The sequence below is a fragment of the Thermobia domestica genome, chromosome 3 (genome assembly GCF_964235325.1).
Source record: "Thermobia domestica chromosome 3, izTheDome1.hap1.1, whole genome shotgun sequence".
Classification (NCBI taxonomy): Eukaryota; Metazoa; Arthropoda; class Insecta; order Zygentoma; family Lepismatidae; genus Thermobia; species Thermobia domestica.
The window spans coordinates 143,628,258-143,700,346 of NC_137456.1; the positions used below are offsets into that span (position 1 = coordinate 143,628,258).

A 72,089-nucleotide genomic window follows, 5' to 3' on the forward strand; every position below is an offset into this window, starting at 1 on the left:
CTAGGAGGAAAAACAGTGCAGCCACCACATCTAATATTGCAAACGTCGTAATGACGTTGCTCAGTAATTAGACATATTCCAATATAATCACATAGCTTAGAAAATAATAATATAAATTAGGAAATTTTAGCGATTCTAAAGGTTTTTTGTACCCAATGTACGGGAGAAGTTTTCGGGACACCGAGAATGGTAGTGAAAAAACGGAACAATCCCGTTTTTACGGGACGGTTGGTCACCCTACTCTAGTACCTTGAGTCGTAGTCTTACCCACTTATTCTTATTGCGCGAGAACACGGCGTCTCTGGGGGGGGGGGGTGACGAGGAGGATGCGTGCGCCCCACTATTTTGAAGTACAAAATATTCAATATTTTATTCTAATTTAATTTATTTACTAGCGACAGAATATCATGTAAATAATAATAATATCTATTTGGAATATATTCAGGCTGTGAAACGATTGTAATCGAAAAATGAAATGAAATGAAGTCTTTGAGTTTTACGTCCCACAGTTATGCCGGCTAGGCTAAAGGAGACGATGATGATGAGAGATGAATGAAATGGCGGAATGAAGAAAGTGGGAGGAAACGGGAGATCCCCGAGGAAAGCAACGCACATGGTGTTTGTCCACCACAAGGTTCACTTGGCGGGAGCAGGGTTCGAACCCGGGACACCATGCACCAGAAGTGAACGCTCTACCATTCAGCCACCGCGGCCCCATAGTGTATATTGGGTTGTGCTTTGTTAGGTTATGTTGGTTTTGGTAGTGTAGGTTAGTTTAGGAGGTTAGGTTAACGAAACAGAAATTTGTTTAAACGCTATATGAACTCTATTAATATCTATATTAATTATATATAGAACTCTATTAATTCCGTAATATTCTTGTGGCAGAAAAGCTTGCAATATTGCAATATGAATGCACTATTGCAACGGTACTTTCAATAGGCACTAATATTATCTGTTCTTTATTTTGCTTTTTACAATAGTAAAATACAACAATAACATACTTGAAATAAATATTGTAACATAGATACCTAAGGGGATACAAAATACCCCTGTGTAGTTTTAGCCACATACGTAAAAAGATCACCTTAGAACATAATTGTTAAGAGTTAAAAGATTTTACCCGTAAATTTTCCAAAACAAAGTGGCGCCTCATTCTTGTTCTGCACCTCTATCTAATTATATTATAAGGAGAGTATAAACTGCGAAGATCTGTTTTCAACGCAAGTGTTATATTGATAAGCTGCGAACTAACTATTTACCTATCTTTCTTTTCATCTTTTAAAAATTAATAAAATCACTTACTATGTTCTGCCTTGTCATTTATTTATAATAATTATTATTTCCCAATTGTACTGTGAATATTTAAAATATATATTTTAAACATTCTACACAGAAGAAATAGCTAATGGAAGATTTGATACGACGAGATTTAAATGGCTAAGTTTTATCCCGCGAGGTTTTGGCCAAGCTAGATTTCGTCCGGCAAGATTTCGGTTATGCGAGATTTTGGTCCGCGAGGTTTTCGCCAGGCGAGATTGTGGACCGCAAGAATTTGGTTGAGATGGTTCACCCGCAAATCATCAACAGATCAAGTATTAACTCTGTTGTGATGGATGGTCAACTACAAAATAGAAGAACACACAAATGTGGATATATGGATTAATATAGCTTTCTGTGCATATATTTTTATTGATTCCGTGCGATTTATTACTCCAATTTGCGACAAGTTCATGTATCGGCCAAATTTGATTGAGAATTTGATAAGATACCTCAGTCGAAAATAATAATTCCAGTTTGCGACCAACCGATAATTGGTTCTTTAAATAAATCAGAAGAATAGAAGTGATACACGTTGCCAGGTATTTTTCTCTAAAATTATGAAGTGTTATGAACTACGTAGGGGAAACAAGGATAAACGTCTCTTTGTTCAAAAGTGAAGTAATTGTAGATTCCTAAGATGTAACGTAACGTTGGTCAGGAAACTGACTCAAAATACTATACAATACACGCACACATATTACACAGACACACACCTACCTACCTACCTATCTATCTATCTATCTATCTATCTATCTATCTATCTATCTATATATATATATATATATATATATATATATATATATATATATATATATATATATACAGCGTGATTCAAAATGATGTGAACGATAAGGAAACGTTCTATAAGTGATAATACTCTATCAACAATGAAATCTCTATGGAAATACTTTCAATATTATCCTCAAGTTTTGTTTGGAACGAGCGTAGTAGTTTAAAATTTATCCGCTAGGTGGCAGAGTGATTAGCTCCAAGATGGCTGCCTGTGGTGCAGAGTGAGCATTTTGCGTTTTACAGTTCCACGTTTGTGTATCTGTTGTTAGTGTTCAACGCGAGTTCCGCACAAAATTTCATAAAGATCCATCATCAAAGAACTCCATACGTAAGTGGTATGACAAATTCAACAAAACGGGATGCATTTGTAAAGAAAAATCGTCCGGTAGGCCGTTACTTCTGAGGCAGATGTTGAAAGGGTTCGAACCAGTTTTCAACGCAGCCCACAAAAGTCAACAAGGAGAGTTAGCAAAGAGCTTCAAATGCCTCAAACAACTGTTTGGCGTGTAGTGCGTAAACATTCAAAGATGTATCTGTATCGAGTGCAGTTGTTACAACACTTAACACCTAATGATCACACGTGTCGCAAGACTTCTTGTGAGTCATTTCAAGAGTTGTGCAGTGTTGATGATTTTTTGGTCAAACTTTGTTTCAGTGATGAGGCTACGTTCCATATGACAGGAAGAGTGAACAAACAAAATGTTCGCATTTGGGGAACTGAGAAGCCTCATCAAATCTGTGAAATTGTGCGTAATTCACCGAACACGAATGTGTTTTGTGCAATTTCATCTTCAAAAGTTTATGGTCCGTACTTCTTTGACCAAGGAACTGTGACTGGACAAACGTTTCTACAAATGCTTACTACGTGACTTATGCCACAGCTGGAACATGACAGTGCAAACTTCATCTATCAATTGGATGGAGCTCCATGTCACTTTCATCACAATGTCAGAAATTTCCTCAACAACAGACTGCCACACCGCTGGATTGGGCGGTCAGGTAAAAATGATTACGAGGGTCACTACGATAGTTTTGAGATACGCATTGTTGTGGCACAGTATTTGAATTCCAACAATTGCGTTCGGTAGTGGTATCCAGAGCGAAGAAGCAGTTTTCTCCAATAATTATTCGTAAAGATTTTGGGGCAAATGAGTTGTATTTGTTACAAAATGCATAAACACCCACCCATTCACAAAGCTAGTAAAGGCGCCTTAAACATTATTTTGGGAAGGCCCCCCTTTCGGGGGGCAAGGGCGCCGATTTCTCTGTAACTTTGGGGAGCTCATTCATAAAAATATATTTATAACAATAAAAATATATATTCATAAAAATATATGGGCGCCTACACGAGTTTTGGGGGCCCCCTGGGACCCCCAGAATCGGCGCCCTTGGCAAGGAGTGTAAAAAGGTGGTGAGTGATGTGTTAGAAAAATCCCAAAATTTATTTTCGGAATGCCAGTAAGCGTCAGATTAATCACGAATGTCACAGAAGTAATGCTCCAATGCTCCTTACATGTAAGAGTGAATGATAATGGGGCTACAGCCCCGTTTCAAAAATAGAAAAAAAAATCACCATAAATATCCTTAGTAAGGACATACGAGAAGAAGGTATTTTTTGTTAATTTGTTGTGGTTCATTCCTTCCAGACTGTTTCGGCTCTCTAAGGGTATCCAATCACAATAAACTACAAACAAATTATTAAAATTACCATAAAATATTATGGGTTGTCTTATTCTCAAATGAAATTAGTCTTATCAGGGTAAATAAATATTTATTCAGGAAATAAATAAATTGAAGTGATTCGACGAAATTCCTTAAGGTAAAAATAAAAAAAAAATCCGGAACTCTTTCACTTCAGAGCCCTATTCCTTAAGTCAGATGATCATCACTCAGACCAACAGACTCCTAGAAATTTTCTTAGTCATACTCCACCGATCCGTCACTCCCTCACAGTTTTGTCTGATGCCTACCGCTATCAGGAAAGCCTGACTTCAACTTTCCGTCTATAAATGTAAGAGACCTTGTTGTCAATGGACGTCACTTAGTTCAAAGACTGATTCTCTTTCTCTAAAGAGAAGACCATCACTCAGGTTTCTCTGGCCTAGGAATAAAAAAGTATATAAGAAACCTTAAAGTGTTTTCTGCCTCTTGGGTTAAAAATGTTTATAACCTACTCCTAAGTAGAAGATAATGGGAATCACTTATTCCAATAAGCTATCATTCAAACTTATCACCTGGCTAGCTAAATGTTATCAGAACTTGGTCATCACTCAGACCGAAGGAAATCACTCATTCCTTGCTCTAGCCATCACTTAGGCCAGTCCCTACTTATTTCCTTATAAAATAAGAAATTCTAACGCCATCACTCAGGCTCCAGAGAAATCATTTATTCTCTGTCATCGGTCATCATTCAGATCGTTCCCTACAAGATAGGAAAGTTTTTGAAAAGGCGAGGCAGGACCTTCAACGTAGAACGGCTCTAACAACCATAGTCATCCAGCCCTCTATGCTCCGAGAGGCTACCTTTTATATGGTCGAAGACCCTTCTGTTTTTTAGTTTACTTAATTTTATTTTCGCTTAAAAATCCACAAAAACGTCTTTTGAATGCGAGCAAGCGTCACAAGCCTCCGAAAAATTCCATCGATCACTATAAGAAAAAACTATATAGAAAAAAACTTGAATGTTGAGTTCGTTAAATAAAGCTGAAAGAATTCCAAGTAAGAAATACACAGTTTAAACAGATATACAAATACAAATAAATAGGCAATAACCAAGATGAAATTATAAATATATAACACATAATACGTATATATGTAATTAAATATGTCTGGCCAGACTTACTTTTATCAGTAACAAAATTATATACACTTTTACACTAATCCTTTATTCAAAAAATAAAACACAGTAAGGGCGAACACTCGTCCTTACATATTAATGTGAAATTTGGCGTCATTGTAGCAAATGAGTATGCGTTTTTCAAATCTGGAATGTTATTTTGGTAACGCACCATTTTAGGGGGCACAGGGGACGAAGCATTAGATGATGGATCTTTATAAAAATTCAAAATTTTGTTCCGGAAGTGGTGAACGCTCTACCACTGAGCTGGCGCGTCCCCTTCTAATGGTAGCGTACCAAATTCTACTTAGTAGGTCAAGTACTTGACTTTATCATACGTTCTTTAAGTAACTACGGCTCAGGACGTATGGATGATGATGAGATGAATTGGTGGAATGAAAACAGTGGGAGGAAGCGGGATCACCCCGGAAACTCCCACGCACACGTAGTTTGTCCACCACAAAGCTCACATAGCACGAACAGGGATTGATCCGACGACCTCTAGCACCAGATGTGTGTTTTTCCTAATGAGCCGCCGTTGTCCCTCGTAGATCAAGCATCGGTTCACATTCTACGCAGACCGGCCATAATAACTAGCATTTCTCTTTTTTTCTGTACTTAGAAGGTAAATTCGGTACCACCAGACATGTCAACTCTGACGCGAAGTCGTAGCAGTTGTAGTAGTAGGCCTATTAGCAGTGGTCGTCGTAGTAGTAGATGTAGTAATGGTAGTAGTAGTAGTACAGTACTTTAGAGTCTTGAATAAATAAAGAGTTAGTTTCCTAAACACATAGACTGACAACATTACTTTCCGATCCATCCTTCACAGTTTCCGGACCGAGCTGGGACGGCCCGGATATACGTGTGTCCGACTCGGCCCTATAGCATTTGTGTCCGGCCCGGAATGTGCCTTGCCCAGTTCGGGCCCGGTCCAGTTTGATATTACTTGAAACGGGCAGTTCCGGGTCGGGTAATCCGCCGGGACAAACGGGCGCGCCCGGCCCGTGCGGGGCTCTGATGCCTATTATATGACTACGATTGGAGATCAGACGATTAGGCCCGATTTTGCTTCCATGAGGAGGGGGGCTTAAAGGTTAACCTGTTAGACCCACTACAAAATTATGAGTATTAGCCTACGTCACTACGCTTGGCGATCAAACAACGACCAAACGATCTGGTGCAATTCCGATTAATTTTTCTTTCATGGGGAGGCTAACAGGTTACCAGTTTCCGAATAATGTTGTTTTGTTGTTATGGTGAGGGCCCAAGGGAACAGTACGGAAATACATAGTTTCATTATCTAAAGAGGGAAGATTGGCTATTTTTATAATATTATAATTTCCGTTTCTTTGGATTCGCTATTTAAACTTTTCATTAGAAATAAGGGAAGAAGTGTTTCATTGTGCTTGGCAACTTCTCTTCTAAAGGGAAATTTCTCTAACATTCAAAATTCCGATTTGTATTCATTAAACTAGTGGTTTACCTAATTGCTACCACGATCTGCATTTTATCACATCCTCTTGCCTTATAGTTTCTGGTTTGTAATAAGCTTGTGTTGGATTTTTAATATATCTCTTGCGCAGATCTCACAATATCCATTTCTTTCTATAATAGTAGAATCCATTTCTTGTATATAGTAGACACAGTAACTACCCTAAAAGCGAATGGTTTAAAACTAAATTTTGTCAGTTCATTCATATTACAAATATCGAATCCGATCCGTCATACTGTTTGAAAATGGAGGCCGTTTGAAAATTTTAAACTTCATGACTCCCTTAATTTTGGATCGTATAATAAAAAATAAAATGATTTCTAATTTTGGTTCAAAAGACTTAAAATTGTTAAAAAAGTTATTGAGTATTTTAAATGACTTGATAATGTCTGTCACGAGAATTGAACCGGACATTGCCACACTAACGAAATGAAACCAGGCTCAGGTATCTCATTAGCTTCCAATTTTAATTGTATTTCAATATACAGGTTTTGTTGCATTTATATTTTTCTGGTATTTCAATGTGCAGTTCTCATTAGTTTCGTATCGTACTTCTTTCATTTAAACTGGTTTTTAAACACCTCAGCACTGTTGAAAATGTTTAGTAGAGCTATTTTTTGTTGTTCTTAACAGTTTGTGTAAACATAAAAATATACCTATTAGAACAAGATTCTGATTATATTTCTCTTCCGCTTATCTTCGCGACCTCCATTAAACCCTCTCGCGACCTTCTTAGGAGTGGCGACTCCCAGGTTGAGAAACCCTGCATTAAACTATTCTTCACGTGTGTAGGACGTACACTTGTGCTCGTAATAGTATAATGTACTGTGCACGATTGTGCAATTGTAATGTTTCGTATTAGCGTTTTGGTATTTGTTATTATGAGTGAAATGGATAACTTGAGTTTGTGTTTGAATGATGAACAGTTAATACAAAATAAGCTTGTTTATTTGAAGGAATAATACTCTAAGTGAAACAGAAGCAGTGTTTTATTTTTTCTTGCATTGTATAGTCAACTGTAAAATGATACCTATATTGTGTGAATAAACACTATCCGCAAAGTATTTCAGCCTACCCAATTCAAAACTTCACGTTACGCCGAAACGACTTGTGCAATTAGAAAAATTCCACCATTTTACATTGTAAACCATCTATTTCCAACAACTTTCCTTCCATTTTTTCCTATCTTTACTCATAAGGCAGTTGGTCAATGGCCTTGGACTTTTAATACACCCGGTACATGAATGTCCCTTTAATAAGATTTTTTACATATATGAATAGAAACTGTAATCATGCTCTTTCTACATAAGCAACCTCCAGCAAAAGAAATAAAGTCTTAATTTATATACTTTGCTAGTTTACAATTGGTTTTAACTCTTTTTATTTAAAAAAAATGCGCTTCATTGTTGTTCGATAGCTTTCGGTTATTATTCAAGAATGGACATATCGGATATCGTTTTTCTTTTATTTACAACACCATAGAAACCAACATTCGCGATTGCAAGACGGCGTGAAACTGGATGTGGAAGCGGAGGTACAAGACAGTGAGTGAAGTATATTATATATATATATATATTTTTAAGTGAATTTGACTTCAGATTAAGGTAAGAAAAAAGGTTTAGTTAATTGAAAAAAGTCACGTTAAGCTAGCTGAGTAGTAAAAAATGGTATAGATTATATGTATTGAACTTAGGCTTACATGGTAGTTTAGGCCTAATATATAGATGATGAACATCTTGTCCATTAGTGTAACATCTCAAGTCCGATTTTTCTGCTAGTAAAGCTTTATTTAATCAGCTAATAGTCGATTAAGTAGTTTTGTACATTAAAACTTAGCTGTAGGCTTACAACTATAACTCAGCAGAAAATCCATTGCGTATTTTCTTAGTGTTCTTTACATGTTAATTTGTAGATTTAGGCCTAATTTATGGTTTTTAGTGTGATGCGGTGGTTATTTCATTTTTCGTTTCGGTGGCAATTTACATCAAATAGGTGAAAACTTCATAGAATAGGTTAAATCAAGATTTCTTCAACGTTAGGATTGCAAAACACGCGTAGGAAAACAATATGGAAGGTAAAAAATAAAAATTAGGTTATTTTATAAAAAAATTAAGAATAAATTGAGAAAAGCAAGATAGTTACTTATGCAGTTAGGGACGCCGGCTACAAGACACAATAGAGGGTAATTAAAAAATGCTGACCATTGTAATTATAGCCATAACTGTTGAGATCTGAGATCTAAAGTTTTTGAGGTATAGAAAAGGCTGAATTGCTTAGTACTCTTGCATTCGTACAAAACAGTGAGCTCTCTCGTGGCGAAGCGGTTAGCATACACCAAGTTCGGTTAAAAGGGAATTATCGTGGCCTCGTATTTTTCAACATTTTTGGGTTTTATTTATTTAGAAAGCAACACAACAGGCTTAATGCCTAATTATAGTGTCGTATAATACATACATATACATATATACTTTTACCCGTACAATTAATCAATGCACTTCGAGTGTCAGGTACTCGGTAATAATCCTGTTTCTAAATACATATTCTGACATACTGAATATATCTAATACATCAGTTTAAAATGTAGATTTCGATTAGCTATGTCCAATGGCACCACTTTTGATTTCTAGAACCGACCGCTTCAAGGTCAAATTAGGGGTCAAAAATAAAAAGTGAGACCATTTAAGCAATGCGAACCAGTGACCGATTGGGACGAAATGGGTGTCATTCGATTAGTATTTACATGTACATGAATAACTGGTATTCCATTTTCCCGAAAATGTTATTTTGACCCCAAAAATTAACGAAAATCGGGACTTTTGGACCTTGGATTTTCGTTAATTTTCCGGATCAAAATTGAATTTTCCGAAAAATAGCATATCAATTATTCATATATGTGTAAATCGAATCAAGTGACACCCATTTCGTCCCAATCGATAACTGGTTCGCATTGCCCAAATGGTCCCACTTTTTATTTTTGACTCTTAGTTTGACGTTGAAGCGGTCGGTTTCAGAAATCAAAAGTGGTGCCAAAGGACACAACTTGATCTAAATCTACGTTTTAAACACAAAAATGTTGAAAAATACGGGGCCACGGTAACTTCCTTTTAACCGCGTTCGTTTTTTTTTTTTTTTTTTTTAATGAAGAAACTTACGATTTGTTAAATTGTAGATAGAATAGAAACGATCATGTTGAATTCCAAGAATTAAATATTTTAAATTGTTGATTATGTTAGAAGAATGCAAATATCCGATTTTTCTTTCGAAAAGTCCAGAACTAATGGTGATGCAGAAGAAGGCAATTGAGTCGGGCGCTTCCCTTGTGATTACATCCGCCCCGACTGCTCCCCGGATATGTTGTATTGTAATGTAGATTACGTAATATGAAACTACCCTTTTCGGTATACAAAAGAAATAGCTGCCCTCCAAAACTTTTCTCTGACCGCCGTTTGCCGCCCCAAGAAATTAAAACTGGCACCGTCATTGCCGGAAACCCAAACTCTTAACTCATAGGTGTATGTTACAAGCTTGAACTTATATATACATTAGGTGTATAAATTAGGATTATTGAAGTTGTAGATGTCTGTAGTTCCTTTGCTATTGGATAGACAACTGTTAAGTAGCCAGTATGTTTATAGTTCAATTAGTTTTATGTTTCTTTCCATAAAGTAATCCTGTAGATCAAATAAAATGTTAGTGATCTTAATGATTAGTTATAAAATTATTTTCTCTTGTTCATAATGTTAATTTTTTGTTCTCGGTGGACAAGGTGAAAACTGTCTCCGAAACACTGGGAAGTTTCCAGTGATTTCCAGACGGAAGGATCCTTGCAGAGAGAACGTAATGTTAAATTTGAGGAAAGGTTGCATAGTCGATGGTGTTAGTTTACTCTTCAATCGTTTTTCGCCTTTTTATAATTAGGCCAAATAAATCAATATTCATGCTTGATTTTCGTAAAAATACAAAAGCAGTGCTGACGGAAAATGTACGCCTCGCGATTTGTGAGTAATTAAGTGTGTGACGTGAAACAACATCACTACTATTTCTTCTTGCCCTCCTCAATGCAGATTTGAGAGCTTATTTCAAAAGCAAAGGGTATAATTTATTGCTTCCCCAACAAGTGAAAAATGAAAACGAAATCCGTAAGTTTTATGTCCCACAGGCTGAAGGAGACGGTGATGATGAGAAATGAATGAAATGCTGGTATGAAGAAAGTGAGAGGAAATGGGAGAACCCCGAGAAATCCCACGCACACGGTATTTGTCCACCACAAAACTCACTTGACGCGAGCTGGGATCGAACCAAGGACATGCACCAGAGGTGAACGCTCTACCATTGAGCCATCGCGGCCCCTTTCCGTGTAGTGTACATATATCAGTATTGTTGGTGTCACGTATTCCAGTTTTTATAAATGTAGGGTGATAGTAGAATTAGGTAACATCAGAAGTTGCGAGTGGCGTTTCTGTTAAATAGCGGATGAAGGATAATAATTTTAAAACTTCACCAAGAAAAGCCGGAACGATGTAGATTTTGTAATAGGTCCCAAGCGACGGCATTTGATTGTATAGCGACTATGCATTCCTGTACTTAATTGACTTTCTTGTGTGTTTCGTGCGTGGTGGACAGGGTGTACTTCTCCAATGAAATATTAAATGATTGATGTGCTACTAATGTACAACTTCGGTTTTACAATGATCCTAGGAGCGAGTAAAAGTGTTATATGTGTTTATTATGTATATTTATTCACATTATGTGCATACGTATCCGGTGGATAAGATGGACAGTAATACAATAGGTAATCTTAGCGTTATCCAATTCATTGTATAGGGCAGTGGTTCCCAATCGGTCTGTCGCGCAATCCCATTGCGTGTGTCATAAAGTTTTAGAATTTAATGAACCAATTAGAATCAATTTCGAGATAGACTGTAGCAGACAACGCCTCCGACGGACTTCATTTTCAATCCTATTAGTATTATTATACTTGCAAACGCTCGAAATAACGATTATTCACAAAGGTAGTAGCATAGATCATCCTTGGTTGTACTACTTGGAAACTACTGTCCTTTGAAATACGTTTGACGACGCTACCAACATTTAATCGCTGCTACATAAAACAAAATGTAATAGACTTTTCCCTTTATAACAAACAACGTGGGCACATACTGAACTTATGCATAAGTATATAGGTGTGTTTCGAATTTGCAACTACTTCTCAAGTCTGTTCATAGGAGTCAATTCTCAAAATATGTTTTCCACAGCCCTGTGATTCCGTAAGGGCTCTACTGCTTTAGTATCTGTACGTTAAATAATGGTAAATATCGCAATTTTTTTTTAAAAAAAATCCAGGAAACCGTACGCACATTCCTCTTCGTGATAGTATTAACTTTGTTCAGGGCGCAAACTTTCCGGTCCCCAGATCGCCATTGGCGACTAGGAATTTAGAGCTGGCGGTCAGCATTCAGTAGGAATGGTTTCTGTCTAAACTCGCAGGGCTGCACAGTTTCAGTGAAGCACGAAAATAATTGTGACTGAGTGAGAGTAAACAGGAAATATGAAGTGTTTACAATGGACATGCAAAGTGAAGTCTTCACAACGTTGTAGTTTGCCCCTCCTTTCCCATCCTCAATCAAAGGTTTGCCTCCTGGTACGTCAACGCGAGAGATAGTTTTCCCCACTGTTTGAATCTAGAACAGCTGCGGGGACAGCCCAGTGCCTAGAATACATCAACCAATCACGTCACGATGTCAGTGATAAATAAATAAATAAATAAATAGCAAAATAAATATATAAAATATTGTTAAAAAATAGATATTTGCGTGGGATACCATTATCACTGCAAGCGACAACTGGTACTTCAGTGCAGAGAGAGAGAGCGTTACACAAACGTGAAGTCTTAAGGTAAGATATTTTTTAACATGTATGTGAATTGCCCAGTTCAAAATTGATTATCCTGAATCTGAATGTCTGGTTTTGAAATTTTATGCCCTGATGTAATTTATTTATTTGTTAAACCAAAGGCCGTTGGGTGGGGGTGGAGGGGACTTCTCATAATGTGTATGTGAGAAATACTAGCGACCATCATTTTTGGTTTCTCGATGCATCTGATTTTGAAATTTTGCGTCCTGGTTTGTTCCTTTAAGTGTAAACACTAACCAACAGATTGGATGTGACTTGTAACTTAAAATTTTCGATTTCCAATTTATATAATTTATATAGATTGTTTTGATTTTATTTCCTCTAATAAGTTATTTATTTATTTATTTTTATTTTAGAGTATTTTATTCACAGGTTGATAATTACTGTTAGAATATGGCCTGTAATTTCATCTGTTTTTCTTTTTCATTCTTTTTCTTTTTTATATCTTAAATTTGATATTTTGTAATATATTTTTAGTTTAGTTTCAAATTTTTTATACTTGTTATTGTTTAATAAATTTTAATTCTCCAATATTGTGTAGTCTTAAATTGTCATCTCGTTTAATACATTCCATTTTATACAGTCCAGCCGTAGTATCTTGGTTGCTGAAAAAGGTAGAAATTTTACCTGAAATATCAACCAAATTAATAAGACAGTATCTAGGGATTATTATTTATTTTCGATCAAGCTGTGTTAGCTCATATGAAAATCTTATAAATTTCCTTGATTTTAGCATCTCAGAAATCAAGGCATAGTGTTCGATCTGTATTCACGTTTCTAAAGTTAGAAAATTGAAGAGAGAGATAAAAGTCATTTATTTGAACTATTTCAGAAACAATAAAGTTGGTTTAATAATTTTTTATCTATAGAAAAAGTACACACTTGTACTCATGAATGATAAAATTTTATAATTTAAAAACAAAAAAGTGAAATTTTCGTATTTTAGGTTTACTCCTGTTAATATTTTAGTAGGAATTATTTCGAGCATTAGTGTTGACTTTCATTACAAGAAAACTTTCGATTTTGTTTTCAAATATAAAAAATAAATAGCATACGCTTATAAGATTTCCCCGAGTAACATTTTTCGTATTAATCATTGATGAAATCCAGTTTAGAGTCCTAAAATTTTGAATCATTCAAGTTTATTGGAAGTTAGATGTCTCGTATATTGCATAACACACGTTGTGAACTATTTATATCTTTCAAGAATTCTTTGACGATAGACATTAAAATTTCCGATACCTTAACAAGCAAAATAGTCAAAATTAATTCTAAGAAACACAACGTGAACATTTCACTTTCTCGCATTATTGTATAATAATTGTTCTTCATTTCCTCAATATTCTTGTGAACTTAAGTAATGTAGGATTTTAAATGAGATTATATAGAGAATAGAACGGAATATGATAATGGTCTAAGCACATCCTAACCTATTTTCTTGTATTCCAATGTTCTAGCAACTTTGGTTTGTTTCTGATGCTAAAATGTTAATCTGAAGGATCGTAGGGGCCCTCGATACAGACAATGATTCGATTGATTTATGTTTACGAGAGATCTCCAATATTTGTGCCTTATGCTGCGCTGACAATTCTTTCGGGACCCACCTTGCACACGCTTTCCGAAACTTTAGCCTATCGATTCATCGCCAGTCGTTGACGTCGATGGCCTGCTTGATCTTTCTTCGTCACATAAAGAAGTTCTTCCTTGTTTGAAATACTCTACCCATTTGTAGATTTTGCTTCACGATAAACAGCTATCACCATTCTGTGCTTGCATTCAACGAATAATTTCCGCAGGTTCAACAACTTCCGCAAACAAAAAGCAAATCACTTCCCTCATTCCCTCCTTTGTGCACATCGACAATGGAGCCGCCATGTTTAACAGTCTGCTACACTCCAACGACTAATGCGGGAATAAAAGTGACATGTTGCATAGAAGTGCTGCAGATGACACTAATTCAGTGCTGGATACTAGCAGTGATACCAAACCCTAGTGTGAGAAAGTGCAGGTGTCCCTTTACTTTTTCACTTCCCTCTCGTAGAATATTGAAGCACCTCCATGAGTTCCAACACGGCTGCCAGTTCTCTATTGAATAACGATATAACTGACGTCTCCCTCTATCTCTGCTAGAGCTTTTTCGTTATGTAACATGAGGTACACATGCCCGCATAAATTCCTATAAGTTATCGTTGATATCTTATTTTGTTCAGCTTTTCCATATCCTGACCGTGATGTGTTTTTAAGAAATTCTTCTTTCATTTGACCGTTTCTTTTATATCTGCTACTGCTCCTAAAGATAGCAGGAAGAATTATAAAAGGAATTGAGGGAAGTTAGATACGACACGATATTGTGATATGACGGAAAAAGATCTTCCTTTGGTACAAAGTTAAGAATATAAAAATGGGGTCAATAAAAATAGGTTGGCAATGAAATAATCTAGAAGTAATAAAATTTTTAAAAATTCTTTTAGGTATATTAAAATTTTTGTATTGTTTATTATATAACGTCACTTTTAGATATTAATTTTTATATTGTTTTTGTGTCATGTGATTTTTGTTTTATTCCATTGTTTTATATATTTATTTATTATGTTATATATATATATATATATATATATATATATATATATATATATATATATATATATATATATATATATATATAGTCTAAATTGTACAATACAATTTGTCTCTCTCTTCCTCTTGATTTCAGGCTAACGTCTATGATTTAAGTTCTGTATTTTCTAGCTTCAAACAAAAGAAAATATAATAGTTTACATACAGCCTGTATATAAGATATGCTATTTTCTTTTGTTCTTGACTATGCATAATGTAAACATCATTTTTGTTTACATTATATAAACAATAAATTTCCGACCCCATTGAAGGGCATTATATGAATAATGTCCTCCGTTCACTTCATGCCTATGAATACTTAGAACATGGCATGAATATCCACCTTTTTAATATCTTTTTTCCAAATTGATTTTAATGTTGTCTGGTAGAAATTTTTCGAACTGTTCATTTTTCTACGTTAAATCATTTACAGTATTTTTTTCTTTATTTCCATTTCTTGTTATTGTATTTGCATTATATTTCTATCTTATTTGTATTTCTGTAATCACTAAAACACCACGTTAAATTTAAGTTACAAAAATGCATAACTGTATTTATTATGAATATTTATTCAAAGTAGTTCACCGTTCAGGAGATGTTTCTTTTCAGCGTTTCGGATAACTCACTTTACTAAAAGTTTGTACTCTGTCTTCTCGGAGTAAGATTCCATTTCAATACAGATTCTTTAGTAGTAAGTTAAGAAACTGTTGATTTCTTATTTGTTTATAAATTTAAATTTTGTGATTAAACATGAAGGTTTGATGTCATTACCAAGTCCCTTCCCCCGTAGAAAACACAAAAGGAACGAGGTTCCATGGAAGTGTTCAGATGTGCCTGGCGATTTCCCCCCTTTTTGCCCTTCAATTAGCACATTGTATGTATGTACAAACATTAATAACAATTTTGTGTATTTTTGTGCTTTTTTTAAAATCATTTTGTGTATAACGTAGAACTTTTCTCTTAATGTAACAATTCTAGTGCCTATGAAGTCATATACTTTCTTGAGTTGAATCCAATGTATAACTTTCTCGCTTTTCTTTTCAGTTTTATTATTTTAGTGTTTGTGTGTTTGTATGCAAGGAAGTGTAGTAATATAACCTTGAATCTTTTTATTATTTCTCTCAAGTTGTGTATTTTTATGTGTAATACATACCTTTCTCTGTTTCTTTTCAGTTATTGTTTTATTTTTATAATTTCTTTTACATTTATATATATATATTTACATTTCAATCTTTTTTCATTATTTTTTATGTTTATTGCCATTATTTTGGTTCTTTTTACCTATTTTATAACATTTTTATAATTAAATTTTATATATTTTTAATTATAATATTCTTATATACTTGTATAATCTTGATTTTTAGTTTTTTTTTTAAAAAAAATTATATCATATTCTTAACTATTATTCTTTTAAATTTTGTTTTACAATAGTTCCTTTATTTTTACAATCTTTTTTCAGACATCTTTCACATTTTAAATTTTATACTTTCTGTACGTACGTATTACTCTGTTTGTGTGTTTTAAAATATTTGGATGTGTTTTTATGTGTATATACAATTTTCCTATGAAACATGATATTTTCTTTCGTTGATAATTGTGTGTATAATAATGAAATCTCCATGCTTTTTAGCAGCTTTTTTTATTATATACGTTTCCAATTTTGATACTTATTTATGATAGTTTTATGATACTTATTTTTTCATCTTATACATAATTTTTATTAATTTTTTTATATATTTGTGATTATTTTTTGTGTATTTACCTATGTTTGGAAGGATGTTTTAATGAATTCTGTATTATATATTTTTGAGTATTTATTCTTTATAATAATTTTGTTCACACTTTTTGATATTTTACAATTTACATATTGTTTATTATATATAGCGTTTACTTTTTAGATACTTTAAATTTTGTATACAGTTTATATTTATAATTTGATTTTTATATTGTTTTTCATTGTTTACTGTTTTTAAAGTCTGATAAGTTAATATGCTTAATTCTAGTTAATAAGTTTAATTCTAATTAATTATCTAAATTAAATATAACGATGGGAGGGGGGTAATTGTCGCGATCGTCGAATGTTCGGAAGGGTGCTACATTTCAAGATCGTCGAAAGCTGGGAGGGGGGTATTTATTACAAACGTCGAAAACTACTACCTCTGATTGTTCCAGTTCATCGCCTTCGATAGCCAATGTCTCTGTACAAGTCCACGCTGATATCTTCGAATCAAACCATCAATGCTTTCAGTGAAATAAGCTGTTCCAGTTCTCAGATTTCCATCACTATGTTAAGTTCTGTCGTGCTGGTCCATCTTAGCACTGTGTCATCTGCTGTATGTTCTCCAGACTTTCCACATATTTCATTTTGGCCAAGTAGAGTAGTTAGAATTCAGTAGACTTACATGTGCAGTTAATTCAAGTCAAACATCTTGTTTTTATAAAATAGTATAAAATAATAAATAATTAATATAATAATAAAATAATAAATATAATAAAGTGGTAATAAATATAAAATATTTAAAAAATACTATCGAAATATAGATAGTTTTTGGATATTTTATTCTTATTTCTTCGATAAATGTTAACTCTTAAAACTTAATTTCCAAAATACATAATTAATTGAATAAAATAAATGCGTTAAATTTGTCAAAAGCACTCTATGCACTTTACATGTAACTCTGTAAAAATTACCAAAACTTTTTTTTAATGTAGTTGTTAATTTATTTTCACTGAAGATTTTTTAGGTGCATTTTCTTCCTTTGGAAACAAAATTAAAAACAAAGAATTATGTTTCCAATATGAAAACTGAAGTATTTTATGTAGCTTCTACTGGAAATGTATTTTAATGTAATTCTTGAGGAAAGACATTACTTCGTTGTTGTTTTTTTTTAAACTTAATGTCCCAAGATTATGTTCCAAGACTAAGTTAGACGGTGATCATAATAATATACGAGATGGTGGAATGAAAAAAGTAGGAGGAAACGGGAGAACCCCTGAAACGTTCATGACACGGTGTTTGTCCACCATACCAATAAGCCTAATTGGCGCGAGCTGGGATCAAACCAGGAATTTCATGCATTAGAGATGAGTTCTCTACCACTGAGCAACCGCAATCTATTACAAGCGCTTCATGATCAAATAAGCGTTTTCGCTTTTGGTTGGAAGACCCAACTTCGTTTTCTTGTGTATTAGTGCATGTAGTTGGGACCCCACACAAACTATATATATCCTTACCACTAAAATTGAACATATAGCTTTGGAACAATCAACTAATACCTATAAAGACAGTTTTCTAACATTGTTTCTTGACTTGAATTCGTTGTACATTGTGAGTGAAGTAGATAACGTTGCAAAGCCTGCATTAAAATAAATTGACAAGTAAAGTAGTTCATGGTACTGTAGATAATGCAGGTTCTAGAGGGCATACATTCATTAGATACGAACGTAGATTTTGAGTAGTGAATAGTTGATTATGGATGTAGCCCAATAAACAAAAATGATGAAGAAAGTAGATGTAGTAAACATTCCGTTACTGATCTAGTTGATCTAATTATAATAACAGTTACTAAATCAATAAAACGTTATCGATTATCAACTAATAACAGTTGATAAATAAATAAAATGTTATCCTACAGAAACTGTTAACAATTCATCTATTATGCTCTCCAATTTGCTAGTATTCATAAAAGTTTAAATTGTAAATGAAATAAGTTTATTGTTTATCATTTCAGTTACTTGACTATAACATTTTAATATGTTATTCCTAAAAGAGAGGTGAAGACAGTTTATTTATTTATTTATTTATTTATTTATTTATTTTTACATTTATTTCTGGAATAGTATACCTTTATTTTATATTTAAATAATAATAATAATAATAATAATAATAATAATAATAATAATAATAATAATAATAATAATAATAATAATAATAATAATAATAATAATAATAAATGTGTGTAATCTCAAAACAAGAGATTTAAATTTTTCATAAATACTTCTTAGAATAAAAAGGGCAGTCACATAGCTGATATTTTCTGACACGCTAAAGTATATTGTTGTACCTTTAAGGTGAGTCATGAAACCAACATGAAATTAACATTTGAGTCATCAGTCAAGCAGTTGTATTGTACAAAAAGTAACTGTTATAACAAATGGTATAACACAAAATCAAAAAGGTCACTAACGGATGTTGTAGATACTGGTAGACTTCTCTAGAAATAAGATTCAGCACAGGAGCGCAAATAAGATTCCGATAGGTTTTTTTTTTTTTTTTTTTTTCACGATCCATTGGATTGCATGATTTTTACTCGCGCAAGGTATAAATCTAATTTGCATTCCTAACTTGTTCCAATATGAATATAATTTTCCTAACGTGTTATCACCTTCCTTTTTACAGATAGGATAACAATGGAAGAGATGAATAAAGTGCTTCAAGACATTTCGTCTGCTCGTAGACGACTGGTAGAGACGTCCCAAAGTGTCCTGGCAGAAGGAGAAAGACTTCGGCGTGTGCTTGAGGGACACGAGCCAGGCACCAGCAATGTTAACAGACAGGTTAGAATCCATTAATGAAGTAGCTGATTCACATTATAATTAATTTAGAAAATAGTACCAGTAATTAAAAAAAGACCTTTATCTATATACATAAAAATATGTGTGTGTATGTATCAGCTTAACTCTGGAACACCTGGATCATATTTAAAGGGGTAGGAAGGGAGTTACGTCTTTCATAAATTTAACAACATCCCCTAACAAATTACTTCGTAACTTAAAACATGGTAATGAATGCCTACATAACAGGGGTTACGGGAGTAATCTCGCTATATATAAAAACAGATGTATGTGTGTGTATATATTCCAGCATAACTCAGCATGTCAGTGGTTCAAAATTTATGCTAAAAATAGAACATTTTATGTTTATTTCATTATTATATTTTCATTGAAATGTGTGTTTTCTGAAGCGAGGGAAACAGTTCGCCGTGCAAAGAATGAACATTCAGTTAGTTGCACATACTATACACCTTCTTACAGAGCACCACCTTCAAAGTAATTACCTTGGACAGTGACGTACTTCTGTCAACGTTCATGGCACTTGTCACAACGGTTCCGTATGGAATCTTTGTCATAACCTTCAGAATACGTGTCACATAGTCTTGATTTCGTTAGTTGAAGTGAATCTCCATTCTTTGAATAACTGTTCTATTGAAGAAATCTTCCAACACTCAGGGTGAGGAAGGACTGTCGTTTGGATTGTACAGGAAACACCATGATCAAGTTAGCCTGAAACGCTTGCGTATTGGACACACTCATCTCACTCATTCAGTGCGTGATGCTAGCCTTTCGTACTGTGAAGACTATATCGTATCGTCCCACGGAATATTCGGCAGGTTCTTGTAGAATGTTCACAATACTCAGACGTCAGTTAACTTTAGGAGTTAATCAGATTATGTAGAATAATTCCGTTTTAAAATTTTTCCTGTTACATGTTATTGTTATTCTTATTTTTATTTATTTTCTTGATATATATTTTACAATTTTGTCATTCATTCTTTTAGCCATTTCACCTCCCCTGTTTTAATTTTTATAGTTTCTTTTAATCTCTCTATTTTGTCATTTTATACTTAAACTTCAGTTTTTAGAGTTTTATTTTGAATTTTTAATGTACAGAATGTGTCAGTCATTGGCCCCGCCTTTACAGGAACAAATAATGTTGCTGCTAACGTTCCCATTAAACTTCCAGTAATTAATCAATCACCTTGTTCAAAAGATATGGATCCTCGTTCACCCTGCTAATTATTTCTCCATTGACCACTGCACATCACTCTTCCTGTTACTCATTGGTTAACTTCTTGGGAATAACGTACTCATACACCTTGCATCTAAAAATCTTCCATTAAGACAGCGTAAACTAATCCTTGAGAGAGTCAAAGTACGTTTGTCACGTCATATATTGACTGATTGTGGTTTCATAGGGCCTCTTCCTGAACTCTGACAGTCATTTCTCTCGTTCCATGTACAATTTTCTCTGACAGTAATTAAATCATTTATTTATAGATATAAACCATAAGTCTATCTTCCTCTAAAAGAGTACATATAATAAAAAATCTACTATATGAGGTGCGTACCAAAATTACATGCCATTTCCCCATAATTCTTGCAGTTTTTATTTTCGAGAGAGATATATATGCTGCTGTTAGTTTTCAAAGGATAATTCCCGTTCACTTCTAGACGTCGTTGCAATCTTCGTGTATCGCTATCAAAAGCGTCTGAGAACTATTTTTCTAGGGTGTGTTTTAGACACTGGAAAAATTTCAGTTTAGAGGGACTTCTGGACTGAAAATATCTGTGTCGCAACGTATCTTTCAGTTTCGAAAACGGACAGAAATCACTGGATAAGAAACCCCTTCATATTCTTACCCTGTGAAAAGCCTTCTTCTCATCCGAGAGGCCATCTTCTCTTCATCCATCTGTCGAAGAGTCTAACGTGATTTGTCAAAGTTTTTTTCCACGATACAATGTGAAACTTTTAAGGTTACGGACATCTTCAAAGAGCAGTTTTCTCAGATAGTTGACATATTTTCAGTTGACACACAATCCACTTCCATATAGTAGAGTCTGCAAAGGGAGCATCCTTCCACTAGAGATGAATACACAACATGTAAACAAAATCTTTATTAAATACCTCTATGGTGAAATCAATCATTTCAGGATAGCATTAAAAAGAACTTTCTTTCACAGACGAATATATGAAAAATGAATATAGAAGCTTGAGATTTTGTACAGTTATACCTGTACAGTTATACCTTGAAGTCCAAAGTCAAACAATTAGGTTAATATGCCGTTATTTGTTTTTGTACTGTGGCAAAACGACACGTAATTTTGGCTCGCATGTCGTATTATTTGATTTTAGCTAGAAAAAGATTTTCCAGTTCTGAGAGTTTAGGTATCTAATTAAACTACTGGGGATACGAAAAAGTGGATAAATTAAACAAACTTTTGTCAGAGAAATAGATAATCATTTGTTAGTAAAAGTAAGGGAAAACAGTTTACAAAAATCTGTAGAAATCCTGTAGGTGAAAAGACATTGAAACATCTGGTTCCGTTCTGTAGCACTACTTTTATGTATTAGCATTTTACATGCTTTGTTTCTTGAAAACCAACTTAGAAATCTTCTGAATGCTGAGCTTTATGTGAGAGTAAATGTAGCAAATATTGAACCAAATCCGGAAAGAATTGTCCGAAAGAAAAAGTTGTTATGATTTTTCCCATAACATCTAGATTCTGGGGCATAATTGTAGGTCATATGGAAATAACAAATATAGATTGGTAATTGAACCACCTCTCGACTATTACTTCAACGCAAATACCAGAATTTAAAGGTGTAGGGCAGCGACGCAATTAGGCTAGTTGTCGCCCGGGGCATGAATTCGCCTTAGCGCGCCCCCGTGACAAAGCAAACCAAAACACTTCCCGACTATACCTGAAGTTGGCGTCACAGTATTTCATTTTTTCTTCAGGTGGTAAAGTTCTGCTTCAAAATCGCAGTACATATATATATATATATATATATATATATATATATATATATATATATATATATATATATATATATATATATATATGTTTAAAATTATGTCGGGATGTGCATATCTGTAGAATGAATCAACAGCCTGTTGCTTTAGAATAGAATATTTAATTATGACAGTCAAACTGTTGTCTCGAGTATTATACTCGGACATTTTGAAAAATCTCTTAAATTGTAAGTTAAATGAAACAACAGAAAGCTGGAACTAAAATTTAACTTTGCGGGTTCTCTTGGGTGCAAAGGTTTTTACAATGTCCTCAAAAGATAGCTTTGATGGTAACTTATGCTCTATGGATATGATCCTAAGGTTGGTGAGTCGTTATTGCCCTGTTAAGTTTCTAAGGTATTTTTTTTATGACCTTTAGTTTGCTAAACTCCTTGCCTTGCCTTGTAGTGAAAATAAATATCTACTCAGTTTTGCGCCCTCCAATCCTGCTCCCGGGACACAAGCCCCGTCCCCCCCCCCCTTAGTAACGTCACTGGTGCAGGGTCTGTAGCTTGCCGTAAAAATGAAAAAGAGTCCGCAACTCTGAAGTAATTGGGAAGCACTGATATACACTGTATCTACTGTTGTGTCATTTCTGTTATCAGTGACACAGATACTAAGTGTTATAATAGTGTCAAAAACTGTTAGGCATAAATACGACCTAAAAGATAAAAGAAAATAAATTAGTGGTTTTATGAAGGAAAAAAAAGCAGAAAATACTCACCTCAAAGTTCTATAAATTTAACTCGGATAGAAACCGATACCAATCAATGAGAACGAGACAGAACTACACCAGAGCAAAATTTCAGGGGTGGATTCCTTATGGGTAGACAAGCAAAAAAGTTCATACGACCATATGTCGGGAAATGCATCATTACAGAGTTACGGTCATTGAGCCGCCTAATGGTGTGAAATAGCTAATCTTACATTCTGGTCGCTCTTTAATGTGACTCAATTTTAATCTCAATAACTCAGACCCTAATTAAGCTAGGAAGACAATTTCGGTATCTATGTATCTCTGAAGGACGAGGCTTTCCGCCGATATGTATTTTATGTATGTAAGGGGTACCACGGCTGACAGGGAGGACAATTACGTGTTCTTTTATTTTTTGCATCAGGATTTTGGGGATGGCATTCCTTCCCCTTTGGGGTACACTCATAAAATGCATATCGGCAGAAAGCTTCATCCTTCAGGAACACATTGCTACTAAAATTATCCTTCTAGCTTAATTATAGTCTGAGTTATTGAAGTTTAAATTGAGTCACATTAAGGAGCGACCAGAATGTGACTATTTCACACCATTAGGTGGCTGAAATTTTGCAGTACCTTCTTGTTGCACCCTGTATATTATAATTTATAAATAGAAACCTTTGTACACGCTGTTTATTTATTTCTTCTTTCAGATTGACGAGTTCATTGCCAGATGCATCAACTTCGTGGATGATTTGACAGAGGAAGAGGAGCGTTTGAGAGAGACCATCTATAGGACAAGGTTGGATATTGGGACATCCATTCTGCAGTTGCAAATGGAACTTGTGACACCTGATGTTGAGGTCAGTACACTTAGATTGTTCAAGACTGTATGATATGTGATTTAATGACAATAATAAGGTAAAATGTATTAAGCGAAAATGTTAGTGCTATTTTTATCTTTCTTTAAAATTAGTTTATATGGTTCTTTTGTGTGTGTGGTGACTATTGCAGTAGGTAATCATATGTAAATTTAAATATTGTGATAGACTCCACAATAAATGTATCGTATAAACCATATATAAACATATGCTCAAAAAGTAACTATACACCTATATGTTCAGAGACTGTATTCTGTGTGCTGCGAGTAATGCTTTCTGCAAAGATTGGTAATCCCTTATTGTGAGCAGGTTGCTTCCGCAAGCTGTTAGGTTGGTAACCTTGAGACGAGATGTCTCTATCTCTTTGCTGTTCATTGTTGCTCATCGCCTTTGAATGATTGAGACCCAAAATTTCTTTGACATCCGTATTATACATATAACCGTAGCTTATTTCATGACTTCATTAATTTCGATATTCTTTCTCTGAGATTTTATTGCTTATCACAATGTTTCTACTGCCTTGCTAGCTTCTAAATTTTGACCTTACGATTATGAAAATAAATGAAATTTCTTTTGATATTTTAAAATGATTTCTTTCATATGAATCAACTATTAAATAATACATGTTTTTGTTTATGCAATATTTAGACTGGAAGTTTATTATTATTATTATCATTTTAAAAACTGAAATGAATTTTAGTTTTACGCCCAATGATTATGCTCTTTAGAGTAAAGGACGGATGATAAATGAAACTAAATGATTATGTAAGAATTGGTGGAATGAAAATGTAGGAAACGTGCAACTATGGACACGATGTTATCTACCGTAAGTTCACATGATCTGTGATCGAACCTGGGTCTTATATCCTGGTGTTACTATTCAAATATTTAACAATTAGTGTACAAATATAGATAAGTCTTTCTCTGATATATTTGAACATAGGTAGTTTCTCTTAAAACAAAATGGTTAAATTCCTTCAATGTTGCCACTTACATTTCTTTCCTCTACGTATATCAATGATCAAACCTTAAAGATTTATTTATTTATTTATAATTCTAAAAATATTAATCAAATAAAATTTATAGATGTTTGTACAGAGGTAATTAGATTATAAATTTTATTGTCAGAGATATTTAAATTTATTTTGAGATACTTACTCGCATTTTTAAAATTTCTAAGTACATTATTACAGATGTAAGTGATTGGTGCAGCTAAGGTTCAATATTACAAAGTAACGCGTTTATGAAGTACTCGAACTTAAGCAAGGGAGACCCGGGTTCGATTTCCGGCGGGAGCTTCTGTGTTTCGGATTCCACGTTAATCAGTAGGTCCCGTCTGATATAGCCTCGCTGCTGGAAGGGACGTTAAACTCAAATCAACTCAATTGAACTTAAAAAAACGTGAAATGATAACATTGCAAATACTTTTGTCTAAGCTTTTTATTAATGCCTGTTTAAATCAGTTTTATGCAATTTGTATTTGAATAAACGTTCGACAAATGCATATAGTGTGAAATGGTTGTACGAAACTTTTGAACGTCAGGTTTGATCGACCGCCACAATGTACTTTAGAAAGGTGTTGTCCCGTACTGCAGTAGCCACCAAATACTCACATTACTCTTTCTTATTGGCTTTTTTACTGTTCTGTTAAAAAATCAGAGACATTTACTGTGAAGTTATATGTTTATCAAATTTCAACGATATTTTCCCATGTTCGCCTCATTCCTTGACGTTCAATGGAGTTCTGATCTTGTATCATCGTCAACACTTCTGCATCCATATCTGCAACGTTTTGATCCAAGTTTTATCCAATTTGTAACAAAGCTTAGTGTTAGGATATTGCCCTATTTCGATGTGTGTGTTTCGTACGATGACTTCACATTACATATATTTGTCGCAGGCTTACCCAGATACAGACTGCATCAAACCAGCTTAAATAGGCACGAACAAGAAGCTTGGACAAAGGTGTTTCCAGTGTTGTTATATCATGGTAATATTTTAAAGGGAGGCAGCTGTACTTTAAAAGTTTATAGGGATACCTTGTACTTAAAACTTATATAAATACAGATTAACTTTAAGAAAATGAGTATAGACTTTGAATAGACGTTAACGCTGTAGAATTTTAAATGTATATAATTTTCTACATTATTATTATTATTATTATTATTATTATTATTATTATTATTATTATTATTATTATTATTATTATTATTATTATTATTTTAGGAGAATAGTTCTGATTCATCAGAAAGCTTCTACTCCATCGATTACACGGATATGACGTTAGAAAAGAAGAACCCGGATTTGACAGAAGAAAGTGACGAAGGTATCACTGAAGACAGTAGTAGCTGGAGTACTGCGTCTGAGGTATGTCTGCATCGAAGTTTCTGCTGCTTTAGTACCTTGTAATTTTTATCTTAATATTTACGAAAATAAATGTAACTTTATATGAACGAATTATCAGACTTCCATACTATGCTGTGCATAAATGTCGGAGTCTTATACAACAGTTATGTCCGTGTGTCTGTCGAAAGATATCAGAACAAAAACGGTAAGAGATATCAAAAAGCAATGTTTCTCAATCATTTCAGCGTCCCAAGAATAGGTTATATCTCCTCCCTTAACTCTTTGTTCAAACCGGAAGATAACCATTTCCTGTTTCAAAGTTGGTTGCCATAGAACAAAAATGGTAATAGACAGCAACAAGCGGTTTGCTGTAATCGATCATCGTCTTAAGAAAATATACCGTCACAACCCACAACACTCTACCAAAACCACAAGTGGTTGAAATTACTAATACTTCCGGTTTTAATATTGTCTTCAATAAAGCAAAAACGATAAAAGACGTCGAGAAGAGTTTTTTTTTTCAGTCGCTTCAGAGTGCAAGAATAAGTTCCATCACCTCTGTTAATTCTCTGTTCAAATCAGAAGTGGTAAAAGTCTAATATTTCCGGTTTCAACGCTGACCACCATAGAACCAAAACAGTAATAGATAGCGACAAAGTTTTTTTTTTTTTTTTTTTTTTTTTTGCAATCGATTCATCGTCTCAAGGGAATGTGCTATCACTACCAACAACACTACGAAAACCGATAGTGGTTGAAATTTACAAGTACTTCCGGTTTTACTAGGACTCTCCATAGAACAAAAGCAGTAAGAGATAGCAAATAATGGCTTTTTGATATGGATGGAGGAACAGGTCTTATCTTTGATCTTATTCCTCTGTTGGAATCAGTAGTTATAGAGGTACTACTTCAAGTTTAAATATTAAATTTATATAATTTGGAATCTACAGTAGTTTCACACGAAACTTGTTTGTTTAATAATATTTCGTTTATTTAATACAATGGACCACATTTCACGAATCCCTCTATTCGTGCAAAAATCGGTTCACGAACGATATTTCGGGCTATGAACACACACTTGTATGCACGCTATCAGTAGTGTTTTCAAACATTTGTCATAAACATTATTTGTCTTTGTGTGGTGTTCAAAAATTTTTTCTTTACACTTTTTGTATTTTAGTTTTCATTATATCTAGTTTAGGATAATTTAAGAGTATTTTCATTTATATTCTTCATCACAAAAAATATTTAAAAAGGTAAAAAGTTAAAAAAATACATAGCATGTTTCTGCGGCCAGAATAGATCAATTGTTGTGTATATTTACATTAATTTCAATAAAAGAAAATAATTTTAGTTTTTAATCACTTCAGCGTTCCAAGAATAGGTTCTATTTCCTCCCTTAACTATTTGTTCCAACTGAAAAAGGTTCAAATTAACTATTCAAAAACAGCTTACGAAACGGATTAAATTAGGGACCCGAGGGTTCACTGTATTTAATATGAATATGTAATTCTTATTCAAACATTTTATTTATTATATTCTGTAGTTGTTAAATACATTTTTCCAGTGGCATACGCAGAATATAATCAGGGGGGGGGGGGATTCAAGGACTCTATTTCATATACTTTCAGGACAAGTGTGATTTTCATATACCGGGTATATAGGGTGCTCAAAACAATACCGTCAACGCTCAGAAGGTGATATATCATTTGACGCTTATATGTATTAAAAAAAATACGTGAAATATACTGTGGCACATCTCACCTTAGCATACGTTATTCCCAACACGAGGAACCGAGGAGCTGGGGTTCCCTAATACTTCAGACGTCCCGCTTACGTATTCCGTATTTACTGTTGTCAAAGCTTACATTTTGCCTACTTAGATGCACCTTTTAAGTCACAGTATATCTAAAAATTCTGTTTGTAGCATGTCTGAAATTTATGTTGTGAGGGAATCCCTTGCGTACACCTCGCACATTACTGAAATAATGCATTTTTGAATGGCATATGGCTTCCTTTACACTCATATGTAGCACCACTCCACGGTTTCTCTTGTTGCATTGTAGCTTTTTCACTTTGAGGCAGTTCTAGCTCAACTAAGCAACTTTCTCCATAGGTCCATATGAATGTTCTTTATTAACTGTGTTAGGAATCACCTCTCAAACGTTGTACTTGTTGTTATGAAACACGATATATTGGCCAGAATGGATAACTCACCACAAATAAGTACGATATATTGGCCAGAATGGATAACTCACCACAAATAAGTATCATGCTTATGAATACACAAGAATATTCTCATTTAAATACGGATGTACATTGATATAAAGATACATTTCAGGTTAAAAACACATACAAAGGATACATTTCAGTGATAGAAACACAGTGAAGTATACACGCTTGAAAGCGAGTTCAATATTTGGTGTGCAAACCTTTATTTTTTTTTAACGCAGCTTAGATACGAGAAGGCATGGAAAGATACAATTTTTCGCAGTATTCTGGTGAAATTTCTGTAACAGACGTGTTTTATAGCTTTTTTTAATTGAGAAACTGAACTGAGGTTACGTTCAGCCACTTTCCGCTTTAAAATTACCCAACAACTCCATCATGTTGGGAGTGGGTGCACTGGTTGATCTCCATAAACACTGGTAACTACTCGTTAAGCATATCGAGAAAGACAGTTCCATTCATTAATATCCTTTCAGGCATGAACCACAATTCTTTAGCAGAAATGACACTCAGACCATGATTTTAGAAGTATTCTTTACGGTGGGAATGATGTAGCGTTGAAAATCCCTTTTATTAGGCCATCGTATGTGTCTACAAAAGGTATAAAATTGCGATACTTGGGTCTCTGCCAAAAGTATAACTCTTTTCCATTGTTCAGGAGCTCATCCCTGATACTTTTTACAAAATGTCAATTGATCGGCAATGTTGTTGGTCGGCAATTTCGACTTTTTGGCAATCTTATAGGATTTGAAATTGGCACATAATGACCTCCTGCGGATTGTCCTATGGTTAGGTAGATTCCTATCTTTTAGTAAACCAGCCTGGATTGCTTTGGCTGATCTTCTGGGTGACTTCTTTCCTGCCAAAAGTATGGCCTGATCCACACACTTAGTTGTGCACTTTTGACGTCCTTTTGGCTTTTTCGAGCCATAATTTCCAGTGGTTTGGAACTTACTTTTACTTATTGCTCTGGCAACTGTTTTTTGTACCAACCCAATCTGGCAGAAATTTGGCGAGTACTGTAGCCTTCTTCACTCAGAATCCTTATTTGTGCGTGTATTTCCTATGAAATTCTTTTCCCAAGCATAGTCACTATTATTGCCCTTCAACGAGAGTAGAAAAAGAACAGCACGCCTTCGGTACGAACAATACAATCTCTAGACACTTATGAGTTACCCACTATGAACAATTAACAGACTACCAACCTACCAGACAACACTATCACCTGTAAAGAGAATGTCCACTACGTGATGGAAAAAAACGATTGAGTCATCCATTCTGGAACTTTCCCTTACATACGCCACTGTACTTCTCATTTCTTTCAAAAATTCTTTAATAATATTTGTTTTTCAGTTGTCACTTCTTTCCGGCTTTGCTATGTATGTCTTCGATAGGCGTAGCCCTGGTTTCCATTACAAATGGGAGTACAGGTGTAGACACTCGGAGAGTTACTTGAGTTACAAGGTTTAGCCTCCGATAAAATCACATCGGGAGAAGATGCACAGGCTGGCTACAGCTCGTGAGCTGAAGTGATTACTCATAGCTCGTATTCTAATTTATCTTTTGGTCCAACTAGATTTTTTTAAAAGAATTCTATTGTGTTTACATATATTATTGATGGTTATCCAGTTAATGTGACTTACCTCTGTTTTCTCTTTCTTTGAATTAGGATCTAACAGCAGAGAGTAGTGTTGAGAGCTTTTTTTCTCCTTTTGAGTCAACCTCAGTGCTACCTGTACATCCTCAGTCCATGTCTGTACCATGGCTGAGAATGATTCTTGGGTATACACCTATATCATATTTCGCCGTTATTAGCGTTTCTACAGCCGAACGCATTAGAAGCCTGCTGATAATAGCAACTCCAGGTACCTTAATGCCTGGAGTACCTACACCCCACGTGGTTAGTTGGCAGACGATTCAGGTGGGGATGCCATGGAACATCGTGGACTTACCAGAACACGATTTCAGTGGTATTCCTCCTGAAGAATCGCCACTGACCATTTTCTTCAAATGTCTATGTTACCTGTGGCGCTTACTCCAGTTCAAGAGACGGGCAACACAGGCCATTACAGCTGGAGAAGATTTGGTGGAATCAGGTGTAGCTGAGGTTGCATCTCAAATGGAGGATGGACTGCACTCACGCACCGAGGAGGAAGTTGGCAGCCACAGGGAGGAAGAAGAAACAACTGGAGAATCGACCGTCATGGAAGACAGAAGAACTAAGCGTGTGTACGGTCCAGTTGTTCGACCGCCTCCCCGTTCCAGGTAATACTTCAAAGTCTTATTTGTTCATATATATTCTTCTGAAAATGGTTTGGGTTATGCACTTTTAACGACCGTAGTATTTCTCATGCCCAGCTTGTTAGAAACCTGAGAATTATATTAATGATGTAATAAGACTCAAAAACTTAATTGAAATTACTTACACTAAACTAATTTATTTTATTATTTGTTAGTGTACTAAATTGTATTTATGTTCACACGAATTCTAATTACTTTTTTATCTTAGACTTTCCAGGTTCCACAGGATAAGAAGCTTAATCTTCCGGCGGAGACAAAGCGGAACGGTAAGACAACAAAATAGAAATTAATTTTTAATCAATAGGAAGTTTCTTATTTTTATTTATTTATAATTATGAAATTTATAAGTTTATTTTTTCTCTTTGTACTAACTCTAAGCGTAAAAGTTGTGACAAAAGGTTTAAATTATTTATGTGAAGATATTAAGATAGAACTTCCGAAGAAACTAAATTGACGCTCACAATTCTTAATTTAAATTCAGGAATGCGTGTAACTATGCGTTAATGCCGAAATATTCAATGCAAGTCACCATCTTCTTCAGCGTATAATGGATCGTTGCATCAAGAAAATCACGACCCAAATATTCTTTGCAGATTGAAAAGTTTGAAGCAAATCATATCTACTATTTCGAGCTATCAGGGAAAGTGATATTATCAGCTGAGCTTTATTAGTTAATACAAACTTTTTTCTGAACTAATTGATTTTATTTTTATTTTTCACCATATTACCAGGAAACATAACTACACAGATAAAAAGAAAAAATTCTCACAACACAGATGAAACCCCAATAATTAATTGAAACAGAAATCTTAATGTATTATAAATTACCATATTTGCTACAAACTATCCAATGTTAGATGTAAACTTAGCCATATCTGAAATATATATATATTTTTTTTAATTATGTGATGGAAACTATAAAGGGTGATTGAAAAGAGCAGTGTGTGTTTATGTAAATAAATAAGCTTCTGAAGAAGATGGAGATTTCCATTGAAAATTTCGGTATTGACAGCTGGTATTTAGACACATTCCGGAGTTTAATTTAATAGTTGGTTAGGACATAGTTTAACTCAGTTTTTTTTATTTCGCTGCTACCTCTCTGAAAAGGAAGATGTGAAATTGTCATCCATATTTATAGTTTTAATCTCCTGTCACAGAAATAAAGCATAATCCACTAATGAAACGTACCTTAACCCAATTCTAGAATACTCTTAGCGTTTAATGAAAAAAATGTTCACAGATGAGAAATATACCAATCGATAGAACAAAATGATATGTGTGATTTTAAAAGGGCATGCGTAGTTTTTGAGAGAATGGAGGGAAAAAATAATTAATTTATAAAGTTAAAAATTTATTCTGTACCAGAACTTATTGAATTAAAACATGTTAAAATAACCCTCCATTAAGCTTTTCATTATGACATAGCCCTAATGAGATATAGCCCTAAATTATCATGAACTCTTAAATTTTTATTTTTATTTAACTAAAATATTGTCCAAAGATAAGACCATTGGCACAAATCCCTCTCAATCTTGGAGCTGGGGGAAATGTGCCTCCAATAATCCGATTTGAAATGTGTTTTTTTGGAGGGGGGGAGAAATATGATACTATTTGTGTCTACTACAAAGAAAAGTGAGATGAAATTGATGTTTCTTGCTGTATAATACACAACAGGTTCACCTCGGAAATCAAATTCATCTACCGTAATATGAGTCTCATCTCCCCTCCCCCCTTCCAGAATAAGCCTCAAATCTGCTTAAAAAATGAACTGTCTTACCCGTTCCCCCCAATGTTGAAGACAGATTTACTCCGATGGAGAAGACAAATCGATAGATCCACGGAAATGAACGAAATAATGTCGTTCTTTACAAATAATAAATGACTGTTTTTAATATGCTGGAAGAAATCATACTACACATGTGGAAAAATTCACTTGAAGTAGGAGATTGTACTTATTGTGGACACAAACACTTTATATATATACTATTGAATTCCCAGCTGTTAATGATGTTTATATGCAACTAGAGATATTATGTAGAAAATAAAAGTACAGGGGTATTGTTACAAGTAAGATGAGTCATTGATGAAACAGATTTGGACTGGAACTAAAATAACTTGATTTATATTTCGTAGGAGGAAGCAACACGAAAACGGACCACTCCACCACCAACTGAGGAACGAAGTCATCCCACCTCTCCTCCTGGGACCTCGCAGATGGATCGTGAGACGATGGTCAAAGAAGTTTTCGTGGAGGAGATCAAGGAGGTAAACTGATTTATTATTTATTTATTGATTGATTGATTCCAATGATACTAATAACAGTATTAGATTGAAGTCATGCAAATAGTTATTTTAATATTTACTTTGCAAAACTCGCCGATGTTGAGATAAGCCTAGAATTAAAGTCGATGTTTAGAATACTCGGATGTTGCTTTCTTTTTAACCCAACAATCGGCACGTGTATAATACCCTTGGTGTAACCACGTTTTTACCAGTGCGTTGCATCCCATTCTTCTAAAGGCTTTCCTACAAGAAGTTATTCTCAGAGGTGAGATACGAGTTTCAGCAAGGAGGTAGTTTCTTTTATCTGTAGTTACGTTGTTTATTAAACTGAATGCCTTAACTCTCAGCAATACTTTAATTATTTTTCTTGCCTCCTTGATGATTTGATGAATTTCTGCTTTAGGAAAACCTTGACTATCTACAAACACTTGAAAATTATTTAATGTGGTGGTAATCATCTCTTTGAAAGCTGGAAAGGAAAGGAAAATAAATATATTAGATTCTCAAGAACAATACTAATTTTTTCTTTTTCATAAGTGCTCCTCTATTAGGTGGAGAGGTGATTTTAACAACCAGTTCGGGCGAATCAGTGCGAACTAGCTGAATGACATCACTGATACTGATTTTTTTTTCCGAAACGCAAGTAGCTTAGAATTATCATTATATATAGTTTTCTATATGAAATTTCAAGAATAATAAATAATGCTTCTCTATTCTCATTAAATTTCTATTGTTTTATTATAGCACGAACGGCGACAGGAACCAAGACCGAGAAAACAGCGACAAGAGGTGACCGAGAGGTCACCGCGAGAAGTCGATGATGATAATCTGAGGGAACACCCAGTTCAGGAGCCGCCGTATCCATATCCCATATCTTGGCGAAGTAGACTTCTCTGTGTGATCAGTTGTGCAGCTAGATGCGTTGTCGCCCCGTTTTCGGCTTGTTTGTGCTTTGAAGTGGACCCCTGCGACAATTGGTGTAAGTTATTTTCATATTTTAATCTGTACAAATTAGTGTTATCACCATAAGAGTTATGATCATTAATCTTTATGAGTTAATCTTTTATGTACCAGTATACAAATGTTTACTTGGTTACACGGTGAAACCATGTTATAGCACTGATTACTGATGCTGTCCGTTGAACTGAAATGCAACTAATTCATACCTAGTCCAGTAGATTGCAACTTTTTGTGGCAAACAAGTCTAGTTGTCTATATTTATTTATTTATTTCAAATTATATATATATTGTTCAAATTATATATATTTCATTTAAGTTTTCTCTTTGTGAACGAGACTTCCTTCGAAATTGCAAAAGAACTTTTCGTGTTTACTGACACGTAACATCGTGACCCATCTGTCAACAGAGATCAAGCAACCTATTTCTTCCACCCTCCATTTTTTGTTGACACAATGTTGTACGTATCAAAATTCGAAATTGTCTTGATCATAGCAATAAGAAAATGGCAGTTTTCCTCTTTTAATAGTCGCAGTTGGATTTTCACATTTAAAAAATGATACAAAAAGTGCTACTATTACGCAAGTGAACACGGTAGTTTGATTATAAATGTTTAGGTCATTAGCGAAGCCATGACTACTTATATGTCGGTCTTACTCGACTTTTGCCCGAATATCACCCATTTTTTGTATGATTGGATGCCTACTGTGAGGAGCATCTTGGATATAAAAATTTCCACAAAGAAAGTGATTGTTATCTTATCTTGCCCATAAATAGCACAAATTTCTTAAAAGGTCTGTGCAATATTTACGCCTTTACTGAAATAAAATTGTAAAATGTAGCGCAGTTTTGCGGGAAGTTCACTTATCTTAACGGTGCAGTACCTTACGTCTAACTAACTTACTTTATGGCCTATTGAACCCGGAGGTTCCATGCCACGTTCACAGAAGCTTTGCACTGACTCCTATCCTTAACCAACTGAATTCAGTTTCTACTTTATATTCCTATTTCTGCGAGATCCATTTTAATATTGCCCTCCTATCTGCGCCTAAGTCTTTCTAATGGTCGTTTTCCGATTGATCTTCCAGTCAAGACTTTGAAAGCGTTCCTGCTTTCTTCCAGCCTGGCTACATGACCTGTCCACCTGACCCTCTTAGATTTGATGACCCTAACAATGTTTGGTAAATCGCATAAATTATGTACTTCCTCGTTATGAAGTTTCCGCCATTCCCCTTTTCCGTTCCTCTTGTGTCCGAATATTCTTCTTAGGATCTTGTTCTCAAATACTTTCAATCTACGTTCTTCCCTCAGAGTAAGCGACCATGTTTCGCAACCATACAGCACAACAGGTATGATTATCATTTTATATATTTTAAGTTTCAAATTCCTGGACAGAATTCGCGACGACAAGAGATTTTGAACTGAATAATAAATAAATATAGATTTTGAACTGAATAAGTACGAATTCCCTGGTTTTAGTCGACATTTAATTTCTTCGTGAATATGGTTTCCGTCTATTAATACTGATCCTAGATATTTGAAAGTATCCACTTACTTCTAATTGTAAGAATCCCATAACTTATACATCTACTAGCTTCAATTATCAACTGTGAAATGATTTTATGCCGGACACGCTGCGACTTATATACCCAGAGACTTGAGACAGTAGCTCCATTTTGCACGCAAAAAGCCTTATATAATACTGTATTCAACGTGTAACCTCCTTCTAAATATCATTAGTCCCCATGAGTACTAATAGTTCCCAGATGAACCCAAGTACAAAAACTGAAATTAGAAATAATGCTATTTAAATTGTATAAAATATAATAATTCAAATCCTCATTATTTTTATATTTTTGTTCATTTTAGATCAACGAGAGGAAAGAAGAAGAAGGTGGGAAAGAATGTATGGAACCAGGGATCTTCCTCCCAACTTACTTCATCTTCGCCATGAATCTCAGTGTGGCCGCTGCTTCAAGTTTTATTTTTGTCCCTGCTGCTGCTGCATTCCTTGGTGCGACGAAGAGCGAGAGTGCTTCCTCTAAAGAGGAATTGAGGTAAAAAGATAAGCATTTCTAAACATAATATATCTTTCGTTTTATCAATTCGCTTTAATGTCCTTATCTGTATTATGTATTTGTAAGTCTTCGATATTTCTCTTTGACGTCTGTGTCTCGGATTTTCTGTATTAATTGTCTGCAGTTATGATTTCGGGTAATTTGACGGACTCTCAACTCGGCGACTTTTGAGAAATATTTCATCTTTTTCAAACCTTTAGGTTGTCATTTTGCAGAAGGGTTAAGTATTATGTTAAGATTAAATAGATCTTTATTACCTATCTTTTTGCCTCAGAATATTCCAGTTCCTCACGAACTAAAATTACATCCATTAGACCAAAGGATGATTTGTATATATATGTGTATATAATTTATGTAGTAATTGTAGTTACTCAAAATTCAATAGTAAGCTTTTGCTAATTCTCAACAAGTCGTTTTGTAGAATCTAATACAGTGAAACCTCACAATAACGGACACCTCCATAATACGGACAGATTTTTTTTTTTTTAATCCCGTTAAAACTGTTTGTATTATAATAGGACAGGAGCCTCAGCAGTCTTATTTTCCCCTAATGCTTTAGTAAGCTCATTGTTCTCAGTTTATACATATTCAGCACAAAAAATGCTCCCTTCAATGTAAAAATAAAACGTGGTCACGCTAAGGAAACAGAAATTCTCTTCTCTACAAAACATCTTTCAAATTCAATCTCAATAAATTGGTGAACCACCACACACAACATTCTTCACTTTCCTGTACATCTATCCAAACTAAATTGCTTCCTGGCGTTACTGCTTCAACACTTTCTATGGTGGAGAACCAATTATAAGACCAAGAATTCTACACGAAATTTCTTTTCTTCCCTGAAAAAGTCACTACTTCTGTTTCCCTTGGTACTTGTATCTTCCCTTGCAACCCCACATAAACACATCTCTTCAATGATACTTCTATTTGTTTACAAAACGAATTCCTGCTTTACTCCCCCAACAATTGGAACATGTCTTCTCTGTAACTGTCAACTTTCATTTACAGACAAATAATTACGTCCTATCAATGCCCGTTATTCAAAGGTATCACTGTAGTAGGAAGATTTCTGCATGAAGTTTATATTGTATTGAGTTTATAACAGTATTTAATGATTATTGTTACACTTCTATTCTTCAAGAAAACAAAAATCATCATTACTTAACCTCAGAAGATCAAAGAATGTTTCAAATTGTTTCATGTAAGTTTCATATAGAACCAGTAGTACAGGACTTGTTCCAACGATTCAAGTGAAAAATGTTGAGTCATCCTTCCTATATCATTGGCCTGTCACGTTGGGACCTTCACATCTTCGGTCTGCTGAAGAAGCCACTAAGGTGACAGGTTTTGATGAGATGACATTTCACATATGATGAAATGAAGGCCACCGTACAACAGTGGTTCAAAGACCACCTTCCCGAATTCTGTGTGGAGGAATTTAAACAGCATCATAATTGGACAAGTGCCTGAATGTTTGTGGTGACTTTTGACAAACACACTGACTCTCAGTCACATTAAGTAAATATTTCAGCGACTGTAGATTTTAAATACAAGAGAGAACTATAAAATTATCTAGTACATAGTGTTAAAAAGTCAGGTCAATGTATTCACACATGATGGTGCTACACTTCCAAACGGGTTTGATTTATTTTAAAAATTAAAGGTGGTTACGAGTATCAAATCTCAGACTTAGTGATCGAAAGTTAAGAATACTAATATTCCAACTGTTTCTTTACACAATACATATGCACTGTTATAGACTCAATATAGAAATCAATAAAAATAATAATAATAATAAAATAAAAAAGTAAAAAAAAATAAAAAATATAAAAAAGTAAAAAAAATAAAAAATAAAAAAAGTAAAAAAATAAAAAAATAAAAAAAGTAAAAAAATATATAAAGTAGGTAGAAAGTAGTGTTAAGTAGAACAGTTGTGTAGAAAGTAGAATGTAGTGTAGTATAGAACAGATATATAATATAGAAATAGAAAATATATTGAGTAATGCAGAAATCTGAAAAACAAAAGTAAAATAGATTCCAAGCGAAGTAGAAAAAAAGAAAAAAAGAAAAAAAGATTAACCCTAAGTACAACAAATCAGGAGAAAATGAATCACTTGCTAAGCGTCACAACATGTATTTTGCTCCTTTTCCACAACGGATTTCGACTGGATTTTTGACACGTATGTACGGTGTTAGTCTATTCCTAATGCACTGTACCAGGTACATCTGGGAGTTAATAGCAAATCCAAATCGACACAACAACGGTTGGCTAACACTTTTAGGACCCATAGCAATCCAAACAAGCACTTTCTCTTCAAATTTCTTCTTTTTGGAAAATTTAACACTAGATGGGACTGTAGAGATTTAAGATGTATAGAAACCGTCATTTCCATTGATAGAGGCATGGGACAATGCAACATAGGCTTCATCATCCAAGATGAAATCACGAGCATCGAATTTTTGCAACAAGTGGCCACACTTGAGTTTAATCATGCTTTTTTGTTGCTCTGTGCGCTTCGGGATGGTCACTCAATTCCATTCTTACATCTTTTAATGATGTCGTAGGTTGTTCTACGCGGTACTCCTTCAGCTGTAAAATGTTTTACTGTGCACATTTTACCCGTGCTTTGTTGTGTCCCGTAGAACTTGTACACACATTAGGTCATCCTCGCCGTCAAACAGGATCACGATAGCACCACTTGTTCTTGTATCTGTTGGTACACTACTGGCTCATCATCCTGACAGGTCTACCGCCTGTTCATGTACTACGTGAGACAGGTGCTGTCCTCTAGAAGTTTGTATATATTTATATTGAACACACTTTACTATGTGACAGTAACATTTTATGAAAACTGATAAACCTTCTCTTGGCACATTTCTTTTTCTTTTTCGCCTCTTTCTCAAACATCGATTTTGTTATCAATATATGTAGTATATCTTCCAAATCGACTTCTCAAAATAATCCTGAATGTCATGTCGCTGTAATTCTCTTGTAAATATAATTAACCATATCAATCGGTATTTCGCATGATATTATGTCTTCCTGCCATGCTTGAAGTTGCAGATGCTTCTTCACTATAGTGTATTTGTAGGTCATCCTAAAAGCTATTTTCTTTTATTGAAATTCCTGTTTCGTGCGCATCGACAAATTATGCTATGCAAAGAGATTTCATGAGAATGTTCACGTGTTCTATGGCGCTCTTTGAATGATTAGGGCACATTAGATGGAAACATCTTTTGTCATGATCATTGTACTCTAGGGTTAATTCCAAAAAAACATTAGAATTAGATTGTAGAAATATAGTATAGTGTAGATTTCAAATGAATATCAGTTAATTAAAGAATAAAAAAATTAAAGTATTTGTTGTAATTAAATGAATATTAGATTAGTTGAAAAATGGAAGTCATTACGCTTGGAATAGAAATGAACCACATATTTCGTAAATCTTGACAATTTTTAAATTCTACACTGCTTGACAAACTTTAAAAAATGCTTACTAAAATTAATTGACATATTTTTGTTGAACTTCTTTTGTTTTGATTTTCATGTGTATATTCCATTACTTAGACTTGATTAAAGACCATAATAAACACTGTTGTAATAAATTAAACAAGCTGAGACTGCCTTCCGTGTTCCACATTTTAAATGCTTCGAGCTTGGATATTTCAGCATTCTTCAGTGTCCACGTTTCTGATCCGTAAAGCGCCACGCTCCATACCAAGTCATAATAAATCATTTACGAACATCCAACGACACATTTCTTGATGTTAGCAGTCCTCTTTTTCTATTGAATGCATGTTTAGCCTGTGCTATTCTGGAACTTACATCTTTTTCACTTCCGTCCGAGAATATTAGACTTCCTAAATAAGGTAACCCTTCGATTTTTTTCTCCATCGAGCCATACGTTTGCCCCTTCCTCTGCTGCTCTTGTGTACTTTATCGCTTTGGTTTTCTTCTTATTTATCTTCATTTTGCATGTTTTTCCAGTTAATCTTTCAAGTTTGAAAGTCTGGGATGATAGCTATGTATACAATGTCTCATGTACCCCCTTTGAACTAACTTTTTATAATGGGTTAATACCTCAACTTATCCACTATGCTTTACTTTCCAATTTTCAATGTTCATTTTAGTTTTAGTTGGGTTTGTTTCAACTTTAGGCCATGATTTTTCAATTTGTCGTAAATATTCTAGTGTCTGTTAATTTAACAGACTTGTTAATAACAGGTCTGTTAATTTCAAATATTCAGAACGTGTCTCCGAAGTCTAATATTGCTAAGAACTTGAATTTCTATCACTCTACCATTACAAACACTTCCCAAGATCCATGATTTTTTATCCAATAAAGAGTAACCGATTGTTCTGTGTTATGTGTCTGGTTTACATTTAATAAATTGAACTGTTAGTTATGAGCTGTAAATTAGTCGCTTTTTCAATAATCTCTAACATGACAGCACACACTTTTCTTTATAATAATAATAATAATAAAAACCAATGTACATACAATTTTTACTAAAGCTACAAGAAGCATGTGACAGCTAGAATTTTCTAAAAAGGCCATTTATGAATAGTTTCTGATAACAGTAAAAACTTTTTTATTATTTGTTAAATTTTTTCTAGATTCTTTCAGAGAAACTGATGTTTCCCAATAACTATTGCAAGCTTTTTTGCAATAATAGTTTCGGAATCACCATCAAAAGAAAAGATTTATGCACAATAGGCGAAATGGCTATGTTTCTTCACGTGGTTTTCCACTAAAATACTTATTTGTAAATAATAATAAGTAATAAAATAAAATAAATAAAAAAGAAACATAAAATTAATAACTAAAACATAAGAGATCAAACATTTATGCACAATAGGCGAAATAGTTCCCTAACTTCATAAGTCTTCTGATTCTACTTAAACATTATGTAGAGAACAAAATAGAGAAAGTAAAATCACACACTATCTGTAGTGCATCATTGAGCTTACATCACTTACACATATTCCTATGCTCATTACTCGAACTTGGTTCAGTTAACAATGTTCTTCTTAATAAAAGCGAATTTATCCTTGTTGGCTACTGGCCTTACATTTGTTTCAGTTATTTCTTTATAATCCGTAGAACATTACTTAAAGTAAATTCGAGTAGTTTTCACGAGGAAAGGACTGCAATTCACATCAAATGTGACTCATAGTCTACAGTACCATTTCGTGGTTGAGTGTTTCTTTGATTGCGCCTAATATCGGGTTCCACCCTGAGAAGTGGTTCGGATGTTTGTCTCATATTGTCTAGATGCTGATAAGCGATGTTGATGAGACCGCAGAATCCTTTGGGAAACGATGAAAAATAATGTCTTTATTGCAACTTCTGCTGTTGTTCTTCAAGTTGAAACAGCATTTTCTTTAGATATTAGACATGCACTCACTCACTCAGCATTAACACATGAATATATGATAATAATGAAAAAATACACACAACAAAACACAGCCCACAACACAAGCACAAAACAAACTAATTTCTAACATAAGTGCTTCTCAAATTCTTGTTTTCAGCCACACATGTTTCCCATTAATTTGCATTTGTGTATGTGTGTGTGTTTGTCCCTTTAGTTGTCGCCATGTGACGTCATAGTTTGACCTCTGCTTCCATGGAGAAAACAGAGGCGTGTCTGACCCTAGCCTTAAATAGAGTAGTCTTGGTTCTTTCTGTAAACAGTCATGTTCTGAAATATGTATCAAATTTTGGTGAAATTTGAGTGTACAATTCTCTTCCATTACAACCTTGAGTGATAAATTATACATTCATTCATTCTCTGGTACTTATATGATTCTTTCTTCTAAAAAATCTCTAGAACATATTATAATCTTCGTATCTGCTTCTTCCTTCTTCCAATAGCTTCGGTTATGTTTACACGTCTTCTTTAAGATATTTCTTTGTCTTCAAATGGTTGCATAAGTTCTTATACGTCCTATTAACTCATATTCATACATAAAGTGTCTCTTGATTTTTCGATTTGCATCTTAACTACTATAGCACTAATGATGCATTACGTATCTTAATCTTCACAAATCCAAAATAAACAGTTAATGAGAAAGTCAACATTACATAGGTAAATAATATCATGAATGAAAAAAAAAAAAAAAAAAAAAAAACATAATTTCACTCCATTCAATTAACACAGTAATTTTGTCAAGCAGTGGCATATGTACATATTTATTATATATTTTTTAAATAAATAAAATCCCCTTCCTGTGGGACGCCTACACGTGCAAAATGATATCTATTGAATTGTGTTCAGTAGAAATCTGTTGCAGCGAGGCAGTTTGTGCAGTTATTTAGAAGTAAATAAAGAAAACCAATAACCAGATAGTGGTTTCCTTTGGACAATAAAAAAGAATTTGTTCTTCAGTTTGCATTTATACGTTTCATATTTAAAGCATAACATCAAAAAGTAATCTGATAGATATTATTTCGTAAAAAAAATAAATTACTGAATTCTACTACTATCTTTTGGCTGTTGCTTATTAGAAATTAGAAATTGTACTACTATCTGTTGGCTGTTGCTTAATAATAGTTGTGCAGTGTCTCGTGGCGAAGGGGGTGTCCAGGAATAGCTCCTCTTCATATGATAAAGCTATCCCTGGGGCGAAGGGCCCACTAGAGGTAAGAGGTAATTAATATAGTGATAATTAGTATATTTTTAACTAAGTTTAGTTCATAAGCATTGAACAAGTTTAATATAGTGTATTTTTTAATTTTTTAATGAAAGCGTAAGAGAGTAATATTTTGAAATATTCATAAAAACGAGAAAATAATAATTATATGTCATGTTTTCAATTATGTTTGTAATTTTATTGTAAATATTTTAATATATATATATATATATATGTCATGTTATGTTTTTTCTAAATAATTATCTTTGTATATTTTATGAGTAGATAATTATGAAATGTTCATATGATCATGCTACTGCGTAATTATATATTTAAATGTGTTGTTTTGTTTGTTCATGTTTTCATTTTACATTTTCATTTTGTATATACTATATATATCAATGTTTTTGTTTAACTAACTTGTTTGTTAGCTTTAATAATTATTACCAATATACTTTTGTACTTAGCTCAAATGTTTTCTTTCCCTTTTAAATATTGAATGTATATTAACAGTGAATTTTGTAAAATAAGTAAATTAAGCTGGCAAAACAGGATAGTCTGTGATTAACTTTCTGTTGGAAAGGAAAACAAACACTGTATGTTAAAGGTAAATACAAAATATTTATTGTACTTATAAAGATGTAAACAATATCTTAAGAAGATATTGTACTTTGATTTGTAACTTGTTAATGTAGCGTTGTTACTATATATGCACACAGGAGGGCTATTTTTTCAATCTCTAGTAAAGTAGAAATAAGAACATGAATACATAAATTCATCAGAATAAATCTAGTCATTAAAGTACTCATATAACAACTTGACGTAAACGTTTCAACGACCAAATTTTGTCATTCTCAGTACATGTTTCTTAAGGACATCACACTCCTTGCGGAACTACATTTTCTCATCTGCTGTAGAAATAAATGTTAATAAATTTTGAATTACTGCCTTTAAATTACCTTGTCAGGTAAAAGATGCCTGTGAATTATATATCTACACAATGCTATCTTGTTAATACAGCTTTACGTGATGGGAACTGGTATGGATTTCTTACTGAATCACGGGTGGTTTACCTCTTAAATCTGTTTTGTTTGTCCATTTTACCTGAATTCAAAACTTACTTTCAGTTCAACGAAATCCTGCAACTTATATAACAATCCTCAGCACATTTGTAAATTCATTTAACTTGCTATGAAGAACCGGTACGAATATTTCATTGAATCATTTTGACGAAACTTTTAAACTCTGCATTGTTTTCAACTTTACCGATACTCAAGTAAAAATTGTGGCAATGCCGACCAAGATACATATCTGTGCTCCAAACTTAATACACTTAACAAAATTATAAATCTTCGAACAACACTTTATTTTTCACTTGCTAAATATTGTTCTAATGTTGCTAACTCAAGATAGCACACTCTGATATATCACACAGGAGCAATCCTGTGCTATTTCTACATAGCTACCGTTGTAATTAAGGTATTTATCATATCTTTGCAAGAATTTATGCCCTCCGCAAAGTAGATTTTTTTCCCTTTTTACTTACTTATGGTCACTATAAGCCTTTGTTAGCTTTGAGGTGCACTTTCATCTCTATAATCTTGAACTGCACACATGTCTTGTCTCTCGTAACAATTTTGTCCAGGAAACCCTCCCCTTTCGCTTCGTAGGGTTCCGAAAATTTCAAGACCGAGTCAGCAGACATTTCAGAAATTTTGAATTTACGTCTTTAATCAATTTCCGCCCGTGACTTCCTTTGCCATTCACCTTGGTACGTCCCTTTTAAAACTTTCTATGCCCTCATACACATAACTATCATTCATAAAGTTCTCGCTGTAGAGCTCATTCATTCGATGACAAATTGTGGCTGAAACCTAGAGAAAGCGATTTACAGCATTAGATCACACTTGGTAAGCACTACGATTACACTTGATATGTTCCTACGCTTGATACTCGAAAACTATTAACATGGAGATTGAAAAAATAGACATCTATATTTATAGTATGTGTAGGTAGCATGGGCGGAGTTATGGGGGGCATTGCCCCCCAACTTTTTGACAAAAAGTAAAAATGCCACTTATAAGACTCTTCAATTCTCATTTGTATTTACCGTGCCCCCCTCCCCAGCAAAAAAAGGTCTGCCCCCCAGCAGACAATTTCTAACTCCGCCCATGGTAGGTAGGTAGGCTGATATAAAGGTAATAAATCGTAAGAATCGTTCATTAGGACTAAAATAAGACATACCGTATATATAATGTGTAAGTGTGTTGGTAAATAGCTAGATATAGAGGCAATCTTAAATTTTAAGAGTCATTCACTCGGGCTAAAATAGGATGTAGTCTTGAAATATATATATACAATATGTGTGTGTAGAGGTAGGTAGGTAGATAAATGTAGAGGTTACCATAAAATCATTAGACTAAAATAGGAAATAATGTTGAAATACAAAGAGACGCATAACTCTTGTAAATGAAAATGTATCCAGTAATATTACAACGGATATAAAAATATGTTAGTGTAAAATTGAGTTATTTGGTATAATGTTGTTTGGCGAACTTTTAAAATTAGTATTAAAAAAAAAGTAGTCTTGTCAATGAATGAACTGGATTTTCCGTTTTTTCTTCATAGGGTTGTAGAATTAGAAGAAATCGCAATTAATTCCAGGTATATGCTATTTCTCCTTTCGTTGTAGTAAAAGAATATTTATTTTTTTAAAACAATCTTAAATGGGTTAAATTATGTAAGGTGTGGGTTGCTCAAGAATGCTAAGAAGTTAGGGTGTGCGTGTGTGTTTTTAAGTAAGATTAGATGGTAAATAATCTACGAAAAATTATATTCTCCCTCCCTCTCTCTCTTTTTATTGAAGAATAACACAATAAGCTTGTTTAACTAAATTTTCATTTCATTTCAGCAAACTGGTAATTTAGAGGTAATTTTGTTGTTCAAATTTCATATATATATTGCATATCAGTAAATAGGGCTACATGTGTTGTTTTAATAAAAGATAAATTTTACAAGTTGTCGATTACCTTTCTAGAAGTATGTTTATAATTCGTTGGTTTCCAATATTGATAAGGTCATTATGGGTATTAGTATATTTATAAGGTTGTAATAATAGTAATTTTTCACGTAGAATGTTTTCAACATCATAAGTAATAATCTGGTTCTAGTCACATTGCTTAAATTATCTAAGTAATATGATAATATAATGTTCCTATATGTTACTTTTAAAAGACTTTAGTTTAGTAAATTTTGTCACTTGTCAATCCATTGTATTGGTTTTATACAATGCTCTTTTGCTGTCAAATGAAAACCTATTCTCTGGCTTCTATCTTTGATCTGTGGTGTATTAGTTAACAACATCGTTAATTGCCTACATATATAATTATTAAAGTCAAATGTGTTTTGTGTATCTTCAGTCTAGTCTTTTGGGGTTTGCCCAGTTTGCATAAGGAGTTTGTCGCCGCATGTTGAGAGTCCGTCTATGTTCGTCATTATATATTTTGTGTATTTGTTCAGTAAAACTTTCAATTGACATATTGTGATTATAGGTCTCATTTTGTTCCGTTTCTGTCTTCAAATAATCTTGCTTTACTCCTTGGCTATTTAAATAATTAATCTTTTTTCGCTGAGACTAATTTTTCAGTTTGATCTGGAGTTCTTCATAGGAAGAAGCTATTTAAAAGATATATTTATTGATGACTGATATCGTAAGTATTCTGATCTTCTTTAATTTCCTACTAGATTAATGCACAGTAATGCAGGATCTTGGTTCACAGATTCAAATGGCCATAACTTACATGAAACTGAATGAAATTTATTGAAATAAAAACTAACATTATCAATATAGTTCTGTCAACGTCTGTAATTGTAGAACTGATAAAATCTCATAACGCATTCTTGATTTGGTTATTGAAGACGTGTTCGTGCAAGAAGCAGTCCAAGTGTAGAAAAAGGTGATAGTGGGCGAGAGGTCTGACGAATATGTTGGACGATATGTTGAGTTTCGTATCCTAATAAGTGTTCGGCACTATTGTTACTAACATGATTGAGCCTTTTATGTTCAACAATGCTGGCCATAGGCGTTGAAAGTTTGATGCATTTGGTCAATTTCCTGATAATTTTCAATCGTGATGGATTCGCGCGGATTGAGGAGTTCACTCCATCTAAAGATCACTACACCATTGCCATGATCTTCGGGTATAACTGTTGTATTAGAAAGTGTTTAGGAGCAGAAGCGCAATCTAGCTTTCGCGCGAAATGTCATACAAGATCTACAACGCGTTCTAAAACCGAATCTGTTTTATTGTGCAGGAGCAGCGTTTACCATCATAATCATAGATTCAGTGGTAGAGCGTTCACCTCTGGTGCAAGGGGTCCCTGGTTCGATCCTAGCTCACGCCAAGTGAACTTTATGGTGGACAAACCCGTGTGCGATTCTCCCGTTTCCTCCCACTCTTCATTCCATTATTCCATTCATTTCTCATTGTCACTGCCTCCTGAGCCTCGCCGGCATATCCGTAGGACATAAAATTGAAAGATATCATTTCATTCATTTTATTTCATAATCATAGATTCTACCATTACTACAGGTAGTTTGCCGCAGCTGAGAAGCTTCCATGCATCACGTTCTTCAGCTAATCTCTTCGTCTTGTCGTATTAATTTTCTTTTTTAATACCGTCCATCAGCTGTAGGCTCTTTCCCTCTCTCTTTTCAACTTCGCCTTAGCTTCTGATATAATGCCTTCTCAGTGAATGTCCTAAGTAGTTTCTCTTCCTCTAAATTGTACTTTTCTCGTCCACTATTTCTAACACTTTCTTATTGATTTCCCGTCCAACCTAGGTAAATTTCTGTACTCTTCTTCACAGCTGTATTTAGAAAGCCTCCAATCTTTTTTTCTTAATTAAAAGTACCAATTTGTTCGATTCTTTGTACATTTTTGTGCTACGAATGTGTCCATCTTTTACTCATTTCATAATTTCTCGAATATCGTGCGACGGAAATCCCGTATAACTTCTCGCATCGTTGTCCCCGAGTCTGGATGTCCTTTAATTTGCAATCAGCATTAAACCAATGTTCGGGGGACTTACTTTGTCTTATGCTAAATACCGATGACAGAGCTGACACGCTGCTCAGTTATTTATGCATGCTACACTGAAGTTTAAATTCGTGGAGGTAGATTCGACAGAAATGGTTTCAATACATCAAAACGAAAACACAATCCATACTTTCTACGAGGTGTATATCTAAAATAAGTAACACATAAGCTGTTGAACGATATATAACACGGTGTATATATATAGATAACATCACTAGGATCACAGTCATGGTTTAAATTGAGGTACCCCAAATCCTGCATTACTTGTGCAACAACTCACTACTTATCAAATAGTTATGAAGGTACTATAGTTAAAAGATTGTATTAAAACCAGTAGTTTAGCAAATATTCTAACCAAACGTCTTCTTAAGCGTTATTTTGCTAGAATCGTTCTGTTATTCTTGTTTCATGTTTGTATTTTGTGACTTTTCCAGGAACGAAAAAGAAGGAAGATATCAACATAGCATTTATCTAGTATATAAGGGAAAGAAGAGACATGTTTAACCTGGTAATAGATTAAGTTTAATAATAATTATAATAATAAATAGCGATTACCTAGGTTCTTTGTGATCCGAGACAAACCTATAACTCACATTTTCTAGTAATTTGAGAGTTAATAAACCGTTGATTTATTGGTTGGTTGGAATTTATCATCCATTTTCAATACAGGGGTTGTATGAGATGTAGACCTATAAGGTGCAATACAAATTTCGGTAAAACAATCAAATTTCAAAGTCCTCCGACCGAGAATCGAACTCGAGGTCACGTGTATCAAAGGTGCGCACTCTAGCTACTAGCCAGTGGAGACGGATAATAAATGATTGAGAATTGGTGATTGGTTGCAATGTGTACTTCAAATAATTCTTCTTTCTCTCCTCAGTCATAGGTTGTGGGCAATATGCAAATTTTAAAACTTTTCCCTCCCTTGGAAGAGCTGTTTTATACTTTTGATAAGGTCTCTTCTTCGTAACTGCATCTAGATATTCTATCGTTGTTCTTCCTCTTCCTGGTTTTTCTTCTGCCTTTTCCTCTATTAACACGATAATCCAATCGGAGTGCCGAATAAGATGGCCAAGCATGCTGTTTCTTCTTTTTCCTATTATCTTCATGATATGTCGTTCTTCATCAGCTTCGTTTAGTACGTCTTCATTCCTTTCGGTCCATGATACGCACAGCATTCTGCGCTAATACCACATTTCAAATGTTTCCAGCTGGAATATTTCAGGTTTTCTCAATGTCCGTGTCTTTGATCCGTAAAGCGCCACGCTCCATACCAGAGTCTTAATAAATCGTTTCCGAACGTTCAACGACACATTTCTTGATGCTAGTAGTCCTCTTTTCTTATTGAATGCTTGTTTAGCGTGCGCTATTCTGGAACTTACGTCCTTTTCACTTCTTCCGTCCAACAAATTAGACTTCCTAAATAAGGGAACGTCTTAACGTCTTCAATTTTCTCTCCCCCTAGCCATACATTTACCTCTTACTTTAAAATAATTAGACACCATAAAAATAAACATCACCATCAAAATAAACAATGATATGATTTTTTTTAACCTTTATGTGAAGTCGAACTTCCCAAGTAAGGAAAAGAATCTTAGAAATATACCGCGATCTCTGTGTATGTATTGGAAACCTCTTTTATATTTCATAATTTCAAATCTAAAATGTTCGCGGCCGTCGTCTTGAGTTTTCAGTTTAGTTGATATTTATTATTATTATTATTATTATTATTATTATTATTATTATTATTATTATTATTATTATTATTATTATTATTATTATTACATAATACGTGGTATGTAGTACATTATGTCTATAAGGTAAATAGATGTTACAAAAGAATATGATCGGTTGTATGGTACTAGCATTGAGAGCATGAATTAATGAATTATTATTAAGGTTTCCGATCTTGTATCTTATTAATATTTCACTTTTTTAGTATTAATCAATGAAACTAATTCAGTAACAGGAATGAATAGTTAATGTTCTTTAATCTGAATTCATTTTGCAAGATTTAGTCTACAGTTATGTGCTACAGAATAGAGAATACATTTCAACTGGAAATCGAACATGAAACTACATGCACTGTAAACAACTTAAGAGTCAAAACACAAACACACACACACACAGAAACTATAAATGAAAGATATGTAATATTCTTTTGTGACTTCTATTTCATTTAGTGTTTAGTTAATGTATGTTTTATTTTTAAGGAAAACTGCAGAGGTGGCTGCAGTACATTTTTAACTCGCCTAAGCCGGTCCCCAGCCCGGTTGCAAAAGCAGGAGGGAAAATGTACGGCCAACTTCACCTGGAGGAAGATTCAACGGCGCCTGGAGTCAAATTTTACGAAGAGGATCATGATTGTGTAAGTTGAGCCTAAAATCAGTAAAGGTATTACAAATTAAAATATACATAATAAAATTGTTATTTACGTTGACTGCGTAGTTTTGTTTTAATAATTAACCATGTTTGGTCCTTATACTAACATGACAATGTCTACAAAATAGTGTGATAACGGATAATAAGTTGCATATAAAGAAAACTATGCATTCAAGATAAATGACAATGTTAATGTTTAATATTATTAAAGGTATGCTCGTCTTAAGTAGCTTTTACCTACAGATTACCTCATGTTTCGCGTGGCTTTCCACTATTTTAACTTATATTAAAAATATGAATCCTTCAGTCAAGAATCGAATCGAACCCAGGATATTGTAATCTGTAAAATCAACTTCTACTTGTGATATATAGGTAGATAGATTTATATGTAAAACTTACTAAATAATTTGAGTTTTGAATTTTAGCACTTTAACCTAAAATTACAGTTTAATTCAGCCATTAAAAAATAATATAGTTATTTTGATGTTACGTTCTAGATTTTCCGTTTGTCTCTTGAGGAAAAAAAAAAGCCTATTTGATAAGAAAAGTGGCTCACCTTGTGCCTCTGTGCTTATTACTAAAATGGAATAGTTTCTTTTTCTCAGGGAATATCAGCACCATTTTTATTATTGTATAACCGGTCCTTACTTTTACGAGGGTGGTTCAGCATGCACCGTCGGAAAACCAAACCACATTTATTTTTCAACGTAGTCCCCTGCAACATGAACACATGTTTCCAATCAGCTTTCCAGTGCTTCAGTTCCAGCGGAAAAAAAATCTTTTGATTGGTCCTGCAATCACTCATTCACAACATCCGTCACTTCTGAATCACTGGCAAAATGTTTTCCATGAATACGTTTCTTCATGTTCGGGTACAGGTGGAAGTCACTTGGGGCCAGGTCTGGAGAATAATGGGCATGCTGAGACAATGAGAGACCCTGCTGAATGAATTACAGCTACCGTAACTTGGGAGGTGTGGGCGGAAGCATTTTCGCAATGGGCTAACATTCCGTGGCGTTTTTCCTTGATGCAACATGTAATTGTGCAATTAAGTTTGCAAAATAAACATCTGTGATTGTCTTTCCCTATTGGAGATAATCTATCAAAATAATTCCTTCTGTTGTATCCCAGAAAACAGATGCCATGATTTTTCCCTTTGATGGTTAAACCTTGAATTTCTTTGGTGGTGGAGAATTGGGGTGTTTCCATTGCATACTTCGGCGTTTACATTCGGGATCGAAGTGATGAACCCACGTTTCATCCATTGTAACAAATCTCTTAGAAACTTTGGCTTGTCAGCCTTTATTGTCCGTAACAGGTTCTGACTTGCCACACAATATGTCCTCTTTTGGTCGGCCGTCAGCATTCGCGGGACCCAACGTGCAGAGATCTTTTTCATTAACAAAGGTTTATGTAGAATGGAATGCACACTGCCAGTTGAGATGCCACATGAGTATGGCGGTCACTCACTCATCGTTCTGCTAAATTCATGTCATGCACTTTTGTAATCATTTCTGATGTGGTCACTACCATGCTCATCTTTACAGGTCTACCGATCACATTTAAATTCATGGCACCATTTCTGCACTAGGTCATATGTAGGGCTAGAGTCTCCAAGAGTTCCCACCTTATCTGCATGGATGTTGTTCGGTGTTACATTTTTCTTGAGTAAATATTTTGTCACTGCTCGGACCTCTGATTTTTCTATTTCTTCAAATGTGGCTACACTTCTTAGTGATCATCAGCTTGTAACAAAAAGAGAAATTGTTGTAAATTCTTGAAACTTTGTGGATATTAGTCTAATATGCTCAATATTATGTATAAAATTACAAGTCTCTACTTTCATTAGAAACGGGTCAGGAGCGGAGCATGTTGAACCAACATCGTACATTTCCTATTGTAAATCTTGTTTTCTTTAATTAACGATTAGTGCAAACTATTCAATGACTTAATTGTGATTTTTGATTATCGTTAATAATTGTGTATTTCACGTCAATTCTCTATGTTTATAAAAAATTCCATTTACATTAACAGCGAACTTCCATAATATGTCTTTAATTTATGTTCAATGTGGATGTTCCTCAATTCATTTTTGGCTGTTGTAAACACTAATTCCATTGGCAGATTTAACATTTCGCAAATTTAGTGAATTTTTGGACTGTCATTGAACATTTATTGTGGCTTGTGTAGTTTGCCAACTAGATTTATTCTAAAAGCTAGTTTAAATTTTTGTTGGCATCAAAGTGTGAATTTGTGAAATAATTTTCAATTGACGATTCAACTCCAAGTGAAGGCAATGTATCCAGCTCCAATGTTTGAAGTAATGTAAAATATTCTCAGAAAACACAGTGGTGCCCACCCCCCCTCAACTCCATGACGAACCCCCCCTCAATTGTCTATCCGTAGGTGTTCTTCCATGAAAAAAAATCTTTTCGATTAATTTTTACACTCCCTCAAACATATTTATATAGATTTTTACCCCCCCCCCAATATTTCAATGACGCAGTTTGCGTCATAGCCCCCCCTTGTGGGCACCCCTGGAAAACATCTATTGAAATTCTGTTTAGGTTCCTTGATAAGACTGAATCTTAACGGTGAAGTTGTATAAAATGGAAAGATACCAATATAGGATTCATTACATTCGAACGAAATATTGTAGATCCCTGAAACCAAATCATCTTTAAAATGATTTTTGTATGTTGATGAAAAACTTTCGAAAGTCGTACCAGATTTTACGAGAAATTAATTTCAAAGGCACTGCCTACTTACTTTCTTTAACCTTCCAGAAAAGACTGGCCAGAGAGATAAGGAACCCATGTTTTGTCAACTTTCGTGGTTCTTTTTTTCTTTTTTAAATAATATTCCCATGCTGAACTTTTTCATTTTTCTAGCGTGTGTGTGACAATGCCATTTTTCTTTCTTAATCAAACAGTGTTTCAATGTTTTTATTGAGTTCTGTTCTTTTGTAGAATACTTGATTGCTCTCAAAAGAAGTTTTTTCCAAATAATCTGTTTGATGGGGTGGGAATGTGCCGATTCTTTGTGAAAAAAATCTTAGGCTTTTATTTTTTCGTAGACCGAAGTGAAGAATTTGTTGTGTTTCCTATAAATGTTTATGTCCAGAAAATTAATGGTGTTTTCTAACTTTTCTTCTGTGATGAATTTTATACTATTGCGAATGCTCTTGAATTCTTTGACTAGATCTGAGAAGGTGTTCTGATCTTTGTAGATGATCAAAAAATTATCAACATACACTATCTACCAAAAGTCACCGGTCAGTCTGCTAAGACATTGCCGTAAGAAATCCAGAGCAACCTGCAGGACGCTAGTCGTTTGTTTCGGTGCAGAAGGTATTATGAGTGATCGTGCGTCAGGCGAGGAGTTAATTTGACTGAGAATGGCGCACAGACAAGAACTTAGTGAGTTCGATAGGGGAGTCATCATCGGCTGTCATATTGCGGGTTTGTTGAATCGTGCCATTAGTGCCCAATTTGGCCACCCAAAACCAACGGTGGGTGATGTAATCCTGAAATGGAAACGTCACGGTGTCACCAGTGTTCCTAAACGGCCCGGCCGACCCAAGAAATTGACGAACAGGGACCGGAGAGTGATGAAACGATTGGTATCCAGCAATCGCCGTCAAACTGAATCTTCCATCTAGCACGAGTTTCGCACTGCATCGGGCACATTAGTTTCACTGAGCACTGTCAGGACAGAACTGCATGCACTTGGTTTCCATGGTAGAGCAGCTGCCCACAATCCACACATCACTCCAACGAACCAAGACAGGACGTTGGTATAGTGTAAGGCTCATCGAAATTGGATCCTAGACCAATGGAAACATGTGTTATGGAATGATGAATCACGCTACACGTGTTTCATGTCAGATGGTCGGATGTGGGTGTGGCTATAGCCCGGGGAAAGCTTCTTACCAGACTGCATTGTGTCAACAGTGAAATTTGGTGGTGATGGTGTAATGGTGTGGGGTGCATTTTGTTGGTTCGGCCTAGGCCCACTTGTTGTTGTGCCTGGTAACACGAAGAGTGCAAATTATTTGGACGTTTTGGACAATTCAGTGCTTCCCACATTATGGAAATTCTTTGGAATGCACCCATGTTACTATCAGGATGATAATGCCCCTTGCCATAAAGCTACGAATGTTATGTCGTGGTATTACGGGAACAATGTGAGGGTCACAAAGCTCCAGTGGCCTGCTCAATCGCCGTGGAACATCTGTGGGATGAATTGGAGCGTTGTTTAAGGTCCAAACCAACTCGTCGAAATTCAGCTGCCGCACCTGGAACCGCCTTGCAGGAGTGGGCTGCCATCTTACCTGATACCTATCAGCAACTGATGGAAAGTCTTCCTCGAAGGATACATGCTGTGATCCAGGCCCTACCCAATATCAAATAAGTCACGATTTGCTTCATTCCAACAGTTGTGGGATGACCAGTGACTTTTTGGAAGATAGTGTATGTACCAAAAATATTTCGGGAATTTGTATTTCGCATTGCTAAGAATTTTCTTTTCGAATTATCCATAACTATATAGTTAAGTAGAGGAGAAAATGGGTTTCCCATCTCAAGATCTTTTTGGTTGTGGATATATTCTTCAAATTAGATAATTATTGTCGAGACAGCGTTAAAGGAGTTTTATGACTTCGTAAATGATGAGATCGGATGCCTTGTTTCTCTTAGTTTCCTCTGTGTATAGGATATAACTAAATTGATCGGTGTTGAAGTAAACACAGCTTTGACGTCCAGCGAAGGTAGATGTAAATTAACTAGTGATATGATGTCTGGAATGACTTCCATACCATTCTTGATGGAGTATTCAAAAGGTGTGGTGTCAGAAATGAAAGATGTTAGTGAATTAGCCAATTTGTAAGTTAAAGAATTTTTGCATGACATGTAAGAGTAAGAATCTGGTGATAAGTAATAAAAGTGGTGCTGGTGACGTTCCCAGAGAGGAAGAAAATATTCAATTAAAGTACTAAACATGGAGGCACAAGGTGAGTTACTTTTCTTATGAATACGTGCCCTGTAGCTTCTATAAATGCGTGGGTCAGTCAGAAAGTTAGTTGCACTCTTTTGTAAATATTTTCAGTCAAAGGCTATTTTGATGAAATTGTGTGGTAACACTGCAGACACGTAGCTGTATCGTGTGACGTAGCGGCTTTCACGAGGCAAGTGGAAGTGCTCTGATAATCAGTCGTAAACATGTCTCGACAGCTGCAAGTGGCGTCCAAATTGGAAATGCGTGCAGTGATGCTTTTTTTTTTGTGGGCGAAAAGGTGTGGTTGCACTGAAATTTATCAGCATTTAAAAGTCGACGGCCAAATAAACTGTTCAAAGACATTGTGCAAGACCTCATGCAGCACAACAAACGTGCGAACTTCTGACAAAGTTTAGGTGGGAAGTGTGGGATCACCCTCCTTATAGCCCAGACCTTTCACCGTGTGACTTCCATGTGTTTGGTTCCATGAAAGCCGAAGTTTCAAAATTACGATACCCCACTCAGATGACGAGATAGTTACCGGGCATTGGATAGGATTTCTTTGCAGAAGGCATAGAAAAACGTGTACCAAGCCTCGACAAATGCTTAAACAATGGAGGTAATTACATTGAAAAGTAGATTGTGAATGGAACTTTACGATGCAAACAAAGTTATTGTAAAATTTCTATCCTGTTTTATTTTCTGAAGTAGTGCAACCAACTTTTTGACTGACCGTAGTAGATAGTCTACTTGATATTTTACAAACACAAATCCGCGATTTCTGTTATATTTGTCCATATTGAATCTTGATATGTCTTTTAACTTATAGTTTTCAATTGACAACTATGAAACTCACCATAGACAATCTTACAAGTATACCTTTCCCTTCTTTGATTGACTTGTTGGAATTTAATGTCCTCAGCACCAAGGCTGTAAGTGACTGGGAGTTATCTCTTGAAGTAGAATCCAAACCATTCCTACGATTTATATGTGAGGCTTCGTATCCTCACCAGGGTACAATCCGGGACTGTGTGCATTAGCTATTTGGAGACAGGGAGTCAAAAAACTGCCACGTTTGAATATAGAGAGGAAAACTGGTACCCTTTCACTGAGTTCAGGGTCAGACAGATGGAGATAAAATCATCCGAGTGTACCCACAAAACATGTGACGAGGTTCACTGACGTTCCGCATGTAGAGTTCAATTCGTGAGGGATAATAAATGTTTTTAAAATAGTGACTATACTATAAAGAAGAAAACGGAATTTTTAGATTACATTTCGCGATGTTGTTAATATCTTTTCGTGTTGAAGTAGTTGTGATATTGAATGTAAAAGTTAGAATAATTTTATAATAATTGATTGCGGTTTATTATCAGAAATAGTAGCTGCCAGAAGAAATGGAAACATGAATAAATATAGTGGAGATAACGTGAGGTTTCCTGTTAGTTGATGGAGATATTCTGTTAGCACAGAATTATTATGACTGAGAATTGTGCAGTAGCAGCTGGCATTTAGGTTATTAAGACACTAGAAGAGCAATCTCAATATTAAGACCAAAGACCCAATCTTACGCCTCTTGTATTATTTAATAAAAAAATATTCATAAATTCCCTATCAAAAACTTAATGATAAACATACTTCGTCTAGATCAGTTACACACAAAATATATAATAACAAAACACGGAACTATTTCAGATATTTGGTTAACACTTTAACGCAGAATAAAGGCATGCGCGTGAGAGAAAAAAGAAGAAAGAAAGAAAGAAAAGAAAAGAAATTGTATGCCGAAGAGAAACTTATTCATATTAATGACTCTAAGATAAGAATCAGGCGGTTTCAGAATTATCAAAACACCTAAGTAAATCTAAGCATTCTATAAAATAAACTAACATTTTGCACAACATTTCTTTGTTTGTAAAAAGACGTAAACGTTTATAGAAAAGAAAATACGAATTTAGTTCTTCGTGGCTAAGCGGTTAGCATACGCATCTTTGTAGTAGGAGACCCGGGTTCGATTTCCGACGGGAGCTCATATGTTTCGGATTCCACGTTAATCAGTAGGTCTCGTCTCATATAGCCCCGCTGCTGAACGGGACGTTAAAATCAACTCAAGGAATTAATCAGAACCAAGGACCCTAATTAAATTTAGATAAAGGTAGTATAGACAAGCAATGGGATGAATAAAAAGCAATAGACTCGGTATATACAGTAAACCTCCGAGTATCCAGCATAATGTGATGGAAGGGAAGGCCGGATAACAAAAACGCCGGATAGGCCGGAGTTCTGTGAACTAATTTCTTTGCTCCACCAATACCAAAAGACAAAGTTTTTATACCAAAACTCACTGATATAATACAGTACGTATTTTCTCACTTCTTATTTGGCTCTGTGCTGGTAGTTTATAAATGGTTCATGTACTGCACTGCACGTTTCAAGAATTTATTGGATAAAAAGTAAGTTAAAGAATACGTACAGTATGTGTAAACTGTTCACATTGTAACATAAATTCTGTAATGCAAAACTTAAATGCAGAAAACATAAACAAAACATTAACGTAAATCGTAGGTCTAATTCTTAAGAAAATTGGCTCAAACTGATTTTACAGTATATAGATATGAAAAGGTAGCCCTAAGATAAGAGTCAAAACCTACAGTTTTTAGTTTTTGAAAAAGTCCTAAAAATACATTAAGCATACTTCAAGAACAATTTACGAATACAGTACTATACGTAGTGTACAGTTATAATCAGGTACAGCGGCAAACGTACTATATTGAGGTCCGTTACATACTGACGAAAGAACGAACAAGAAGCAGAACGCTGCACTTTTCCTGTCACAACTTGTATTTTGCACACGACATGTAGAAGGATTGTAGCAGACGACCACTTCCAATGTCTTTGCAATGTTGCCAATGCAACACCTTGCCTTCCTCATTTAATTACAATAAAAGAAAACAAGGCCGTAAGCCGGACGCTCAGGAGTCTAGTGTAATACAAATATATGCAGTATAGAATACAAGTGGGAAATAAAGCTTATTATGCAAGTCTCTGTCTTCGGAGAAGTAAATTAGTTTCTGAAACAGCCAAAGTACTGATTTATAAAAGACTCGTGAGACCCATGGTGACCTATGGGGCAGAGATATGGGGAAAGATGAGATGAGCTTGAGAACATTCTACGTAGAGGAAGGTGCTAAGGAAAATATATAGATCTGTAAGGCAAGATGGAATCTGATGCATAAAATACAATGAGGAGTTAGACATATTAATAAAAAGAGAGGAATATTGTAAGCCGTATAAAGATTCAGCGAATTGAGTGACTGGGTAACCTGCAATGACGTACGTCAATACCCAAAAGAATATATATAAAGGGAGGAAGAAAAGAGGAAGACATAAGCTGAATTGGTTCCATGATATAATAGACTTGAAGATCATGAAAGTAAAAGAAAGGAGAGAAACAACAATAGAAAAAATAGAGGCATATCACTGAGGATGCCGGTGCCTACACTGGGCCACCGGGCTGTATGTCAGGCAATATGTAAATTAGGCAATTAAGTGAAGTAATGGAACTGCATGATGAATCACAGCAAACTATAAATTCTTATACCTACTGTTATAGCATCGATATTTCATTCGAGTCAGTACACTTGAAAAAACATCCATTTAGTCGACGTTTATAGATATAGAAACACTATTATTGCAAAAAATGATGACGGACACTATATACTCATCATAAATTGTTCTGTGTTCAGTTTTCCAATTTTCAGAAAAGGTATAAAAGGCATACTAATCTACTCGGTTTGACCTTAAGTGCTGAAGTTATCCTTTTTTGGTAACACAATAACTAAAACATGAATTAAGAAGCGGTTCAAGATGTACTCCGGAGAGTAGGACTATAAGAATATGCGAAGAGTGAATTTGTGAAATACAGTTGTAAAATAATACTCCTTGACGCGCCACACAGGTAATAATATTGGCTGTTTTATAAGTGCCAAATCTGAAACTCTATCGAGTTTTGAGGTAGACGTCTACTTCTGTAATTATTACTAAATTGCACTTGCTTTTAATGGAACATTTGCTTTTAGCTAATATTAAATGAGGCACCAGATACAGTACGAAAATTAAAAGTGGGCTGAAGATGCCACAACAAGAGGAATGAAACACTGGACATTTAGTAAACCCACCTCTCATACTAAGAAATAAAACAGGGTTTGCTCAGTTTAGTAAGAGAATTACTTCTCTTACCTTTCAGAAATAAAAATAAATAAATAAATAAATATATATTGAGCTGTTGTTCTTATACAGGATGCGGCACATAAAATCGGCCCGTCGTAATATGGTATATTGCACTTTTGGCTACAATTAAATTATTTTCAGCTTTCTACCAAGAGATGGCGTGTCGAACGTGGGACAAGACACTTGACCTGCAGGTGCACATGTAAAGTAGCTGCAGTCGCAGCCAGTGAAGTGTGTCCAACAAGTTGAGAAGTAGGCCTCGTTGTGTGAAGTGATAATGCCGTACTTGATAATCGAGCGTGTTGTCATTATTGATGCGTTCATTCGTACTGGATCTTTTGCGAAAACAAAGAATTTGTTTAACGAGAAATTTCCAGAACTGTCTGCGCCAGGAAAAAGCACCATACAGGACTTGATTGAAAAATTGCGGCGTACAGGATTTGTTCAAAATACTCCCAGGAACAGACCACATCTACTAAATACGGAGGATACTTTTAGGGTAGAGGACACTTTCAGCAGCTACTGTGAAGGTGAGTAATCATATTCAAAACATTACATTTCATTTTATGTGTTGTAACGGTATGGATTGGCATGAATTTTTAAATCAACCCTCGTATTTCCCCAGCCTCAATTCTTAGAAATGAAAGCAGCCAGCGAACAGTTGGAAGAGAACAATGCTTAGGAATTTGTCACCCAAAAGGTACCCCACTTCTCCAGACAGTCTTGCTTCTTTTCGTCAGCCCATATATGGTTGAGGAATTTCGTTACTCTCGAGAGAAACGCCCACGCACAAGTCCTCATGACGATGACAGAGTTTTACGTGACATTGTGAAGTCTATCAATAATCGTCGATTGTACAACTTATTCGAACAATCAGTGTTTTTAATGTGATTTTTATTAACCTATGGACCATTCATTATATATTATTAGCAATAGAATAAAGTCAAAGCTTAATGTTTTCTACGAACTATATTTTAGTTTAGTCAGTGTATTCTTGCGCTGTGATCTGGCAACGATGTGAAGCGCAGAAGAGTAGCTCTCACTCATTACGTAAGAGTCAACATGTGAGTGCGTTAGTAGTTTTCACACAAACAAAATCTTCCAAGAACTCTCAAAAGAGAGAGTATTATTCTTTCCAAAAGGTCAAAATTAGAATATTTTACAATGTCAAGCTAGCGCAACGTACTGAACTTCCAATCTCAAAAATTAATCTGCATCAAGTACGAGTGTAATTAATAGGAAGAATGTAATGAATTCATACTACGTAAATCCTGATGGTCTAATGTTCAAAGAATAGTTTTCTCGCCGCCTAATGGAAATAAATATGTTTTGTGAACTTTATACAGCGAACGAAGTGAAGTTTCTATAGTGAACTGCATAGTCACTAACTGACCCATCATCTTCGTTCGGTCGAAACTGCGCGTATTATTTCGGTATCGTCTCGGTACGTTCACCACAGTGATTGGGCCATCTTTTCGTTTAAGTGAAGTATTGTGTTTTGTGTTGTAATACGCTTGTAAATGTTTTATTTCCAGTGAAATTAAAGGTTAAATGTGAATATTATGCAAAATATTTTCTTTTTCAATATGCAGTGAAAGCAGTTTTTCATAATTTCAAAGTGTGATCCATATTGTCTTTTCTCAGCTAATGGAGAATATTATTTTCTTATAGTGTCCATGGCTTAGATTAGAACCAAACAGGTAAGGTATCTATAAGCAGTGAAGAACAAACATTACTTTCGTCTCTCACTATCCATCTGGCGTGAATCATGCATTGCTGCCCCACTTGTATTCTTTTACAGGTACTTACCAGTGTACCTTGGAGCTGACGCAACAGAGATGGTGGGTATACGGCTCATGCCTCTGATGTTTAACGCCCGAATCCTAGGACCGTAGGAGTGAGAACATTTGTTTACTTACCAGTTCCTTATTGGGTCTATTAGTCTTTTGCAAATAAATGATGTTAAGGAAGACTCCAAAAGAGATCCAAGGTTCGAATCCCAATATTATCATATCTGGCTTTCGTTACGTAAACAAACTCATCTTATAAATGACGCACCGAACAAAGACAGATGTTTTAGTGGGAAGAAAGCAAATTTTTGAACTTCACTGTTGTATTCAATGCCACCACACTAATTTGCATGTTGTATTTTTAAGTATAATATTTTACAATGTCAACGCTTAGTGAAACGGAAACACTGCTTGAAGCGGTGAAAAGGGTGTCTGCAGATTTGGCTGCAACTAACCAAATGCTAAAATTAAATCATAATGAGTTGACCAAACAATTTGATAATCTAAAAATACAACTGGCTGAATTACGTGAAAAGTATGAAACGCACAAAAAGGTTGAAAATTCTCAGGAGCTGTTAAATCAGCCAAACATTGCTGCACAAATGCAGGTAGGCCCTAGTTTATGCATACAAGAATGCGAAATAATTATTGAAAAGGCAAATCATGAATTTAGCAATTAATGTTTTTCAAAAGAAACAGTTCCTTGCATTCTTTCATATGTAGTGTTACTTACATTTTTATATTTTTGTGTCCATTTTAGAATATATAATTCATAAATCCACGTACAAAATGTTAGCGCTGAATTTAATGAATGTAAGAGCACAGATAGAATTAGAGTACACTAACGTAATAAATGAATATAAATATAGTACTGATCCATTTTGCTTAGAAGAGTTTCAAAATGTTTTAGGCCTTGATGTAGAAACTCATAGATTCAATAGAGTAGCGAAACTCGCAATTTGTGAATTTGTATTTAATTTTAATTGCGAATATAGGAAAAACGTAGAAAAGGAGGTCAATCTCCGTGTACGTGGTATACGTAGAAGTAAGGAATACGAAAAATTGAAAGAGAAATGTGCTCGCGGCAAAAATGTATATTTTCAGTATGTTGCAAAAAAGTTGAAACTTCAATGTGATGACGTTAATGTCAAGAATAAAGTCATTGAAATAATAGTCGAACGGCTACAGAAAAAGTATCCTAATGATGTTAGTTCTTGTAGTGATTATGATAGTACGTTCAATGAAAAGGAGAAAGAATTATTTTCAAGCAATGTTGAAAATTCTCCTGAAAGTGTGGTTAGTAGTATCAAACCTATCCTCAAAAAACGTAGTAAGGATGTTAGTTTACATACTATGTCAGGTAATGTGGGTAAAACCGAAAAGGAAAATAAAATCTCTAAAAAGGTTAGATTTACTGATGAATTTAACGTGTACCCGTTAGCACATGTTTGTCATAGTTGTCCTTCTGAGGTCAGAACTAAAAGTTGTAAGAGGAAATTGGAAAATGTTGCCGATGATATTGATTCATATCCAAATCCTGTTAAGAAAGGTAGGTTATTTGAAGTCCAAGAGTCGCATTTTGTTCAAATTAATGAAAGTGAAAATAGGTGGAATGAATTGTTTCAGTTATTGGATAATAACATTGTACAATTACAAAGCATCAAAAGCCAATTGGAAAACATATCTGTTTTACAGAGTAATGATGTATTTCTTCAAGGGAATGAAGTAAGTAATGAAAATGTCAGTGTAAATGTAAACACCGTACAGGTTGACTTCATGGAGGCTACCTCCAACAGTAGTATGAGTGTGGTTAACGTAACCACCACTAGGGAAATAAAAAGTGATACTGTTGTAGTATTTTTCGACGAGATTAAAGTCTGCACTTGTCCCTTATGTGAAAGGAAGTGGGTGGATCAGCTGTTTCCCCCCTCCGGCTCAATGCTACTTGTTCGAAAAAAATGTTTGTCTACAAGTCCTGTAATTTTTGTGGTGTATACACGGCATGTTACGAGTTTTCCCACAGTAAGCTGCATTAGGCAACTAATTCAGATTGGTGAGTTGCATTATTTTTCCAGTGGTAATATATCTTTAGTGTTGCTGAAAGGTACAGTATGTATATTCGTAATTGTATGTTTTAATAGAAATGAAACCATTCCATGTTCGCTTGGCATACATCGTGCAACTTGTAAATCGATGAAATTTAAATTCAGAAAAGGTAAGAAAAAGTGTATTGAACTAAATCAAAACGTTCAGATTGATTATCCACCAACCAATACTTTGTACTCGACTCGAAATATTATTGAGAAATTTAGGAACAGTAATTTCAATTTGGCAACCAAGAGAGGTAGGCGAAGGTTTTTCCACTGTGCGAAAATGAAATATAATGTGGAAATTGGCAAAAAGGTCCGCAAATTAAGTAAGGTATTACACCTACGAAGAAAGCATAAATTCTTCGCTGCCAATATTCGCAATGACACTCAAATAGTAAATGTTCCGAGTGTACAAACAATTCGTAAGGTAACTGCTAGTTCTCTTAGTAAGGTAGCACAAAAATCTACTGTTTACAGAATGTTGCGTTCTTGTACTAACAAAGATCAGTGGATGCCGAGTATGGAAGTTAAACTCAAAATTTTTGAATGCATGAGAATTTTACTTTACGATGTTGTACTAAATCCAATACGAAAAGGAATTGGGTAAACGACATTAATACATAGCCGGATTGCCCATTTTCCATATTTTTGACATGGCAATGAAAATAAATTCTGGTTACATTGCAGAAAATTTTGTACAAAATTTCTTTTGTTGTTGGTAATTATTTTTCGTGTTATAAAGATTTTTCAACACTGTTAGTGTTTTACAAAATTTTGAATGTTTAAATAAAAACAATAATATTTTATTGTGTGTATCACGTTAATGGCTATAGCCGATAGATTCAGGAAAATTTTCAATATTAATTTTTTCGCTTCATACATTGTTGCATAATATATTGAAAATGTTGGATTAGAAACACCACTTCCAAAATCTTGATATTTTTTCATCATACGTAATATGAAATTACTTGTAATAGCATATTTTTTCGTTAATACATTCATAATGAAATTTCATTTTTCGAATGATAAAAAATATAGTGTTTCTTTTCGAAGTGCAAGAGTGAATTTACGCAGTGAGAATTTTCAAATATAGTGAAAAGAAATAAATTTGCGTAGTGAAGATGTGGAAAATCTTTAGTGAGTATTCCATCACAGTGTTGCAATTTTCAAAATTAAAATGTTTTGAATCACAAATTTAAATATTTTGGTGAGAAACCATTCGGTAATAAATCTGAATGATCATATTTGAAACTAATTAGTGAAATTTCTCAATTTCTAAATAACAACTATGCGTCAATTAATAGTAATGTATACTTACGATGTGTTATATCAATTTATTTGTTTTACCTAATCAGTATGCCTCTGGGATTAGAAATCAGCTGAGGATACTTGAAGTTTGGTGTGGTAAGTTATGGTAGTTACCTGTACCCACCTTTATGGCGCATCATTGAGTTAAAAAGAATATATAATGAGACATCTTATTATGAATGAATAACAAGTAAGTTGTGTATGTGATAATTGTTAGCAACCATTGTTGCATTTACTTTGCATTAATCTTTTCGTTGAATACGAAAACATTTCAAGTAGTACTTGAAGACATTGAAGCAAAGGTTCCTCCAATTATGGGTTATCCATATTATGTAATGCCCGGAGTAGGCAATTTTCTTATTAGTCCCCTCTATATTATTTTTAAATTTTAACCAAATGTTCTATTTTTTCACTTTGCTTCGGGGATGGAAATATATTAATAAATAAATGGGGTAGGGTCTTGTGAATTTAATGCAGGCAGTATATTTTTATATACTTCGAGCGTGACGAGCTCGCATATGCCTAGTTTATTTCATTTCATAGTAAATGAAATATTTTTAGTGTTATATTTACTTATGTGCTTTTACCATGTAATTTTACTAAAATATGAATTTGTTTGCACTATATCATATGTTTTAGTTGTGTTGAATTATTTTGAATATTCTTGATAAATATTTTGTGTTAATATGTCAATGAAAGTACATTTTTGAATTTTATGAATAATATTGGTGTTTCAAATATAATAAATTTCTACACATATAGTAGGAAGGAATATCTCATTTTTATGAAAAATAAAATCATGATAAGTTGAATTACTTAGTGATATATGCTATTCTTGAGTGATATTATGTGTTTTATCTGAGAATTAAGAAGTACTATTGCAGAATCTTAAATCAATTTTACTATTTTAAACTAATTGGTATACATTTAGTTTGTATTGTTGTGCATTTTTAAATATGGCATTGAATACAATACCTTACCAATATGCTTTATTGAATATAGCATTGCATTGCATATATTAATATGGTTGTGTAATTTAGTTTGAATTTTGAAAAACATTATGAAGTATAATGTTGAATACTATTTTGAATTACAAATAACTATTGATTTATATTCAAATATTGAAATTATCTTGTGTCTACATTTCAAAGAATAATTGAAATAAATAAAAAATATAAACAAATCATAAAAATGAAAGGACTCAAAAGACATTTACGAAATGGCCCTCGCGTTCGTTATTCTTCGAATTTCGCGATTATGTGCGTCCGAGTGAAGCTATAAATTGTTATTCTTCAGTGAAAACGAACTACAAATGACATTAACCCTCTACAGACTAATGGAGTGCTGTGATTGCTGTTGTGTTGCAGTATGGTTAAGAGGATTTGGATTCCAGGGTTCTTGCCCACTTCTGTGATACCTTCAGTGGACAGTCCGTTGGCCGCCAGTTGTAACGGTATGGATTGGCATGAATTTTTAAATCAACCCTCGTATTTCCCCAGCCTCAATTCTTAGAAATGAAAGCAGCCAGCGAACAGTTGGAAGAGAACAATGCTTAGGAATTTGTCACCCAAAAGGTATCTCACTTCTCCAGACAGTCTTGCTTCTTTTCGTCAGCCCATATATGGTTGAGGAATTTCGTTACTCTCGAGAGAAACGCCCACGCACAAGTCCTCATGACGATGACAGAGTTTTACGTGACAATGTGAAGTCTATCAATAATCGTCGATTGTACAACTTATTCGAACAATCAGTGTTTTTAATGTGATTTTTATTAACCTATGGACCATTCATTATATATTATTAGCAATAGAATAAAGTCAAAGCTTAATGTTTTCTACGAACTATATTTTAGTTTAGTCAGTGTATTCTTGCGCTGTGATCTGGCAACGATGTGAAGCGCAGAAGAGTAGCTCTCACTCATTACGTAAGAGTCAACATGTGAGTGCGTTAGTAGTTTTCACACAAACAAAATCTTCCAAGAACTCTCAAAAGAGAGAGTATTATTCTTTCCAAAAGGTCAAAATTAGAATATTTTACAATGTCAAGCTAGCGCAACGTACTGAACTTCCAATCTCAAAAATTAATCTGCATCAAGTACGAGTGTAATAAATAGGAAGAATGTAATGAATTCATACTACGTAAATCCTGATGGTCTAATGTTCAAAGAATAGTTTTCTCGCCGCCTAATGGAAATAAATATGTTTTGTGAACTTTATACAGCGAACGAAGTGAAGTTTCTATAGTGAACTGCATAGTCACTAACTGACCCATCATCTTCGTTCGGTCGAAACTGCGCGTATTATTTCGGTATCGTCTCGGTACGTTCACCACAGTGATTGGGCCATCTTTTCGTTTAAGTGAAGTATTGTGTTTTGTGTTGTAATACGCTTGTAAATGTTTTATTTCCAGTGAAATTAAAGGTTAAATGTGAATATTATGCAAAATATTTTCTTTTTCAATATGCAGTGAAAGCAGTTTTTCATAATTTCAAAGTGTGATCCATATTGTCTTTTCTCAGCTAATGGAGAATATTATTTTCTTATAGTGTCCATGGCTTAGATTAGAACCAAACAGGTAAGGTATCTATAAGCAGTGAAGAACAAACATTACTTTCGTCTCTCACTATCCATCTGGCGTGAATCATGCATTGCTGCCCCACTTGTATTCTTTTACAGGTACTTACCAGTGTACCTTGGAGCTGACGCAACAGAGATGGTGGGTATACGGCTCATGCCTCTGATGTTTAACGCCCGAATCCTAGGACCGTAGGAGTGAGAACATTTGTTTATTTACCAGTTCCTTATTGGGTCTATTAGTCTTTTGCAAATGAATGATGTTAAGGAAGACTCCAAAAGAGATCCAAGGTTCGAATCCCAATATTATCATATCTGGCTTTCGTTACGTAAACAAACTCATCTTATAGTGTTGAATTTGTTTAATCATTGATTACGTTCATTTTGTGATGTCTTATGAAGGTTTTACGTGCCGCATCCTGTTAAACAATTCTGATACTGTAGGCACATAGTTTCATCTCTTGCCACTTCTCCATGTCGAGTCTCAATGTCCCAGAGGCAAATCGACTTCATTCTTTTGCAGAAACTAAACATTGAGTGAACTGATTGATTTGATTTGATTTTGAGTTTAACTTCCGTTTCAGCAGCAAGGCTATATGAGACGGAACCTACTGATTAACGTGGAATCCGAACCGCATAAGCTCCGCTTGGAATCGAAGCCGGGTCATCCACGCCAAAGGCGCGTACATTAACCGCGTAGCCATGAAGGTGCTCATGAGTGAATTGATACTAGGATGAGAGTAGAGATACATTGTCGAACTTATTCTTCAGCTTGATTTGATATGCTTCGAAGACGAATGGCAAGCCAGAAAACATATTTCTGAGGTGCTTGAGTGAGATGCAGTGAATATTAAAATGAACGATGGCATAATTTCAATAATTTCGCGGTATTCAGTGCTAGTTTGCATTATACTAGAAACTGCTACTGCACATGCTACGTGAGCTATGATCACTTGTCTTAGGATAAATGATGCTGTTGAACTGTTAATAAAAATATAGTGAGATGAATTGGGAGGAGGAATGAAGTGTGGAGTATGAATGCTTCCTTCTTAGAGGTCAAAAAGTTTTATCTGCAAAACTAAGTGTTCTCAAGTAAATGGTCCTTCTTCAAATTATAGAAACAAAACGGCTCTTCATTTCGGTATATACACAATCTGCAAAGTAGATCAGTTAAAGGGCAGTGTTTACCAACAAACCCTTTAAATTTTTAGAAGTTGTTTTTAGTGTTTTTCCTTATTACCGTATTTACGCGGTTCTAAAATGCACTGTTTTTCCCCCTTCAAAATCAAGGTGCGTCTTAGATTTGAGTTATGCAAACTTAGGCTAGGTTAGATGGAGTTTTGCGAAAAATTGCAAATCCCGTTAGTCACGATTCTGTAAATAATGTGTATTTTGTGTGAATTTGGCCATCAAAAGTGGAAAAATTGGGAAAAGATAGTGATGCCGATGAGGAAACAGATGATGAGCAGTAACGTGTCACTGTTGTTTTTGCGAGTGTGAGTGCTAAACAGGAGAAAAGAAACAAGTTTAAATAATTCCTGAATAATTTAGTTTGTTGTTTGTTTGTGTGTGTGTGTGTGTGTATGTATGTATATATTGGTATAATATACCAATATAATATACATATTGGTGTAATATGATACCGATAATGGTTGCTATAAAACTGACGCAAGCAAATGTTGTATCGTAATTACATTAGGAAAAAGAAGTATCAGCAGAGATGCACATGAATATACCGTAAATTCCAGTAGTAAGTTCAATGTTTCTTTACTTTCCCATAACGTTATTTGTTTTACCATGTTTATTAATCTTTTTTTTTTTTTCATTCTTTAAAATCAATGCAGTGTAGATTTTCATATTTTCGCCAAGGGTGCATCTTACATTCGAGGATTTTTTAAAAATATTTCATTAAACAATTGGGGTTGCGTCTTACATTTGAGGGCGTCTTAGATTCGCGAAATTACGGTACCGTATTTATTTTCTGGAGTGAAAAGTGAATCGAAATCAGATCAAAGACTAGCATATGCTTAAATAATAATCCTATATATTGTGGGTGTGATACCTGCTGGGTTCAACTGCCTCGGATTCAAACCCGAGCAGTGGTTCGAATTTTACTTTAAACAGTAAATAATATCTCATATAGTCTCTATGTTGAAAAGAGACATTCAACTCCAATCAACTAAGCAATAATTATGTTAGTAATAACAATAATAATAATACAAGTCACATTAAACCATATCTCAGGATAATAACTGAGTAATAAATGGGCTCTTGTATTAATATTTAATTTACTATGAACTCTATTTTTTCGGTGTTCCTGACACCTTCCTCAGCAGTCTGTGAATCTCATGTGTAATTCAGCTTATTTCTTCTAATGTTGTCTTGCACTATTTCGTATGACGATAGACTGTAGACAGGTTATTCGAAATTTTCTAACGGAAAAAGGGCATCAACAACATCAGCCAAAATTAAAAAAATTGGAATTTCAGAATTTAAAAGATTGGCTGGTCATAAAAGCAGATAAAGAAGTTACATTTACTAATTTAGACAAATAGGATTACACAAAAATTAAGAACTAAAATTAACAGCAACTCAATTTATCATTTTAGTTCCAATTCACTGAATGAAGTTTCACAGAAAATCAATAACTTATTGAATGAATCGTAGGTGATAGATAAAAAATTAGCTAAGAGTCTAAAAACTCATCCTCCAATTCTGCTACTAATCTTTGGTTTACCTAAAATGCATAAAGAAGGTACACCTCTTATGATTCATAGTTCCTGATAGGAACTTTATACTTCCATTTATAGAAAAGCGAAGTGGTTATCCAATTATAGGCCTATTTTTCAACACGGAAGAAATCAAGTATATCATAAATAACAGTGTTGATATTAAAACAGGAAGTTGCTCATTAGTCAATGTCAGTGGTTGAAAATCAACGACGTTGGACGTTGTGCACGTGTATCATTCCACTCTTGTCAATCTTGCTGTCGAATGCACTCAGAAATGGCTCTAAATCAATCCAATTCAACGATTTAGAAATAAGCGAAATTGTAACGTTTTGGAGCCTTGCCTTATCACCAGCAATAACTTAAAAAAAAAAAAAAAAAGAAAGAAAAAAAAAAGAAATCGTCCAAGTCAACTGTAATTCAGTATATGTGTAGCGCATGGAGAATATGCAGATGATCGGAGATTCAAAGATCAGGAACAACACGAATGATCACCAGGGAATAATAATGTCAGCAGTAAGGAATTCAACCCTGGTTGTATTAATCGGTTGTGAAGCATGACAGAGTGAGTGAGCACAGTGCAGGAAGGTCAAGAAACATATCAACCTCGTCGCCGCATTAGACAGCATTACCAGCATTTGACAGCATTCGAAAGGGGCCGCATCGTGAGGTTGCATTAGGCCGGCAGGGCGTTTCGTGCAATTGAAACACATGTGGGACATTCTATTGTCACTGTGGCCCGATGTTGGAGCTAGGGACGCAACAACGCATGACGTGAAGGTTCCAATTGACTACGACAGATCACAACACGGGAGGATCATCGCATTGTCTGTGAAGCATTACGTAATCCTGTCACGTCTGCCATGCAAACAAAATAATGGACTCTGTAGAACATCTTTTGTCCCCTGCGTAGTTTTCCAATAACAGCAATGCATAAATAACAGCGTATGGAGTGGTGTTGCACTCGGGTAGCATGGAATTTTCATGAATGATAGGATCGTGTTGAGTGATGAGTCTCGATTCTGCAACGACATTTTTGCATAAAGTTCTTGGTAAGTTTTGATAAGTTGTGGTCCGTACACATTTTGTTTTTTAATAAATGGACTCATTCAGGAGTATATCAAGCAAGTTGTGAATGTTCGGAATATTATATTAGAATAACAAAAAGAAACATAGAAACAGAGTTAAAGGAACACATTAGAGACGCACGAAATGAACATACTGCTGAGTCAGGTATCTCGGAACGTCTGTATTTAGACACACTATTGGATAGTTTAAACTGTTACGTAGATCGTCATCTTACATTGAAAGAAATGTGCATAAATCATTTTTCATCAGAACAAGGATTCGAAGTTTGAATCTGGACAAGAGGAGCTTTCAGTGGGATTTCAATATGAAAGTAATAATGTTTATTAGTCAAATGAAGTTCAACATTCACAAAGAGTGAAACGAAAGACTAAATTATCTATAGTAAGCATTTCGTAAGCCAAACACACTCCTCAGAATCCAGAAATAGGTTTAGTAACACTAATCAAAATTGTTAAGATTAGTTACTACCCAAAAGTGCAACAATTTACAAGGAAACTTCGCAACAAACAATTGAAAGAAGCTTTCCACAGTAACAACACTTTTAAAAGGTGATTTTAGTGCAAAAAATTTACACGATCACATTAACAAGTTTTTTTTTTCCTTTTTTAATATTTTATTTTATTTGATTTTTTTATACCTTGCACACGAAATATTGAAAAGTGAAATTCTAACAAGTGATATAAATTGTGCGTGAGTTGCAGAGATCTACTGAGAAAGGTGTCATGGAACGCCGAAACAGTACAGTTAACACATTTCAGTCTTTGTTGTAAATTTTATCCCTCAGTTCGGTGGTTCCTATCACGTTTTTATACAGGCTGATTTATTTTTTTTTAAAAAAAAAAACTCACGGATTCCATT

General features: G+C 34.5%; 2 protein-coding genes across 2 annotated transcripts; both read left to right on the forward strand.

The window, feature by feature from the left end:
* Positions 1 to 19,148: 19,148 nt before the first annotated feature.
* On the forward strand, positions 19,149 to 30,160 carry LOC145681979 (uncharacterized). The gene is made up of 4 exons (XM_081753580.1): positions 19,149 to 19,529; positions 23,951 to 24,100; positions 26,345 to 26,485; positions 30,044 to 30,160. Exons 1-4 carry the CDS (start codon positions 19,383 to 19,385, stop codon positions 30,158 to 30,160), a joined length of 555 nt encoding a protein of 184 aa, XP_081609706.1. The 5' UTR covers positions 19,149 to 19,382.
* Positions 30,161 to 30,381: 221 nt separating this feature from the next.
* Positions 30,382 to 42,428, forward strand: LOC145680783 (uncharacterized). Its single transcript, XM_081751787.1, has 5 exons — positions 30,382 to 30,955; positions 31,200 to 31,257; positions 33,125 to 33,256; positions 34,019 to 34,253; positions 36,101 to 42,428. The coding sequence occupies exons 1-5, from the start codon at positions 30,441 to 30,443 to the stop codon at positions 36,274 to 36,276; spliced, it is 1,116 nt and encodes a 371-aa protein (XP_081607913.1). The 5' UTR covers positions 30,382 to 30,440; the 3' UTR covers positions 36,277 to 42,428.
* Positions 42,429 to 72,089: the final 29,661 nt, after the last annotated feature.

What these genes read in the sequence shown, in the direction of transcription:
- LOC145680783 (XM_081751787.1), top strand. Translation starts at nt 30,441, where the DNA reads ATGTCTGTACCATGGCTGAGAATGATTCTTGGGTATACACCTATATCA. An exon ending in GGCGGAGACAAAGCGGAACG is followed by an intron (nt 31,258 to 33,124) that starts GTAAGACAACAA and finishes TATATTTCGTAG; the next exon opens with GAGGAAGCAACACGAAAACG. An exon ending in TCGTGGAGGAGATCAAGGAG is followed by an intron (nt 33,257 to 34,018) that starts GTAAACTGATTT and finishes GTTTTATTATAG; the next exon opens with CACGAACGGCGACAGGAACC.
- LOC145681979 (XM_081753580.1), top strand. Translation starts at nt 19,383, where the DNA reads ATGGAAGAGATGAATAAAGTGCTTCAAGACATTTCGTCTGCTCGTAGA. An exon ending in CCAGCAATGTTAACAGACAG is followed by an intron (nt 19,530 to 23,950) that starts GTTAGAATCCAT and finishes TTCTTCTTTCAG; the next exon opens with ATTGACGAGTTCATTGCCAG. An exon ending in TTGTGACACCTGATGTTGAG is followed by an intron (nt 24,101 to 26,344) that starts GTCAGTACACTT and finishes TTATTATTTTAG; the next exon opens with GAGAATAGTTCTGATTCATC.